Below are 72,089 nucleotides of genomic sequence, written 5' to 3'. Positions count from 1 at the left end.
TCTTCTTAAATTACCAGAAAATAGAGAATGTGCTGACTGCAAAAGAAGGTAGGTATACAGGAATAATTTGGACGGTTGTTTCATGAGTGACACAACACTAGATAGTTATTAGAGAGAGGAGGGGGGAGAGAGAGGTAGGGAGAGAGAACGAGAGAGAGGAAGAAGAAGAAATAAATAATTAATTAAAATGGAATTGCTGCAGAGTTACTTGTGGAACTTGAGTGGCTCAAATTTGTAATAAAACCCTTCTTGTAATGCAGGGTACCACGATGGGCGAGTGTGAATCTTGGAATTTTCATATGCATGCAATGTTCAGGGATCCACAGATCCCTTGGAGTGCATATATCAAAGGTTGTAAATGATTTTCCTTCGATTATTTTGCTACTTGCTTCTATTTCTTCAATACTTAGAAAAAAAAAAAAAAAAAAAAGGACAAGCTTTAACCTTAATACACAGCTCATTGCAGTAATAGGTGAACTTGTCTGTGTAACACTTCTGTACATATTCTGTATGATTTTGATGCAGGTTAGATCTACAACTTTGGACACATGGCTTCCAGGGCAGGTTGCATTTATCCAATGTAATCATCACATATTTTTCCGCTTTGCATAATTTTTAGTTGGTTTCAATTAACTCACAAGTTTAATAAATACAGGGTGCTGAAAGTCATTTTGTTTTTTACTGGTAACAGCTATGGGGAATGAGAAATCAAATAGCTATTGGGAAGCAGAGTTGCCCCCTAATTATAACAGAGTTGGAATTGAAAAGTTCATCCGTGCAAAGTATGACTTGACCACATTGTTGCTCTTAACTGTTATTGTTTTGCGAGGCACAGTCTCATTATTTTGTAATTATCTTTAGTATAATATGGCGTGAGGCTTAAGAATGCCTGATATTTCCTAGGTATCAAGAGAAAATATGGGTTCCTAGGGATGCAAAAGCAAAATCATCGTCAACAAATGGTTCAATTTACAGACCAGGACCTGGAAGTAGTTGTTGGCATGGGTACACAGAAAATACTGAACATTCATCCGAGGAGAGGAAAGATGCTCATCCACCTAGAATATATAACAAGATAATTACAGCGAATGGCAGTGTTCCAGTAGATGTTGATCTATCCTACCAGGTATGTATTGGTTTTTTCCTCTTCTCCATTGGAATGGAGAAAATTAGATTGGATCAAGAGGAAAGTGATCTTATTTTGCTTTACTTTTTAGCTCATACATATTTGTTGTTATTGTTATTACCATCTTCTTGGCGGTGGACCATATGCTATTTTCTGCATTATTCTCTGGGTATTATTGTGTCAATGTGTTATGTGTACTGAAAATTTCATTTTAGCTGGAGTGTAAAGCCCATCAGTGTAGAAAACTAGTGGGATTCAGAAAGCTGATTTGTAAAATGAAACTTGTTTAAGTGAAAAGAAATTTCGCTAAAATTTTAAGGAGAGTTATATCCATAATTCATATCCCCTCGTAGGACCTTAGTTTTGAGGGACCAACTATCGCTAATGGTTTACCCCTTTTGGGCGCAGTGAAAGCAATCATAAAGTAAAATGAGTTTGGAGGGACGTTTTAAACTCCTATACTTGAATTTTTGTTGTTCTTCTCCATGGTATATATGGTTTGGAGTATGGATGAATGCCTCGATGAGCTATTAACTTGAAGATAAAATGCTAATGGAAAACAAATTGTTGTATTTTTGTCTGAAAAGAACTGTTACGTTATATTTTTATTTTCTCCTCCCCAAATTGGTTTCAATCTTGTTGAAATGTTTCATATTTAAGTGTGTCCATATAATGAATTTATGTGACACCCATATAATGTATTTTTTTGTCATTAAACTTTTGCACTGCTAATTTCGATACTTGAGTATCCATGTGAAATGCAATTAAATTTTATTATTTAAAACTATAGTAGATATTGACAGACAGTTTTGGGAAGGATCCATATTGCTTCTGCAGACATGATTTAAATAATTAGAAGTCTTCAGCACGAAACTTGCTTGGCTGAGAATGATAATCGTACTTATTCAAGTCTTATTTTGGAGCATGGGTGTTTTCTTTTCGTGTAGTTCTTGAATTAAGTGGATTCAGGATTAAGTTTCAAGTAAACCTTCCGGTCTGGATTTCATGGATGTTTATATCTTTGGTTGTTTGTGCACCTTAAGAAGGTCTATATCCATCTAATAACTTCAAATCTGGATTTCATGCAGTCAAATATGGTGCCACCATTCTCTATCCATCAACAACAACTGCCAATGCTAGCCCAAAAGTCATTTCTCATGGCTGCTTCAGCAAAGTCTAGTGGCAGATCCCAAATATCACCTGCCATTGTACATCAACCTGGCTCCAAGGTTACTCTCATACCTGATCAGAATTGGGGAAGCATAGGCCATCAAGTTCCTGGAATGAAGATGCCTGGGGCAGGTTTGGTTCATATAAACCTTGCATCAATTTTTTTGACAGATGAGTACAACATCATTTACCTTGTTTTTTTCCTCTCCCTTTTAGGAAACACCCAACGCAAATGTGAAAATCTATTTACAAGCCTCATCTATAACACAAACAACACAACACTGATATAAAAGTCTTCCACATCAGTTATGCTAAAAAATGATTGGTGTTTTAGTTCTTTTAAAGTTGTATGGGTACCGCAACATGTGGTGTGTTAACAAACTGATTTGTATATAGCAAAACTCTTTAGAAAAATTTCAGAGATTCACACGCGCTCGTGTGCATACACACAGCCACATCCATGTTTAGATTTAGATACATTGGTTTTTTTTGGGTTAGAAACACAATGCAGAATACAACGTACGTCTTTGGTCATGACTATGAGTTGCACGTGAAAGCTTTGTCTTACTTAACTTCATTGGAAGGAAACATCAACTTTGATTGTTATACCAGTCTAAGAACACCAGGCATACCTTACATTACCTTCACGATCTCTGTTGCAGAAACTATTTGTTGGCGCCAACAGCTCAATTAAATATACAGTGTAACAAGCATGAGAGCAAGTGGACCTCCCCTCACTATCTTTGGTACCTTCAGTCACTCCCAACTCAACCGGTAAACGATCATGATTTTTCATCATTAATGCAAGGGATGTTTATGAAACAGTGAGCAAAATTGCTAAACAATGTGGCATTTGAAGCAGTCACTTTCCCAACGATTCATTTGTGTCAGCAATTATGCTGCCATAATAACGTTGATTCGTCTTATTTGAGTAATATAAGTTTATCTTTTTATTTCTGCTTTGATGGATTGAAGCTAGTAAATAGTAATATACTCACAGGAGAATAAGTAAAAAGCTTTAATTTCCCAATGGTGCTAGTTAATGACAGAAAAATCCCTTTAAAATGGTGTCTGCTTGATACAATAACGATTCTCTTGTAATTATTTAATAACTCATTTTATATCTTAATGGATTGTGCACTATATCTTGATGTAGCGGTCCGGATCGATATATGCAGTACTGCATCTACCGAATCTGGCCGGTCTGATGATGGTCAAATACAGTCGACATTACTATGAGGGATTAAATAGGTCAAGAATAAAAGTTTCCATCATGTTCACTAAAGATAAGGCATGAAGTTCCATACTAGAGTTCTATGCCATCCAAACATTTAACACCATGTAATGTACATGACTTCCTCCAAGAGTCGGGCTACTCTGCCGCCTAGAGTAGCCCGCTCAATTTGACCGCTAGACCAAATGTGTATTTTTATTTTTTTTCTCATTTTTCTTTACATATTTTTTTAACATATTTAAATATTTTTAAAAAAATAAAAAAAAAAAATACACCAAGACACTAAAAATCGCTTTCTTAATCATTAAACAAAAAAAAATTTTAAAAAGAAATTAAATACACAAGCGGTCAAAGTGAGGGGGTAAACTAGCATTTTCCCTTCCTCCAATCCAATATGAGAAAGAGTACTATGAGAAATGATAGTTGTAGTCGTGAGTGTGTAAGTGTCACGCAATCAATTTGAAAAAAAATTAATAAATATGAGAACCACTTGAAAAAAAAATTTTTTTAATAGTAGACCTCACTTTTTTTCAAAACGACTGTACGGCGCTTACGCACTTCACGATTGTATGTAGCATTTCTCATCCAATATATACCCGCATTGATGCTATGGTTACATTTATTGTGTGCATCGCTATTCAAAGAAATCCAAAACTTGTTTTCAAAAGGATTTTACATAAATATGTTTACAAACTGACATTATTTAATATAATATATTAAGTTTATTTTATAATAAAAAATAATATTTTACACTCTAACGTACTATATCAAACTACTTTAATTTGTTAAGACCCATTTCTAGACAAGACATTTGTCATAAATTAATAAAAAGTTAAGAATTATCTAGAATGTTAATGTTGAGACAAAAAGCTCTAATCCATCTAAATAAATATAATATAAAGTATAATCTTAACGTTTGCATTATAAATCACCCTAAGCAATTCTAAAAATCAAGATCCATTATAATAATAATAATAATAATATATACATGTGTGTGTGTGTGTGTGTGTGTGTGTGGTGGGGGGGGGGGGGGGGGGGGGGGTGTGAATTGAAAGGTATTAAAAGCGAAGATAAACAGAAAGGAAAGTCCAAACAAAAAGAATGGCAAAATAAAAAAGAAATAACTCGGAAATTACCATGCATATATAGCCTCGTCCTACTGTATGTACAGGGAATATTCCGACAAAATAACAAAAACGACTGATAAGATCAACGGCTGAGGCTCGACAATTGGCATTCAGTTGAGAATTGGACGGTGTAGACTTTGACTAAGAAGGTGGAGGAAATAGCTAAACCCTGTTGTGTTCTAGCCCGTTGGCGTTGGGACATGCATTTTATTATGTGTCAACGCTGTGTGAATTCACTAATCCCTGCAGTACTCAAACCGACTCTGCTTGAGCTAAGCAATCACCATTATAAACTATTTATCTCTGTCTATTTTCTTTTTTTAATCAAACTAATTAACCTTCACCCAATCCCAACCGTAACTTAACCCAAACCGACCCTTATCGGATTTGTGCGTTAGGGCGATGAGTGTGGACAAGTTTTCTTCAATGTTCTATCCACGAGAGGAAGTGCTTTTTTAAATTTACTTTGATTAATTAGTTGGTTTCACTTATATTTCTAATACAACTTCTATTCATATGTTGGTGTGAAAATACACCACCCATATAATTAATGTTACATAATTTAATTTGTAAGATTTAAATTTATAAATATTTTTATTACAGATCAAATCTTCTCACATCAGTAGTATAAAATATGTGTCATATGTATTGGTTTGAAATTAGAATATTTCTATTTTCTTTACATAATTAGACCGATCGATATTGATTTTATTTTTCATGCTTTTGTAAATAGTAATCCTAGATAGAGTCATGAGGTATGCACGTCTCTTGCATTTTATTTGAAAAGAGTAAGTTTTATTTTTAAAAAGTTAATTTTTTTTATTTAAATATCATATTTATCTATTTTTTAAAAAAAATATATAAAATTTATCCAACTTAAAACTGTAAATATTATAGTATTTTTTAATAAAACAAAAGTGACGTTATTTTTTAAACAACATAATTAAAAAATCATGTCACTTTGACCAACCTTACGTTCATTGGTCAGTTGTCGTTCACTTTGGCAATTACATAGACAAGTAATATGAGTTTTCGTGTCTCCCAGTTTTAAAGACTTTATGGTCAACTCTATCTTCTACCGACCATTTCTCTCCTCATCTATCGGATTACCACAAACATCTACCGTATATCTATTTAGGATAATGTCGTAATAATATTCTTATATCTTTTTTACTATTATTTTATTATTTAGTTCTTTTTTATTTTCTTTCTTGTTCTTTAAATTTAAATTAAAAATATCAGAACATGATATTCTTATATAATCTAGAAGAAAATAAATTCAATCAATTAACGTAATTATATAATTTGATTAAAAATATATTTAATTAACCTTTTTTTTTCTCTTTGAGTCAAATTTTATAAAATTGCATATATTTTGAATTAATTTAAATGATTACGTTTGTTGATTGAATTTACTTCCTTTTAAATTATACAAAAAGATCATATTATGAGATTTTTAATCCAAATTCAAATAGTAAAAGAAATAAAAAAAAAATTGCTAGATATATAATAAAATATTTGTAAGAGTATCATTACATTTATTTATCTATCTAGACTTCTCTTTATATAATAATTAGTCTTGAATTTAATATAATTATGCAGGCAGATAAACCCATATATACGTACGTACTACTTGTGCCCTTTGATGATGAAGACGTGAGCTTGCATGGACTGGGTCTTTAATTTGTTTTTGTTTGAAATAGCTAGGCTGGAGAGATAAGACAACCTCGACCTGTTTAGAATGTGTACTATAATTGGAGTAGGCGGTCCATGCCCACCCTCTGCACATGTGTTAGCATTTAGTCTAAAGTGCACGACCATAAAAGTTTATAGAAAATTAATAATAATAGCCACTACATATATAAACCATGCAAGTTAGTTGGACAGGTCCGAGATTATAGGCCTTCTTAATCAACAGCCAACAGCCAACAGATACGCATCATATATGATTTTCTTGACAAATTTTTGTCATTTAGATTCGAAGATGAGTTGAAATGAGTTATGAATAGTAGTGAGATTTATAAGTTAAAGTTGATGAATAATAATGAATAGTAGTGAGATGAGTTGAGATGGGTTGCGAATACAAACCGAGAGCTTGACATGATCATATGTATGCAACAGGAAAATTTGTATGGGTTTAGATATTAGTTTAGGTTTTAGATATTATTTAAATGTCAAATATATGTAAGGATTCAGGGAAAATTCAAATCGTGTTGAGACTTATATTTTATAAGAATTAGTCAAGTTTATAATTACATTAATATCAGTAGAAAATTTCGGTAGACTCCACGGTCGACCTAGCCCCACTCGTTAGGCAATATTAATGCTTGACATAACTGCATGCATGCTCAAAAACTGAAATAATTAGTGATAGGTTAAAAGTTTATAATTTGTTTTTGTAGATATATATTATGGGTAGACGCATGCATAACAACTCGAAACAAAACTATTTTTACTTTCTATTTTTAAAAGATCCTGACAGCTAGTTTACTATTGGGTTAATTAATTACACGTTATCTACTCGAACTTTCACTCAATTCATAATGTACTTCCAAAACTACTAATTGCATTAAAATGGACCTTCGAACTTTCAAAATTTTTCAATCTCCCCTTCTGTCTACCAGCAGCGTTAAATCTAACGGAAATTCACTGTACGTGTTGCTTATGTGTATAACATTCATTATAAAGATATAATTTTTATCTAATTTATTATTATTGACCATATAAAATAATATATGTTATCAATTAATAATAAATCATAAACCATTAAATAATTTTTTTTATTAACTTATATATAGTTAATGAATATCAAATAATTTCATTATGTACATAGATTATTTATACTTACTTGCAACTTAAATATAAAATAATTTTATATATGGTTAAATAATTAATGATTTATTATTAATTGATAGCATATATTATTTTATATTTTATATGGTCAATGATATTATTAAATTAAATGAAAATTATATTTTTACAGTGAATTTCCGTTAAATTTAACGCTACTGGTAGACGAAATGGGAGATTGTGAAGTTTTAAAAATTTGAGGGTCCACTTTGATGTAATTAGTAATTTTAAAGATATATTATAAATTGAGTGAAAATTAGAGAGAATAAAATGTAATTAAACTTTTACTATTCTTGACGACTGCTTTGAAAGTTCCAACTTCAAACACTCATTCTAACGACATTATGGTGCCAGCTTCAAATATCCTGTTTAATTACGTACATAAGAAGCAGCCTTCTTTTACAGGTCTATATTATATATATATATATATATATATATATATATATAGACCCTGATCCCATGCAAGTTTTCACATATGGCGGTCGCCTGAGAAATGGGCGGTGCTACAAAACGTCTTTGGATTTCGTTATTTACTTTTTATTTCTTCCTGAGGGGCCACCGCAGACCTGACCCTCCCTCCACAAACCGCATCTTATTAATTTGGAGGACTTCGATCTTCATTATTAATAAATAAATACTCTTTTAAAATTATAACTATTACTAACCGTTTTTTCGTCTTTTCCTTTGTACCTCCTCCACTCGGTTCTCGACTAAATTAGAACATGTCATCGATCGTTAAATTCACAGAGAAATCTACGGCTTAAATTTAAGATATAGACGGAGATTCACTTTTCGGTAATTAGTTTCTTAACAAGGAAGGGTATTGAAAGTTGACGACGGAGTTACGTACGTGTAAATCACTTCCAAGGCCGAAGACCTTTTGCTTTTATCTGTAAATTGCAACGAAAGATCATCCGCTTACTTTTTGTTGAAGAACAGGATCTAGACCAATCGAAAATGGACCGGTAGAGTGGCAGTTAAGACATAGATCAGTAACTGCCTATCCTTGGATATTATTGTGGTGGGTCTGGCTTAGCTAATTAAACATTATCCACTTAATATTATATTTTGCCACCCGCCAACTGACGACCATTCAATGTTTGGGACGTTCGGTTTCGTCAACTACCTTAATTTTCTTGTTGTGATGGATATATTACCGCGTACTTGGATGAGGTTTTATTCTTTTTTTTTTGGTGGGTTTTTAATGCCAAACACCTACTTGCTTAAATGCATGAACGAAGAACAAAGTACAAATCAAACGGTTTCGATCAGCCTTTATGAGCGAGCTCGATCGCATATGGAGCCAAACTTTTTTTCTTTTTTTATTTTCTTTTCCGGGTGGATAGTAAATTAATAGGTCCGATCAATTCGATTAGGCACTCGCCATCGGTCGACAGAGGAATTAGTCTTTATAATATGGAAAATAGTAATGAATTAGATCATCTACTTTAATTAGCTTACTACATATATAAGAAGTTTCCTTATGAACTATTCAGTTAATTAAGGTGCATGCACAAAAGCCAATAAACTGCATCAAATTAATGAAAGTCTAACTTATTAGTAAATATTGTAATCATCCATTAATTAATCTTTACAAGAGATTAAGTTATAATTAATTAATTAGATCAAATATATATATATATGAATGTCAAGTGATATTTTTTTTTTTTATCGTTATTCTACTTTTATTTATGTTCATTATATAGTTGCTATGCTATTCTTTCAAGTCTTAGAAATTATATTGTTAATATATATACTTTACTATATAACAAATATTCAAACACTTTCCACCAACCACTACTATAAGAAAAGTACTTATTTGTAGTTAATTATTTCCTGCGAAAATGAGTCTGTTTTCGTCGTAAATAATCATTCTCGTCGTGAATAATCCATCATAAATACTTTTTTTTCTTATAGCAATTGATGAGTAGCCAGAAGCCTAAAAATCGTGCATAAAAACTATTTTTTTAAAAAAAATAGAAGAAGATAGAAAAAAAAATTAAAAAATAATATATCCATGAAGAAAAAATAAAAATAATCAGAGTACTCAATATATATATATATTTATCATGTTTTCGTAGTAGTTCTGATCCATTCAATCATGATATTTCAAAATACGGACCATTTGTCCATATATATTAAGTCCATATACACAAATTAAAGATCATCAGGGCGAGCGCGGAAGCTTTTTTAGAAATGTCTCTATATTTAGAAATGTCTTAATCCATTTGGAGATAGCTAGCTAGCGGTGGGATATGCATATATGTATATATGCAGGCCCGGTGCATGTGTCGCAATCATACGGTGCTGATGATCATCCCACAGTAAAAGTTTGACACAGACCAAAGCTCAGAGTTTGGATAGTGTTGTACATGTCATGTGTCACGATCAGTATGCATGTTACCATATGGTCGGATGTTTAACTTCGTGTCATGTAACATATATATATATATATAGGACATTAATATTAATATTATTTTCTTGGCTGGATGTGGGGAGTACTACGTACTAGAGTTTGGATAGGGTTGTACATGTCATGTGTCACGATCAGTATGCATGTTACCATATGGTCGGATCTTTAACTTCATGTCATGTAACATATATATATATATAGGACATTAATATTATTATTTTTTTCTTGGAGTACTACGCACGACGATGGTACGTATACATACGAGTGACATAAATACAAGACCATATACGTACGTTTGGGTAGATGCAATATCGATCCCCTACCTATTTAAAAACAAGATAGATCAATATCATGTACGTACGTGTATATGTATAGTACTGCTGATGATCAGTTGACTTTAGTAGTCCATTAATTAATAAAAAATGGTCGCACGCCAATCCCGGAGAAAATCATCTTCTGCAAGCTCGATGTAAGATCAATAATTAATATATTTATTGCGTTTTAATTCGTTGAATATGATAAACATAAATCATTTTACGTACATGAACCGATGAGTCGATCGTCTCTTGTAGGCCGTAGGATCGATCGGATCCATGCTCTCTCTGTCTCTCTCTCATACACACACACACATATATATATATATATATATGCTGCCATGCATGCATAATCAATGGTGTTGGGAATTATTATTAGATTCTTATGAATTAGTTTTGAAATATGATTGTAAATAAATAATTAGGGAGTGTCAAGTGTGTTTGTAATTTTGGTGGGGGTGGGGGTGGGGTTGGGGCATATTGTATGTACAGGCTGCTAGACATGACCAACTTTTATTACCAGAAAGAAGAATTAAATATGGACTTTTAAATCAACAAGCAAAGTGAAAGGCATGCAATATGATGATGATAAGTACATATGTCTGCATGCAGGTCGGTGATCAGGCAAAGTGCACCCCCGAAGATGTCGGGCACAGCACACATGCATTGCTACCCAGAGCCAGCGCTCGGTAGGGCCGCAGTCGACCATTGGACAGGCGGGCGGGTGCATGGGCACTTCATACGACCGTTGAGATTTCAAATTATATATATATATATATATATATTAATTCATATAATATCGAATTATTCAAATTAATTAATGTTGCTGGCACCTAAAGCCACGTACCTTTTGATGCTGTTGAGATTAATTTGCCTGTAAAAGCACCTTCCCTTTTCATTCACAGCAAAGACTTCATACCCATTTGATATAAAGAAATTAATAAAAGCTCTCGAATCTCGATCTCTTTTCACCTCTCGTTGGCCTACCAGAATAAAGATCGCATATTGTGGCAATATTCAGCGAGCGAGGTGGTTTTGTTTTTTGGGAAATCATGATAGATCATGATTTATAATGTTATTTTGAAATTAACTAGCCAATAATACTTATAATAATTTGGTTTTCTATGTGATAAAAAACAGAATCTGATATAATTAGTTCTCGGCCGTGAATAATTAAACTTAATTTTAGTACAAAAGTAAATCTATTTAACACACCCAACACATCGTTGATGTGGAAGTTTTCCACATTAGTCATGTTAAAAGGTGATTGGCATTTTTGTTTTTTCAAAGTTAAAATTAGTTACACTATAAGTAGTATGTTAACGCACCGACTTATATACAGAAAAACTTTTAATATAAACTCAACTCGAATTTGATTTATTTCTCAAATAAATCGAGTTTAGAACAAAAAGTTGTGATTATTTTATTGTACTATATTTAGGGTGATACTGGTCAATCCCATAAATTTGCCTTCTCAAACTTACTACTAGTGAAATTGCATTTTCTTTTTCTTTCTAATATTTAAAAAATACACCACTTCAAAAATAGTTACTTCCTTAACTCTTAAGAAAAATAATTAAAATACCTGAACGGTAACTTTGGGCATGCAAGATCATGAGGATAAGTATAATCATTTTCCTTATGTTTGACTCTATTATATTAAAAACATTTGAAGTTAAAAAACAAGAAAGATATAGCTTAAATGCATATATATATATATATAAATATAATTCTTATTATATATTTGATGGGTTCTTCTACTTATAAATCGGTGTGTAAAATATATTATTTATGTCATTGACATGGCAATACTTGATTTGTAAAAAATTAAATTTCTCTTATAAATCGAGTCTTGTATGTCAACGACATGGAGGATATTATTCACAGCTTACACACCAGAATACAAATAGAATTTTTTTCATATTTGATTATCTAGATATGAATGTAGAACTTAAACAAATCTTGATTAATAATTGAGTTAAGAGGATATTAAACTTCTTCAAAATTCAATACCTGCTCACTCCATTTCAATCAACATCCCTGGTTACGTGCAAAGGGTACTCAACATTATGCACTCATCATGAGTACAATTAGCGATGGCCCACTTGACTTCTTGTTGTTTTTGTCTTCTTTTTTTTTTTTTTTCCTCCAACAACATTAAACAAAAGCTCCCACCATTATTTTAAAAAATACTAATTATTATTGTTTTATCTCTTTATCACAATCACGCTAATAGGTTTTATTACGTGGGCCACCACGTATATTCCTAAAAGCAGCATGGATGAAGCTCCGACACGAGGAGCCCCAACCCTCACACGTGCCACGCCCTTACACACATTCCAACCGTTGATTTCTTCTTCCCTTTTGATCCAACGATTCAAGGTCTAGCACAAACCGCGTCCCTGCTCCCCTGCCATCTCTATATATCTCTCATTCACCTCGTTCATCCACACCACTCAGTGGTATCACACACACACAGTCACTGTGCCTTTCTGATAAATGGCGTGGATTCTGGCTCCGAAAGCTCTGCTCGTTTCGACGGGCGTGGCGTTAGTAGGTTTGGCTTTGAGGCTCTCTGTGCCATTGGCCTTGGAGTTCTCTGCCTCTCACTTGCCTCTCATCTGGGCCTCGCTTCTCTCCTGGCTCAAGCCCCCCTACCTCTTCTTCATCATCAACGGCATCATCATAGGCATCGCTGTCACTTCACGGTTCCACCACAACCACCACCACGACGGCTCCGAGCGACAAGTCCCGGACGATGATCCACCACCACGGCGTACGCCTACGGAGGAGATCTCGTCGGAGTTAAACGTTTATCACTACTCGACCGATGCGACGCACCAGCAGAAGAGAGAAGAGGCTATGGACGAGGTTTCCAAGGTGACGAAGGCTGTGGTGGTGATAAATGGCTATGCGGAGGGGAGGAGGATGATGATGAGAATGACGAGGCTCTGGGCTGGAAGTCCACGGGGAACCGGACGAAGAGATTATACCCGTCAGAGACACAGTTGACGGAGTATTTTTCACCGGCGGAGAAACCTCTTGTTTCTGCGAGGTTCGGTCACCGGAAACTGGTTAAAGCCAGTCCCGAAGGTAATTAGTATTATTATTTAGTTTTTTTCTTTATTCAATTGGAATTTATTTAGCCCATGTAGTACTATAGCAACGGTTAGATTTGAAAGGGCAGAGTGGTCATTTAAGTAGGAAATATCTTTCAGATGGAAGTGCTAGAACGTTATGGGTGGCGAGGCCTAAACGGCACGAGACGATGGATAACACGTGGAAGGCGATAATGGAAGGGCGTACGATGCCGCTGAGCAGGCACATGAGGAAGTGCGACACGTGGGAGAACCACGGCCGTCGTCAGATCGACTTCCTGGAGGACCCGTCCCCGGTGAAGAAATCGGAGACGTTCAAGGACCGGACAAACCTGCAGCAGACGCCATCGCCGGGGAGCTCCAACTCTAAGCTGCGGAAAGAGCCGTCGCTGAGTCCGGACGAGCTGAACCGGCGAGTGGAGGCGTTTATCAATAAATTCAACGAGGAAATGAGGTTGCAGAGACAGGAGTCTTTGAATCAATACATGGAGATGATCAACCGCGGTGCCCATTAACCAAAAGCCCCCATTAAGTAGGAGGCCATTAGTACAAATATTTGTTTATTAATTCTAAGGAATTTGGAAGGGATAGGATCTAAGACACTAAATTCAGTTGATTTTGTGATTAAAAAAAAAAAAAAAAAGAGTTTGATTTTGTGAAAAAACAAAATACAGGTTTGATCTATCATATATGGGATTAAAAGCTTGGTATGGAGTTGCTTAGGGGAAAGAAGAAGATTGGATTTAATTGGGTAATTAAATACTTGAAATTATGGGTTTTGTAGTTTTATATGAATATGGATGTGTAAAAGAAAGAAACTTTTGTTTATATTCGTTGTTCCTGTATTGAATATTTGATTGGTACAGTTACCTTACACTTAAATCCAATTTAGACCGTAAACGTATTTTATCTCATCTTATCTCATATTATTATTATAATTTTTTTAAATTCACACATAAAATATTATAATAAATAATTTAATTTTTTTCAAATTTCAAAATAATAATAATATTTTATTTAATTTTTAACTTTCAGTTCAACTCAACTCACTATCCAAACGTCACCTTAATATTAGATAGTGAAAGTATTTCATTTCATCATTACAACTTTTTTTAATTCTCACACAAAATATAATAAATAATTTAATTTTTTTAAATTTTAAAATAATAATAAAATAATATTCTAATAATTTTTTATTCAATTTTTTTACTTTCATCTCAACTTAGTTCACTGTCCAAATCGCAATTTAATATTATTGTCTGCTTACGATTTTTCTTCGCTTTTTGGAGACAAGTTTTTTTCAGTTTTTGTTTGAATCCGAGGGTTTTTAAGTAATTAGATTCTATAATATTATTGTTCTCTAAAATATTTATACAAATACTAATAAATGTTGTAGAGCCATATATTATTGCAACTCGTTAGATAATGGGGTATAAAATCTTATTCATTTAATTTATATTTAAAACAAATGGAATGTGAGCTTTATTGTTTTATTTTTTAAAGCAACTTAACAATTAATTAAAATGCATCATAATGTGATGTTTGGGCATTTTTTTATAGGTTTTGAATTAGTTGCTTTAATGTGTCATGGTATGATCAGCTTGTCAACATAAATATAAAGTGAGTAACCTAGAAAGCTTATCAAATGCATCACTAATAGAAAAGTCTAGAAAATTAATTAGTATATAAAATATTTAAGTTTTATTTTTTAAGTTTACGTTATTTTGATTTTTTATAGAAAAATTAATAGCTTTTAAATTCGTAAAATCTTTGCCATCATTAAAATTTCATTAATCATAACAATGGTAAGTATCTCTCCATATCAGAAAATAAGTTGTCTAATTAAAAAACACTTGATATTGTAACCGACAAAATTACATGGCATTTATCAACTTTAACATGCGACAACGCAGATCTTTTTCTTCTTCTTTTTTATTTTTTTATTTTTGTTGAGACATGCAATATATACCACGCAAGCTGATCATTAAAAAAGAAATTAGAGGAAAAAGAAAAAATGCTAACATAATTATGTTCTTAACACAATTATGCACGGAGATAGAAAGCATATTGTTAACATTATGTTTCGTACGCTTTTGAGCTGGGCTCCAGCAACTTGGGTCTTCAGTTTTTTACCTGCATACTTAAAAGAAACACGGAGAGTGAGGGGCCTTGGTGGAGGCCAAGGAGTCTCCGATGCTAAAGTCAGTATATCTTCTTAATGGTTTGTGCATGAGCTTAAAGGAATCAGAGAACGTTCTTCGTACTTGAGGTTGGCTTTTATAGTAGGTTTTCGGGTAGGGATGGCTCACACCTAGCTTTAGGGGATACATGTCACTTCAACTATTCGCTTAGTCAGAATCCTTTAATGCGGCATGACTTCTAGGGCAGCGTTATTAATGCAGCATAGAATCTGGGGAGTGGCGCCATTAATGTGGCATGACTTCCTGACTCAATTTATCTTGCAGATGTTCCTTGTTAAGTCTCTCCATGCCTGCTGTCAGAAGATGAAGGGTTCCCCCATATTTCCTGCCCACCTGCCTGCACAGGTTCTCGATGGTAGAGTGTCATTGGGAATGTGTCAGGGCGGTGAGTACTCTGCTGAGGCCCACTAACCCCTTTTAGAGGAGGGTCGTTAGGCTTGGATGGGCTTAGCCAAGGCTCTTTGACTTACTTCCCTAATGGTCCCTCGTGGGCTTGCCATACGGGCCAATAGGAAGGAAAACCCCTACAGTGACTCCGCCAATTCTTATCGGACTCATCCGATGGGAATTCTTTTTGCCTTCGTCTTCATGCTATAAATTTTCCTGCAGTTGCTACCGTTGAGATCCTCTTCCCTAAAAATTGGCAGCTATTACTCTCTCGGCTCTTCTACTTGTAAGGTTCTAGGCTCTAGATTATGCTCGCGTGGTTTTTTCGTCATTTTAACGATGTCAGGAGACGGTTCTCCTTCCAACTTTATTGATACATTTTCTAACGGTTGGATTTTGCACTTGACTGCGTCCTTCCAGTTCCTTCAGCATTGATGGTGTCAGGCGGCTCCTTCTTTCCATGTCACATCGCACAGTACATGCCTCGAGATTTGTGCTCATCTTGCTAGCTTCGTAGGGCGCATACATTCCCATGACTTTGGGATGCCAACAGTTTCTGGGGTTTATTTAAATTCTCCCCCTTGGTCATTGGAGCCCACTTTGTCTTCTCTTCCTTTCTCTTCAAACTTCTCTCCGCGTATATTTTGTCTTCCCTTCTTCCGTCTTTACATTCACATAGCTCCAAAGAACTCTTCACGTTGTGCCCCTAAAAACCTTAAGCCTGCCAAGCCTTCTAGTCCTTTGCATGCTCTCGGGGGACAAGATCCTCCTGAGGTCCGCACTAAGTCACAAATATTTGACGGGTTCTTGTGGTGATCAGTGGTGACTCCAACTGGTGACACTTGGTGAGTTGGAGTCACTAAGGACAACCTACAAAGTGCTTGGCATCGTAGAGTTTGAGGTGTTGTCCCCCAATGGAGGCACCATGGACTCCGAAAGGTACACGTCGAAGGTGGTTGGGTACCCTAGCATGGTCTCCAGCGGCCTTAGGCTGCCTCTCTGCTGTCCAGTTCGTGATATACTAGAACACCTGCACTTGACACCTACCCAACTCCACCCAAATGCGTGGAGGACCCCGGTATTGTGTTGCGTCATCTGGCAATGAGCGCTGGAGGAGGCAGGTTCCGAGTACGTTGATCTTACCGCATGTGAGTTCCTCCTTACCCACAATCTTCTGAAGCAGAGTGACAACATGTGTAGTTTCAAGTCCACTCAAGCGTTGGCTCATTTGGAGCAGTAGTATAACAGAGTGAAGGGGTGGAGTCGGCACTTTTTCTTCTTCTCTAGTAGGGGGTGGGAGTTTCCATTCGGGCAGGCCAACCAGCGTGACTACCCCGTTAGCACCACTGGGGAGTTGTGGGCGATAACAAGAGCTCCAAACCCTTGGCGACTCTTGAGGAAATGAGCCGAATTGAGGTCATTCGTGCTTGGGTGAAAACCCATCCAAACGCTATTTTTTCTGAGGCCCTGTTAGATAAGGGCATCCTTCGACAATATTTGCCTCCTCTAGCCAATATGTGTTTTGCTGACCAGACCATACCAATGCAGGCGACTATGCCCCAAGTCCGTAGACGTTCCCCCCTAGCTCGACGATAGAGGGGAAGGGGAAGAAAACCAAAAGCTGACTCTGAAAAAATTGCTCATTCCCCTTCTGAGGCAATCCTCGGTTGCAGTGCTGGTCCAGCAACCAAAGCTGAGATCGTCAAATAGAGTGACCGTGACCGTACCGCCTCCTCACGCCACGCCTTCTTCTTCTTCCCCATGAAGGGCGGGTGGCTCTAATTCTCCTCAGCATGTTCGTGCTGATCCCTCGATGGCCAATCTCACAGAGCCCGAGGGGTTCTCCCAAATATTTTGGAGGCTTCTTCTTCGACCTCGTCGGGCAATGTGGGGGTGTGGAACTTTCGCTTGCAGAGGAGTTGCTCTCCATGCGATTTTATGTGGTCCTTTTGGACTGTCCTATTCTAGAGTCCCATATAGTGCCCCCGTACCCCAACATTAATCTCGAGAGGGTTCCTTCGCCCTTATCCGAAGAGTGCCTTGTCGAGGGTAAAGATCTCATTGACTAGGTTTCCATCCCGGATTCTCCCATTGCTTATTCCTTGGAAGTGGAGAATGTCTCGACCGAGCCCAACTTGGAGGGCGAGGGAGGTGACGACGTAGTGTCCAGGAGAGAGATAACGAGGGCCATGTCATGGGCCAAGGGAGTATTGGCAAATGCACCCGAGATTGAGGTCACGATGGTGTCAATGGAGGTTAATGAAGCTTGGGTAGTTGCGGCCGAAGCCTGAGCTCCATTGCCCTCCATTTACACCACCTCGGCCTTGGCTTTGGCTGAAACTAGAAATGGGGTTGGAGTTGGCAAGGGTGGTGAGGCCCTAGCCACATTGGCGGACTCTGGTGTTTTTTTGGCCTTCACTAACACCATCTCGGCCTTGGTATCGATGGAGGCTTGTGCCGAGGTAGAGGCGATAGCTGTAGGAGAGACTGAGGAAGCCCTCCTTGGGCTTGGTACAAATGTGTCGATGGCTAGCGAGACTCTAGTAGTTTATAAAGGCTCAAGGGTCAAAGAGATTCTCGAACATGCCCTGGAAGGCAAAGGTGAAGGCAAAGGCCAGGAAGGTCTATCCCCAGTAGAATTCATGGTGGGTGCTAAGGCATTAGGGTGATGGCATTGTGCTCGAGAACCCTTCTAAGGAGAGGGGGAATGCTGCCCCAAGGCCAGTGGGAAGTAGGGGCCATCTTGACCGTGTCCAGGAAATGGCTAGGAGGCTTAGGAATTTCTTCTCCAGGTCAGCTATCGACTCGTCATATTTCTCTTTAAGCTTTCCTGGTGCATTTCCCTTCAGCACTAACTTGAAATTTTCGTGGCAGAGCATAGAGCAATTGGCAACGTTCATTGTGGATGACCGAGAGGTACTGGAAGGCGAGAACCGGGCGCTTCGATCTTTGGCACGATTGACCTTGCACTAAGCCAAAGAAGAGAGGGAGACAAAAGTGGATTGGAGGAAACCCTCGTCAAGGTGCAATTCAGTCAGTGGTGGAGGCAAAAGAGGATTCTCCAGCTTTTTCAATGCAAGGCCCAACTTAAGTCTGACTTGGAGAGGTCCCCGAAGGAGGTTAGCTTGCACCATCTTGAAGCGGAAGTTACCGAGATGGTGAGGCACACCCTTCAGAAGTCGCTTGATTGCCAGTAAGAGGAGTTGGAGCGGCTACAAGCTGACAACTCAAAGTTGCTCAAACAGCACGACTCCGACTCCCGATCATACAAGTGGTTGGAAGAGAGGTTCGAAAAGGCCGCCAAGTCTTTACAGGAAAATAGGGACTCTCTCAAGGCCAAAAATAAGACAGTGAAGGGCTTGGAGTTTGAGTAAACTGAGGTCGATCGTGTGATAGTCGCCAATAAGGCCACCATCTTGAACTTGCACTCTCGCCTCGACAGCGAATAAACCGTCCTTCCCCAACTGCGTGAGGAATTGTCGCGCATCTGCTTGGTCTGTCACGATGCTTGGAATTACTGCTATCTGGAGGGTTCGGAGAGAATGAGAGATTACTTGCTCCTGAATCTCCGAAGTAATTTGAGGGAACTGAAAGTGTAAGAACTCCTCCTGACCCAGAGGCATTGAAGCGTGTTGCCTTAATAGGGAAAGAGTTGATCCTGAATGCACTCTTAGACAACCTCGCCAATGACAACCCCGCCAACTGAATATTTCCCCTCTTGTATCGATGTATTTCTTTTTCGTCTATTTGTAATGTACTTCGCAATAATACTAATGGAGTTCTTTGTACATACTTTTCTTTCTTTTTGTTTTCTTCTTTTTCTTCTTTGTTCTTAACTTTTCATTTGCATGCTTCAGGGAGTGCATCGGGCGAGGAGTATAGGGGTGATGCCACTTGTGTGATGAACAACCACAAGTAAAATTTGTCTGTTATTATAATCATAAGGTTGTCTTGATTTTTTTCCATCAGTTTGGGGGGCAGGATCCTCAGGAGCCTACACTGTGTAGTGGAAAGAATGGGCCCGCATTTAGTAGGGAGGGAAGCTGGGATGCCTTTGGCTAAGCCCTCTGCTTTGGTATCCCCGTGAGGCGTGAGTTACCACGTAGTTAAGGAGTTGTCTGGCTCTTTACCGTAACGCAGGTAGGAGATGTTTAATAGCACTAAAAAAGCTAAGCAAGTTCATATAACTCATCTGCAACTACGAGTGTGAAGATTGCAAACCTGGTTTCTCATTTGGTGGAGGGGGAAGTTTAGTGAGGATTCTGAGGCACTACTTGTTTGGTGTTCCGTTGTTGGAGATGGCGTAAGATCAGGTAATGAAAGGACTAAACCGGCTCTCCACAGGGGGAGGGGGAGGGGGAGGGATGCCTTAGACTAAGCCCACCCCTTTGGTCCTCCTGAGAAGGTAATTTTCCAAACGGTTGAGAAGCCAGTCCGCTCTTCTCCATGAGGCGAGTAGGAGACGTCTAATATACCGTTGGAAAAAATAAACAAGTTAATATAATTCATCCTTGATCTATGAGTGCGAAATTTGCAAACCTAGGCTGTTTTGCTGGAGATGTGAAGCAAGTCAAGTTGTTCTTCTAATCATTCATTGTTGGAGTTATGCTCGAAGTGTTGCACCCTGTAGGTAGGGATCCCGATCTCGACTAGTGGCATCGCCTCATGACCGTAAGTGAGGGTGAAGGGGTTTCTTTCGTTGGGGTCCTCATTGTGATCTGGTACACCCATAGAACTCCGGTAAGTTTCTCCGCCAAAGCATCCTTTTTGTCGCTAAGTTTCTTTTTGAGTATTCCCATTAGTGTCTTCTTGGTTGCCTTGACCTGCCTGTTGGATTGAGGATGTCCTGGAGATGAGTAGTGGAATTTAATCCCTATTTCCTGGCACCAGTCTCACTAGTGATTAGAGTCAAACTACCTCCCTTTATCTAATATGATGACACGGGGAATTCCAAATCTGTAGATGACTGTCTTCCACAAAAAGCGTGTGATGTTGCTTGTCGTGATTGTTGCCAACACCTCGGACTCTACCCACTTGATGAGGTAGTCCACTGCCACTACTACAAATCTTACTCCTCCCTTACCCGGGGGGAGGGTGCCTACTAGGTCGATTCCCCATTGGGCGAAGGGTCACGGAGAGGTGATTGACGTCAATTCTTCCGGCGGGCAATGAAGCACTTTGGAGTATTCTTGGAAATTGCACTTTCGCGCATACTCCTTAACAACCTGTAGGTGCATGAGGCCAATAGTACCCCGCTCTCATCACTTTGTTTGCCAGCATCTTTCCTATGAAATGGTCGTTGCAAATTCCCTCATGTACTTCCTCCAACACGTATATAGCTTCTTTGAATGAGATGCACCTTAGGATAGGTGTGGAGTATCCCCTTTGATATAGGAGCCCCTCAACTTGGGTGTAATGCGATGCTCTGTTCCTGATCTTTCTGGCTTTGCGCCTGTAGTCGGGTACCTCGTTAGCATCTATATACTTGATAATATCCAATGCCCATTTTGGAGCTCCTAGCTTCACCTCTACCACTTCAATTCCCACGACTGGTGTTTCAACGATCCTAATCACCATTCGTTCTAGTAGGAGAGAATCTTTTTGCCTGGACACCGCTTATGCCAATTTATCCACTTTTTTATTCTCGGCTTTCGGCACTTGTTGGATCTGAAACTATCTGAAGTGGGCACGCTCAGCCTCTATCAGCGTTAGATGCTTTTTCAATTCTTTGCTCTTCGCAGAGAACTCCCCTATACTTGATTGACTACAACTTGAAAGTTGGCTCACATCTCTACTTCTTTGACGCCTGGAGACCTGGCGACCACCAAACCTGAGAACAGTGCCTTAAACTCTGCCTCATTGTTCATGGTTTTGAATGCTAGCTTGATAGCATAATTATGATTTTCACCCTCGTTTGTAATAATATGCACCTCCACTCCCACTCCAGCCTAGCAGGATGAGCCGTCAACAAAGACCTGTCAGGGATTCATGGGAGGTGCATGTTCACGCCTTCTGGGAAGCCAATAAATTCTACCACAAAATCTACCAACACTTGCTCCTTAATAGTATTTCGTGGTGTGTATTCGATGTCGAACTCAATCAACTCTACAGCCCAGTTCGTAAGGCGGCTTGAGGCATCCAGTCTTTGTAGGATCTTCTTTAGGGGGTCTCAGTGAGGACCCTTACTAGATGAGCTTGGTAGTACGGACGAAGTCTTCAAGTGGTCACCACTAAGGTTAAGGCAAGTTGCTCTATGCGTGGATATCTAGCCTATGTTCCTCACTACGCCCGACTGGTGTAGTACACGGGTTTTTGGACCCCACCTTCATCTCGTACTAAGGCTGAGGAAGCCACTTGTGGGGAGACTGATAGGTACAAGAGCAAAGTTTCTCCACATTTTGGCTGAAGAGTAGAGGGCTGGTGAGGTATTTCTTGAGAGCCTAGAACGCGTGGTCGCACTCTTCATCCCATGTTCACGCCTTCTGCAAAATCTTAAAAAATGGTAGGTACTTGTCAGTGGACCTTGATACAAATCTGTTAAGGGTCGCTACCTGTCCGGCTAATTACTGTACTTCTATGCTTCGAGGAGGGGTCATGCGGAGTATGGCTTCCACTTTCTCTAGATTAGCTTCCATTCCCTGTTTTGACACCATGAAACCCAAGAATTTTTTAGAGCCTACATCGGAGGCACACTTCGCCGAGTTCAACTACATATGGTATTGCCTTAATATTCTAAAGGCTTCGTGAAGGTCATCCAAGTGTTGCTCGAGGGTTCTACTCTTGACCAACAAATTGTTCACGTATACCTCTATGTTTCTTCCGATCTATTTTTAAACATACAGTTCACCAGTTGTTGGTAGGTGGCCCATGCATTTTTTAGCCCAAATGGCATGGCTGAGTAGTAGTATAATCCCCGATCGGTGATGAACGAAATCTTCTCCTTATCATCTGGGTTCAAGCGGATCTGGTTTTACCTGGAGTAGGCGTCCATAAAACTGAGCATGCGATGAACCACTGTGGAGTCGACGATCAGGTTGATCCAAGGTAGTGGGAAACTGTCTTTCGGGCAAGCCTTATTTAAGTCAGTGAAGTCAACACACATTCTCCACTTGTCGTTTTGCTTCTTCACCAACACAGATGGCGACATTCTTCTTTGAGCTTAAGTTTCGACGCTTCTGCCTTACTCCTTTAGCTTTTGGGTCCACGCTCAGGTGGTGCTGTATGATCTCTGGGTCGATTCTGGGCATGTCCTCGTGACTCCAGGTGAAGACATTCGGGTCTTCCATGAGGAGCTGTTGCATGGCGCTCCTCTTTTCGAGTGTCATCCAGCAGCCAATCCTAGCGATTGCTCTTGGGGGGCTCAGCTCCAAAGGGATCAACTCCAACGGTTCATTTGGATCCACCTTCTTAAGTGCTTGCTCATCTCGGATCTCCCCATCAGCTAGGGTGTGCTCAGGCGGGGGTGGGAGAACGTGGTCATCGCCCGGGGTGTGGACCACATGCACCCTGCCGCCCCTAGTCTTCAATTCTTGCACGTAACACTCTCGTGCCAGGATCTGCTCTTCTCAGATTTCTCCCACTCCCTGAGGGGTCAAAAACTTCATCTTCAAGTGGTAGGTCAATGTCACTGCCCTTAGGTTATTGAGGGTAGTCCTGCCGATTATGGCGTTGTAAGACAAATGGGCCTTATCGACCAATAAGCAGACCATGATAGAAGTCGTACAGGGGGTGCGACTTGCCAAGACGGACAGTGTGATAGTCCTGACCGGCTGAACCATTTTCCCAGAGAAACCTTTGAGCGGCATGGGAGTTAGTTGGAGTTGGGCGGCGTCTATGGAGCTGCCATTGTTGACAAGGGTCCTCTTAATGGTGAAGTTGGAGACTAGCATAGTCACCACTAAGGCGTTGTGTGGATAGAGGACCCCCTCCTCGTCATCTTCTCCAAAGGAAATGAAGGGGCCTAATTCGTTTTTCATGTACTTGGTGGAACGATACTTTGCGGAATACACTTCTCGGTATCTCACTTGCTTGGTGTGCACCTTCTGACTGGATGAGGTTGCGCCCTCGCCAGTGAATCTTCCCACGATGGTTCTAATTTCCCCCAGCGGTGGCCCTTCCTGATTTGATGCTTAGAGGCGATCATGATGGGGTCTCCATGCACCATCCCTTTGTCTCAGGCTCCTTTCTCTCTTTGGCCTCTTGGCCCTCTCAGCACTTCTTTCTCGTGATCTCCTTCTCCACTCCCGCTCTAGCCTCCAGGTGAGAGGATACCGTGACCTCAATCTCTCAGTCTGCTCTCTTTTCTTTTTCAAGGTAATGTAATCATCTGTGTTATGAGTGGTGGACTGATGGTAGGTGCAATAACGGCGACTAGTGCTCCTGTTACTGTCTTCTTAGGCAGCTTCTCAGTCATCTTTCTGGATGGTGAGCGTTTTCCAGTCAAATTGAAACACCAGGCCTCTCGCAAGGGCTTCCTCCCTCTTGTTGTCATGTGGCATCTTCTCCGGTTCTCGCAAGCTTTGCTCTTGGTTGGTGCGTTCCCTTTCCTGTCTGTCTGTTCCAGTTCATTCTCTCTTGGTTCGGTCAAGGCTTGGAGTGTATCTTCAGAATTAATGAAGTTGTATGCTTGATCCATGAACTATCGCTGCGTGGCGAGATTTCTCCTTGCCAATTCTGCCATTAACTGGGATCAAGGCCACACTCCTCATAAACGCACTGCCAAAATTATCTTCTCGTCTTGGTCATCTATAGTCATGCTTTATTTGTTGAACTTGGATAGGTATGTCATCAGACTTTCATCTTCCCCCTGCTTGATGGTGAGGAGGTACGTAGCGGGGTGTCTTCTTCTCATGCTCGCTGTAAACTATGTGAGGAACAGGTGGGCCAGCTCACCAAAGCTGTCTATGGACCCAGGTGCCAAGGACCCAAACCATACTCTCACCGGCCTCTTTAAGGTTAGCAGAAAAGCTTTGCAGGCCACTTCTCCTGGGAAGCAGTGCAAGTTCATGTAAGCTCTGAAGGTTTCCAGGTGTTCGAGTGGGTCTTTAGCCCCAATGTACATGTCCATGAGGGGAACTTAGAATTTCGGTAGTAGGAGCACAACCATCAGCTCCTCGCTATAGGGTAGACTCGTGCTGGTGAGCAGTTGGTCCACTGATGATGATGTGCCCATCTTTCTCACAATTTCTTCGTATTTCCCTTTGCAGTTATGCAGCTCATCCAGCATGTTTTGTTTTTTCATTCTTCCTTCGCGTCACCTGCCCCTCTTGCATTTCTAGACTCTACGTGCTCTCTAATGCTTGGTCCTGCCTCATTCTTTGGTCCATTGGTGGCTACTCTGAGTGTCTCATTCTCTTTTCAGATGGTCTCCACTTCAATGATTAGCTTCCCTACCAGTTGCTTCATCACAGCGAGCCTTGCTTACATGTTTGTTGACATTACTTCTTCTTGTCCCTAAGTTATCTGAGAATAGGTTGTTGCAGGCATACGAAGGACACGTGAAGTCTATAGAGATCCCAACAACAACGCCACTGTTAACATTGTGTTTCGTACACCTTTGGGTCGGGTTCCAGCAACTCGGGTCTTGAGTCTTTCACCTACACACTGAAGAAAATACGGAGAATGCGGGCCTTAGTGGAGGCTAGTGAGTCTCCAATGCTAAAGTCAGTATATCTCCTTAGTAGTTCCTGCGTGAACTTAGAGGAATTAGAGAGCGTTCTTCGTACCTGGGGGGTCGGCTTTTATACTAAGTCTTCGGGTCGAGACAGCTCACACCTGGCTTCGGGGTGTCCATGTCACTTCAAATATTCGCTTAGTCAGAATCATTTAATGCTGTGTGGCTTCTGGGGCTGCACCATTAATGCGGCGTGGCTCCCTGACTCACTTTCGGACATTCCCTATTAAGCCCTTCCATGCCTGCTGTTAGGAGATCAAGGGTGCCCTATGTTTTCCGCTCACCTGCCTGCATAAGTTACCCAGGGTAGGGTGTCATTGGGGAGGTGTCAGGGCGGCGAGTATGGAAGGATATACGAAGATGGAAAGAATAACCTTATGTAAGACTAAATAAAAGACTAGGGTGATCCACATTTAGTTAATCAAATATTTTCTTAGTATATTATTATGAGTGATATATAAAAACAATTACTTATTCAGAGTTGCATAACTTGATATTACACTAAGTGTTGCTACCCTTGATGAAGGGATGCAAGCGTGCAAATACCTATAATAAATAGATTGACATTAGGGTTCTTCTTCAACTATAAACAACATGATTCTAGCCTAAATTAGGGCTAAGTAAAAATCCAATAATTCGACTCCGAATCTTGCTCCGCTCTGACTCGTACTTGTCGAAGTCGGAGTCGGAGTTTTTTTCCTCTTGGAAGTCGGAGTCGGAGTCGGAGTCATTGATGAACTGACTCCGGCTCCGCTTCGATCCGACTCCGACTGCTCCTCCTCCTCCACCTCCGCCTCCACCTCTAACTTGGCCCTCCGGCTCCGGCTCCGGCTCCGCCTTCACCTCCAATTTTATACATATTTTATAAAAAGATGTATTTTTCTATATATTAATCATTTAAATTTTATACAACCATATCTTATATAGTTAGTTAAACTCAATAATATACTAGTTAAATAATATATTTATACTATAATATATAGACTAAGTTGACTAATAATAGTTTAGTATAGGACTATATGTAAATATCATACTTTTACAAATTTACAATATTACTACCATGTAACACTAAATTACTAATGTATAAATATAATAGCATGTAATACTAATGTATATATAATATACTATAAACACTAAGATGCATGATAACATCAACATGTAATATTATAATACTAATGGATAAACACTAATCTTCAAATTTATAATAACATATAATACTAATGTATAATAACTAAAGTATTATTCATATAAATTTTATATAACAATATCTTGTATTAATTATATTTTTTGACCTAATAAATTCTCAACATATTCCTTTTGATAAATATATTAGTAATACTAATATACATTAGTATAATAATTAGATTTATGGCCTAATACTAATACTATTAGTAAACCACTTTAAGTCTATATATAAATTACTATATAAATCACTATAGTATTAATTACTAATACTATATTACTTATGATACTATTAACTATAGTGATATACTAGTATTAGAATACTAATACTATCAGTGATATAGTTAGTATAATATTTATACTAATACTATTATATAGTTATACTAAATTAAAATCACTATAGCAAATACTAATATATAGTTATGCTAATCACTATAACTAATACTAATACTAATATAGACTATAGTTATAACTTAGTATTATACCTATACTAAATCACTATAACTTATACTAATATATTATATAGTTATACTAAATCACTATAACTAATACTAATATAGTTATACTAATTACTATAACTATATATAGTATTAATATCACTATTAATATAATATATAGTATTAATAATAACTAATACTAATATAACTATCTAATATCACTACTAGTATAACTAATATTAATACTAATACTAATATACTAATACTATTATTGTATTACTAATATTTCGTATACGGTGCCCTTTTTTTTAATATTAATATATATCATATATTTTTTTATGAATCTTCATATATATATATATATATAATATAAAATAGATTCATAGTAATTAGTATACTACTATACGGCGCCGTTTCTATTTGTTAATAACTTAATCGTTTAGGAATTCCGAATTAGGCTTGACTCCTGAGGGTTCCCGAGTTCCCCCCCCCCCCCCCCTCTTTCCATTTCATCTTCAATCTTCAAATTCTTCACAGCCGTCTCACTCCCTCTCGCAACCCTCCTGTCTCTCGTGCAGCCCTCTCTCGCACCTCCTCTCACACAGCTCTCTCTCGCAGCCCTCTCTCGCACAACCCCTCTCTCGCACAGCCCCTCTTGCACGTAGCCTCTCTCAAGTTTCCCTTGAAACCCTAGGTCCCTTCGTCGCCGTCGATGGCCTCTTGAAGTGTATTGTAGCTGTGTGAACATGGAACACCATCCCTCGATCATAGATAAATCACTTCCCATTGAAGATTCGAAGTCGGTAGGTTACCCAAACCCATGTCTCTGTTCTTTAATCAAATCTTTGAAGTTGGTAATGTTGATTTTTTCTATGGTTATTTCCAAATTTGGCTTTTGATAGTGCTTCTTCCAGATCTTGGTTCAGCATAGTAAGCTCCTAGACTGCCCCTGTTGTGTACTGATTTATACGGTTAATTGATTGGGTTTTAATTTGCTGATTGGTAATTTGGGTTTATTTTGCTGATTGTGTTTGGGGAATCTGTTACCCAAAAATATGTAATTCTTTTATGTTGTTTTAGTAGTGTTTTCATTCATGTTGTTGGGTCTGATTTTTTTTCTATTTTTCTGTTTAAGATGAGTATATATTTTCTCAAATATATTTATGTTTTAGTGATTGTAAAACATCCACAAGTTGAGTTAATGAGTTTGTATTGTGCTTTTGGGACTGTGTGTTGGCTATTTTAGTGATTCTCCTAACCGTACTATTTTGTTTATTTGTTGTGTTTTAGTTCTTAAATCATAAATATAGAAGGCACAAACACTCATACATCCACAGCTGCATCTTGTTCTGGCATCCTAGAACAGCCTATTGATGCTCCATGTCTCATAGTTGAAGAGTCCAGCGGACCAATAGAATCTTCGGTAGGCACTCCTAGTACCTTCTATTCTAACCCTCACCCTCCACCTGGTAGTAGAGTTCCTAAGAATATGTCTTTGGTATGGGTCACTTCACAAGAGTGCCCGATTGTGATCCCGAAGAGCCTATAGCTACTTGTAACCATTGTGGGTGGCAATGGAAATGCCATCCCAAAAGGTGAGGCACTTCAGCCATGAAAACACACATCCAACTTTGCCCAAAAACAGTAAGAGTAAGTTGGACAAGACTCAAACATTCTTGGTCCCGGAAGCAAGAATTGAAGGCCAAGGGGAGAAGAGCTTAGGGATGACCAAGTACAATAAGAAAAAAATCCGAGTAGCCCTTACTAGGATGGTGATAGTGGATGAGTTACCCTTTAGGGTTGTTGAGGGCCAAGGGTTTTTGGAATACACTAAATCCCTTGATCCTAGGTTTCTAATTCCTTCTCGATTTACCATAATGCGTGAATGTATGAGGCTATTCTTGAAAGAGAATGATAGGTTGAAGAAAATGTTTTTGACCACCAAACAAAGAGTGTGCCTAACCACCGACACTTGGACTTCTATCCAAAATATTAATTACATGTGTGTGACCGCTCACTTTATTGATAGTGATTGGAAGTTGCAGAAGTGGATCATTTCATTTGTTCGGATTAGCGACCACAAGGGGGCAACGATTGGGTGGGAGTTGGAGGAGTGTATGCTTGATTGAGGTATTGAAAAAATCCTCACAATTACAGTGGACAATGCTACCTCTAACGATTCTACTATTGATTGGTTGAAAACAAGGGAAATAGGAAGTGAGGATTGTGTTGCAACTCACGAGTTTATTCACATGAGGTGTACGACACACATCTTAAACCTTATTGTGAGTGAAGGTTTGAAAGATGTTGATAACTCGATCATAAGAGTTAAAAATTTGATTATGTGAAGTCTTCTCCCCAAAGACTTGTCACTTTCAAGTCTTGTGTTGATAAGTCAAAAGTGTCATGTCCTAGTTTCTTGTATCTTGACGTGCCTACTAGATGGAACTCGACTTTTCTTATGCTGGACATGGCTGAGAAGTATCAAAAAGCCTTCCAGCTTTTGCTTGATGAGGATCCTACTCACGAGTTTATTTGTCTGAGGATGGGTATGGGAAAAAGGGTCTAGGAGTTCCTAGGGCTGATGATTGGGAGACCATGAGAAATTTGTCGAAGTTTCTTCATGTATTTTATAATGTTTCCCTGCGTATTTCTGGTACACTATATGTCACATCAAATTTGTATGTCCAAGAGCTCATTAATATTCATAAAAACTTGAATGCTTTTTGTAACAATAGTAATAGACGCTTGAGTTCAATGGCTTTGAGAATGAAGACAAAGTATAATAAATATTGGGGTGATCTTGAAAAAATAAATCGATTGTTGTTTGTTGCTGTCATTCTTGATCCACAGTACAAATTGATTGCTCAAGTATATTGATTCAACAAAACATTAGGCGATGAGGGGGGTAGGAATTTGTTGTACTCCTCAAGAGGGATATGGAATATTTGTATGAACAATATGTAGGGTTTTGTGGTGGCCACGTAACTGGTAAGTCAACTCAGAGTTGGAGTGGTGAAGGTAGTGCATCAATATGGAGTAGTAGTAGTACCTATAATGATGATGATCCCAAGGACTTTTTGTTGAGATTTCATAAAGATCGAAAATCAGCATCCTTGATGGATTGTAAGTCTGAACTAGAGCGGTATTTGTTAGAGGATGTTGAGGTTCCTGTGGGAAATTTTAAAATTTTAGTATGGTGGAAAGTCAACTCAAGCAAATATTCGGTTCTTACTCTAATGACAAGAGATATCTTGGCTATTCCGATCACCACCGTTGCATCTGAGTCGACATTTAGCACAAGAGGTCGTGTCTTGGATCCATTTAGGAGTTCTTTGGCTCCGAGAACCGTCGAAGCTCTTGTGTACACACAAAACTGGTTGAAGTCAACTCCTATATACTTGAGTCAAAATTATACGGATGTCATTGATGATACGGAGAGTTATAAGTTAGACTTAGGAAATGTGTTTAGAGATTTTTTTAAGTTGTTATATATGTTGATTTTGACATGTTGTGATACTAATCTCCTATACTTTAACATCTTAATGTAGAATTAATCACTGGTATGGCCAACTTACTTGGTGAAGATGATTGACAATTTGACATATTGAGCCTTTGAGGTTTGAGTTACTATCCAAAATACTAAATGCTTCAAGCTGAATTCTGTTTACTTTTCAAAGACAACTCTGCTAGCTACTTCTACTTTGTTTATACCGTAGGTCCATATTTATTTAAATTTCCGAGACCTCAGTTCAAACGAGCTAAATGGATCCATTCCTCCTAATAAGCTTTTTGAGAATATTAAAACTATGTAAGATTCTGTATTTTCCTAATAAGATGTAATATACATGCTTTTTATGTTTGTTTAAATTTATTTTTCATATGTAATTAAAGTTGGGTTGTTTTCCTTACTAATATTTTTATTTTTTTTCAAGCACAACTTGAAAGTTGGAACATTTGGAAGTTTGTAACATTTAATATATTTTGGTTCATTTGTTGGGCATTTAGAATATTGTAATTTGGAAGTTTGTAATTTATTTTATTTTGGTGCATTTGGAAGTTTGTAATTAAATATTTAAATCTTGTTGGGAACATTTATTTTGATTGGCTCTTAGAACATTTTGGATTTCTTTTGTTGTTAGAATAATGTGGATATCAGGATATGGATGATAGGAGTACATGTAAAAATAAGACTTTCTTTTTAATTTTTGAATGCATGTTATTGTAGTAGTGGTAAGTAAATATTATTATAATAGGTGTGGATGATGGATGGTAAGTGTGGTCTATGATGTTTATTGTAGTGATTAGTATTTAGTTGGATGTGGATATCAGGATATGGATGATGGGAGTATATGTAAAAATAGGACTTTCTTTTTAATTTTTGAATGCATGTTAGTATATTACTTGTTTTATTTAGTTGTATTTTTTCTTATAATCAAAAGTTTAATTAGTTTAGATTGTAATGTTGAGAAATTTGAAATTTGAAAGCCCACAATTTTTTTTTTTAAAAAAAGTGGGTCAAATAAGAAGTTAAAAAATACCACAAAAAAAAAACATCTAAAAGCCCGACTCCGCTCCGACAAGTCGGAGCGGATTCTGTACATCTCGAAGCCGGAGCCAAAGGTCTGATTCGACCTCCGACAAAGTCAGAGTTGGAGTCGGAGGTTGGGCCCTCCGACTCCGAAGTGGTCGGAAGGTCTGATTCGACCTCTGACAAAGTCAGAGTTAGAGTCGGAGGTTGGGCCCTCCGACTCCGAAGTGGTCGGTGCTCAGCTCTAGCCTAAATGCTTTATCCAGGAAAGTTTATAGAGATGAATAGGCTAAAATATTCCTTTCAAGATTTGAGTAAATTTCACACACTACAAGAAAAAAAAGTTTTTGCCGTGGCACTAAATCACGAGAAAAAGGCTAAATATCACTGCCATTAACTTTTCACCGCGATTTTCTATTACCTCCAACTCGTGGCGAAAGATCAGTCTTAATTGAGAATCTTTCGCAAGAAAAAAAAAAAAGAGCCACAAATAATGTAATTCTACTGCAATTTATTTCACTGAAAGAAGTCCCAAAATTTCGTCCAAAAGAATGTTAACCATGATTAATCGTCGCCGGAATAACTATTTGCAGTGATTTATAACCGTGGAAAATACCTATATGTGGCGAAAGTTTATCGCTGGCAAAAGACACCGTCACAAAAAAATATTTCCGGTGAGAAAATATCGCCAAAAAGGTCTCTAACAAGATAAAAAAAAAAAAAAAAATGCACTAAGTAGAATGCATAAATCTAGAATGGATTCACTAATAAGCCAAAAAAGAAACATAGAGCACATCTTGTAACATAAATTAAATTTGGTGAATTACGCACAATTTTAAATCCTTCACTTTAATTCTTTTTTATAAGTAATCAGAAATTATATTCATAAGAAATTTTTGATAAGTAATAAGGCATACCAATGATACAAAATAATTACAAACTGCAAAAAATTAAAAGTGACATGTATTTTCATTAGAGGGTTTTACCAACACAATTATCATAGTCAAATGCGTAAACATCACTTTTCTCCAATTAATCAATAAACACTTACAAGTATTTCAGAAGAAATATATGTATGGGATCTATTCAGACGTCACACCATATTATCAAAGATCAGTATTAGTTATAAACAACTATAGCATAAAACCCTCACTTACAAACAAATGCAATAATATCATATAAACATGATATAGAAAAAGGGCAAGAAATAATAAATCGCCGAAAAAGGTATTTTTTCACAGTGATTTTTTTTTGTTGACAGAACGTTTCCACCCAAATAGTTGAAGTGTGCTTTTTGAGACCTTTTTTTAGTCTCCAAAAATAAAAGTAGCCGCGAAACTACTTTTTCATGTAGTGACAACTCAATAATTCACAGTTATACTTGGACAAATAAAGCTAAAGATGCTCTAATACTTTTCACTTTTACATTGCTCATTTATGTTCATGATATTTTACTTTAATGTGTGGTATCAAAGTCACCTCATGCCAATCTATTAAGTATTATTTATCTTAATTGACGGTACTATTGGTTTATACAAGTTTTACATGCAATCTATGGATTTAATAAGTTTATGCGTGTTTTCCCATTTCTTATTCTGTGGTTCACCATTTTGGTTGCATATACGTGTTTGTCAATATCTTAGAATTGCATGTTGTAGCAGTCCATAGGGTCACAAAAAAGAATAATCCACCCCCTGCCCCCCCCCCCCCCCCCAACCCATAATGTTCTATACCAAAACGTATAAGGTGTAAGTGCCATTCATCTAAGAAAAACTATCTAAATTCATGTACAAAGATTGAGGCACCCTCGAAGTGGCAAAATTTTGTGAATATTAATCCAAACTAAAATTTTTGATATGTTACAACTTGGTATCAAAGCAGTGTCTCATGGTGGTCCTGTGACGCCCCCAAACTTCGCTTGGGACTTGATGGAGGTTGAAGCATCAAGATACGCAACACAATGTCACATACCTCCGCTCATGACAGTTAAGAATGCAATGCACCTACCATGCTTCTAACAATATGCAGTATTCTCAGCAAGTAAGACTCTCAAACTATTAATAGTATAAATAGGCATATATGATAGTAATATGACATATATGCCTCGTGACATGGACTTGCACATGCGTGACACGACTTGAAATAACATGACTTGACATGGAAATAACATAACTTGACATAAACATAACATGACTTGACATGAACATAACATGTTTGTTTGAACATGAGACCTTGTCACATATACATGTTTGTTTACATGAAAAATGGATACTTCACAACTCCCCAAGGGCCATGTGTTTCTACTGAATACCACATCACATCACAAGTTCATATACCAACTGTGAGTACATAATGATAACTTGTACTTGTAAACGAGTAATTCTGGCACCACCGGCATTAGGTGCCTGATTTCATTTTAGAAACCAGTTATTTAGGTCTCATTCGAAGCTTGTTAAGTATACTGTGTCAATCAAGGGATTCCACATCTAATTTAAAACTATAGAGTGGATAGAGGAGTTCCACTAGGATAACTCATTATCCTAGCATTTAGGATCGTACTGAAATCAAAGACTCATGTATGACTTAGAAATATTTAATGACATGTAAAAGATAGTCATGTAACAAATATGATGACATGGGATTCATAGCATGTAACAGATAATCATGTAACAGATAATCGTGTAACAATAATAGATTACATGACATGACATGTTATAAAAAATTAAAATAGACGTAAATGAACATGAATATAATCATGAAATCTTACTATCGTACATACATAAAAAAAATACTGAAAATAAGTTAGAAGCTAACTCACAGATTTTCGCGTAAAACATAAGCGTAGCATAAAGAAATGTAGACGAAAATGAGAGACATTCTAGGGATTAGAATATCTCACTTAATCCTCATAAAAATAAAACTTACTAACTTTAGGTCAAATTTGCAAAGTTACCCCTTAACTTTCAGAAAATTACAAGTTTGCCCCTAAACTTAAGGAAATTGCAAGCAAACTCCAAAACTTACATTTCTCATGAAAATTTCATTCTAAATCCAAATAGGAACTTAGAAATTTTAAAAACTAAACCCAACTATGAAAACTCTCCTTGGCCAATTCATTTAAAGGCTAAAATCCATGATTTTGTTTCTACTGGGCCATTTAACACACTAAAATATTTAAACCGAAATTAATAACTCACAAAAATTACATCCTTAGTTCTATAATCATGCCAAGACACTAAATCATGTATTTCATAAAATCTTAAACTCACCATTTCAAAAAATAACCCAAAACATCAAGATTAGGTCAAACTCCAATAACTCCAATATTTTCATATCAACTCCAATAACTCCAAGGTCCACAAATCTAGCTCCTAACATATTCATAATCAAATATACATGATATTATGCTTGACTAACTTCAAAAATCACCTAAACATATGATAATCTATTTGTGTGAAAAACATTGAAACTGAACATGCATGCTTTTTTATTTGAAACATAGTGACTAGATCCTATATTTTCATGCAACAAATCTTGAAAAAATACAACTATATACCTTATATTTAACTTCTAACTTGATCTAAGCATCAAAGCTAGCATGTCATAGTAAATAACCCATCAAAACAAACATCAAACTCGAGAGCCTCTAATTCATGCTTAAAAACCATACTCTTGCATGTTCATCAACAATCCAACAAAGACCTAAGTCATAAATCTTAAAAAATCTATTCATAATCCATATATAAAACTTTAAGAACAAGATTTAAAAAAATTAAAACAAAAGAATCAAGATCCTAGGGCTAAAATCACAAACTAAACGAACCAAAAACTCTTTTTGACCAATTGGTTTCTATCACTCAATAGATCATGCAAAAATCATTTTATAAAAACCTAACATGCTTTGAATCAAACTATAACTTGCATAAAAATCATGTGAACACTTCATAGAACCGAGATCTACACAACTTCTCATTAAAAACAAAAACAAAAAAAAAAAACAAAAACGAAACAAAACAAAATGCTTCCAAGGTTCATCAACAAACATCCAAACTAAACCTTCCATTATCAACACCTGCATTCATCCAACAAATCTCCAAGAAAAGTTAGCCAACCCTCTCCCAACAAATCAATACTCAATACTTAATAAAATAGAAGATGTCTAAGCCAAATAAAATAACTTACAAAACGGTTAAAACAAGGAATACAAAGTTGTCCAATTTTTCTTTCTAGCTCTCTCTCTCTCGGTTTGCTCTCTAGAAATAGATGAAAAAATGTTAAGTGTGTGGGAGAAAGGAAGGCTTGGGGCTTAAGGGGAGAGGGTGTTGGAAGACTTGGAGTGCATGAGATGATGGGAAGTTGCCTTGTGCAAGTGGGGAAAATTTTTGCTGAAGTAAGGGCTGGGAATGGGCTGGCCTAATGGTGACTTTTGAGGGGCTTGTGGTTGCTTGTTTGACTTTCCATAAGTGGGAATATTTGAGGCTGCCAAAGGGTACAATTTCTAGTCAAGTGTTTGTCCAAACCATGGGAGGAGAAGCTTGTGGAAGAAGCCAAGAGAAAGGGAAGCAATTGGCTGGAAGGTTAGAGGTGTTTGTTGGCCAAGTATGAGCTTGAGTGTGGGAGTTTGTGTGCTTGGCCTTCCATAAAATAAATACACAATTTGGGGGGTGAATCAAGAGTACAATGACAGCCCATTGAGTGTTCATTTCATTGGGAAAAGCTTGTGTAAAAAGCTTGAGTATGAGAGGAGGTTTCAAAACAAGGCAACATCACCAAATAGGGTTTCATTTAAGGTATAGTTAGGGTTTGGTTAGGGTAACAAGTTCACATCCAATTTTCTTGGTCAAAGGCTCCAAGGTGTAAGGGAGTGAATGATGGTGTAAGAAAGTGTACTTGAGTGGTTGGTTGCTTGTGGAAGTGGCTTCACCAAGTGGGAATTACACAAGCAAAACCGAATACCATAATTTTGGGGTTTGGGATCTTTAGGGTTTTGGCTTCCTCAGGGTTTGGGATTTTAGTTTCCCTTCAAAGATTTGAAATTTTATTAGGATTGAAATCCTCTTTTGGTTGATGAAATAATGTTTGAGTGGATGAAATAGTGGATGGTGTAAGAGAGCATGATGACATGACTTGGTTTACATTCCATCACTTGTACTCCTCTTGACAAGTGTCCATTGGATTTCCAAATGGATGGCTAAGATTGTGCCATATTTCTAAAAAAGATTTCTAGTGACTCTAGGTTGATTTGGACATCCTACATGGCGATTTGAAAGTTATTTGAACCAGATGCCACGTGACGCTCTCTCGAGGGGTTACTATTCACCCTAAAAACTCGAAACTTTTTATTACACCTTAAAATCTTAAATATTCATACGAGTCTAATGATGCAATTCATTTCAAAAAATTATATTCCTAAGTGCCTCAAATAAATCAATACATCAATCTATCTCTGTAATGGATTGAGATCGAAACTTGCTAACGCACTAAAACCTAATCGATTACTCGATTCATAAAATCCTTTAGAAATTTTATGACGTTTCTAAGCTTTAAAAAAATTCATCTATCGAATTTCTTTCAGTTCATTACAAAAAGGTACAATGTTGAACCAGTTAATTAAGGCAGTTGCATTGAATCAAGTTAAATAGGACAACTATCAAGAAACTCAAGACTTCCATGATAAATTGTTAGCAGATATTGTATATCAAGTCAGTAAGTTAGCCTTCAACTTGGAGTAAGTCACCCAGTAAAATAAATGAGTACATGGATATCAACTTAAGTATTGGATCTCCAAAAGGTTGATAATCTACTATTTGAGAGAAATATAAAGGTTGGAGTCAGTCACTCAGTAAAATAAATGGGTACATGGATATCAACTTAAGTATTGGATCTCCAAAAGGTTGATAATCTGCTATTTGAGGGAAATATAAAGGCTAGATCAATTAGGATTGACTTCAGCGAAGTTGAAAGAGATGATCATATGGGTTGACTGTTGAAAGCTCAATAGGTTTTTTTTTTTTTTTTTTTTTTTTTTTTTATCAAGTGAATATTTTATATCAAGTCAGTAAGTTAGCCTTCCATTCGAACGTAGTATTTTATACGTTCACATGTACTCATTTGAAAACAACATCGTCTGAGTTACGTTTGAATGAAACACTATTATAGTTTGAATGTATAACCATTTCTCGTCCAGCTTTAGTGATGGTTTTCTTCAACCATCACTGAAAAGCATTTTTAGTGACGATTTCAGGATTGTCACAAATTCAAAACCACCACTCAATTGTGTTGTAGTATCAAAAGAAGTTGTCACTTTCGTATTTTTATATGGATGGCCAGACTTTATTGTGGTGTCAATGGATGAAAGAATCAAGTCTGTTCATCACTTGTGCAGGGTTTTCAAAAGCAATATAGCTAGTTTGATTTGGCCCTTCACGAATTGATGATCTAGTCATTATGTTTACTAAATTTAGGCAAACTGGTTCTATGGAGGATTACCAAATTAACTTAGTGGAATATGCTCACCCTCCGATACATGATCCCAGAAGAAGTCACTCCAAAAATTACGACCCTCGCTTGCCCGGGAAGGAAAATGACGTGGCGGTCAGAGCAAAAGCTTTGGGGCATATTCGAAAATGGAGATGAAGTCGTGTGTAGGAAGTGGGTGGATTTAATTGCAGGTAGCCGAATTGGGGAAGAATGTGGAAGTACTGGGGAAGAACGGAGATGATTTTAGAAATGGGTAAGGCTCGGGAAGGGAGGGAAAGGAGGAAATAAATTAGTTTTGGCACCCAGACCTTTCCCGTCGATTTCATGTCGCTGCAACATGTGATTTTATATCCCGTCGATTGTTTTCGCCGTTAAAAGCCATTTAATCCCTGCAAATAATTAATTTGGACCGGCCCGGTGTTTTTATGAGGATTAGATTTTAAAACGTGCGGCGAATATTCAATCGCTGGCAATAATATATTATTGCAGCGATTTCTTTTGCAGCAGACATAAAATTGCTGGGATAGGGCCTATTTCTTGTAGTGTCAGTACATTTTAAATTAGATTATGTGAAGATGTTAGAATGACTATAACCATGTTCCAACCAACCACATTCACTCAGAGGAGGAAAAGGAAGCACTGACTCGCAAGCACACTCAAATTAGGTTACTTAGACAATAATAAACCAACCTACTAATCTTCCTATAAAAGGAGCATTACCACCAACATTTACCCCCCCACTCAGCAACAAAAACAACTCACCCTCCCCATCCATGGAATTACTCAATATTTAATGAATGATCATAAGGAGTATTGGGGGTTCGATTATCATTGTGAAGATAAAGTACTGGTCTCTAAAGAATAAGTGCAAACCATGAGATTGCTTGGAAAATTGAATCACAAGTTAGTGGAGATTCTTATGTACACAAGGAGCGCCCTTAGTTCCATGGATGAAGCTGGTGCAGTATTGCAAGCTAACCTAGTAGTGATGGAGATAACATTGGCGGACACTGTTGGTAACGAAGCAGCTCCATTGCTTTTATAAGATAACATTTGTTATGCTACCTTATATTCCCTTACTTTATGAGGATGTGATGCAGTTTAGTATAGATTGGTTCCTAATCACATGCCTCATTTGTTGGATTTCAATAAGTCGTATGTCTATGTAATTTTGTGATAGGAAAAGATCATATATATCTAATTGACGAGTTTGAGTCGAACATGAACAGTCTCAGTAGAGTAAGGAAATAACTTTTGTAAAGAAACTAAGGTTGAAAAGAAATGAGTCTTTTTATAGGTTTTGGGAGCCAATCTAAACCCACCCAAACTTCAACCTCAACCCCTACTATAAAACCTCATCCACAATTTTACCTGCATGATATTTGTTGAACCTACTCGCTTGTCTCTTACCAGATCCTATGATCACAAAATACTGTTAATACTAGACACCAAACTAGTAAGTAGTTGACCATATAGATACCCTTTTATAAAAAAAAAAAAGAGATTGAAAAGTTTGTTTAAGGAATGTTAAAATGGGAATAATTCACCTTAGGCAAATCTCCTATATATTCTTCACCACTGCTCCTAATAAGAGAAGTCGTTGAAAGTGACGGATGTATGTAAACTACAGAGCCTTAAACTAATCAAACATTAAAGATAAATACCTGATTCCAATAATCAATGAGCTATTAGATGAACTACGTGAAATATTTTTTATCATAATAACCTGACTTAAGACCATATGCAAAATAAAAAAGACCCCGTGAAATCCAAACTAATAACCGACGCCATCCTTGAAACATAAGCCTTCCCCCAAAATGCAACATATTAAGTTAGAAACTTCCCAAATGTCTCAACACACCGTTTATCTCTTTGGAATTAGTGCCCTTTCTAATGACTTTTACTCTTCGAGCTCATCAATAGTTCAGGCGCTTCAAATCAATTTCACCCTTTCTTCTTTAAGCTTCCATTATCTTCTCTGATTAAAATTACCCTACTCTCTAATCATTTCAAGGAAGGTAAAGGTAAAACTCTTTGATCCAACATCTTCTTTGAGCATGAAACTTGAAATATTGGATGAATCTTAGAGTTGGTAAGTTAAGCTTGGAATGGGCGATAAAACCATGGGGACAACTTTAAATTATGTCTTGTTACTATGAATACACCCAATGACTTTCAACAAAGCCTCATTGTGTGCAATGTTCGTCTACATTTATTTTTAGTCTCTCTTGTGGTGCTTGTAAATGTTCCTTTAAAATGCTTAGTATAATTCTCTAGCATTTAAATACTGCACAATTGCATCATTTATTGTAATGCCCATGACATTATAATAAAGTGGGAGAAGGGTAACCATACAGAACTTCAAAAGGGATCAATAAAATAGAACTAAGGTAAGTTGCATTGTACCACCATCTCACTAAGGATAATCAATGATGACTCCATTCTTGAGTCTTGGACTCTTATGTAACACCTTAGAACTACTCCAGCTACGGGGAGGTTTGGATTCAAAACTCATCCCAACTCATCTCATCTCATCTCATCTAATCATTATAATTTTCATAAACTTTCATGCAAAATATAATAAACAATTCAACTTTTTCAAGTCTCAAAATAAAAATGATATTTAAAAATAATATTCTAATAATATTTTATTTAACTTTCAATTTTAATCTCATCTCATCTCAACTAACTATCCAAACCTCCTTATTCGGTGCTTTTGACTATCTAGTACCTAAGCATATTAAGATGAAATTCATAAAAAAGTAACTCCTACTAAATGTAGCAACTCGTTACAAAAGAGCTAGTAAATATGGATTCTAGCTAGCATGAAACAATGGTATAAAAAAAAGTCCATGCAACTAAAAAACTTGATCAAAGAGCACTTGCGGATCAACATGAATGAGAATTGTAGGGATGTGCCTAGGGAATGAAGTGTCCAATATACTTGATGAGTCTATATATCAATAACCATCTGAATGACACTGAATACATGAGAGTGATAACCATTAATCAATGACGTCTAGATACATTCGACCAGATTTGGGTGGGAATATATTCTTGTCAACACAACCACTGCTTATTCCCACCCAAATCTGGTCATGAAGAATGTATCTAGACGTACGTCGTTGAATGGTTATCACTCTCAAGTATTCAGTGTCATTCAGGTGGTTATTGAGAGTGATAACCATTCAACGACGTCAAGAATATATCTCAATATGGGTGGGAAGCAATAGATACTCCATTACGTACAATTTTATATCTCATGAGTTTTGAGATCTATTTTTGTTGTTTAGCAAATTGCAATAGCCACCTTCTGCTCTATCATAAATCTAAAAGTTGGTTGGTTAGTCTTGACTTTGAAATACTAAGGAAATATGGTCTCTATTTTTGTACTGCAATAATCAAGGCCGCTAGGTTAGAGTTTCGTTATAACCATAGAGAGCAAGAGGACTTTTCCCTTACGAGTCTTACTCATAAAGGCAATAGATTGTATTTCCCATATTAAGACAACACCTATGCCTATGCTACTTGCATCACATCGATTAGTGGAAATGCTTTCGGATCGAATTCAAGGAATCTCAACACAAGTGGAGTGGATGTGTGACTACTTGATAAAGATCTTTAGAAGATCAGTGTGGTAGTATGGCTCCATTTAAAAGCATTTTTTTTTTTCTAGTAAAGCCGTTAATTAGGGGTGCTACAATTATTCCATACCCCTTGATAAATCTTCTACAGTAGCCTATGAGCAGCTAAGCCTAAAAGAACGTCGAAAGAGATTTAACATAAGTAGGCAATGGCCAATCTACCATAAAAGCAACATGTTTAGGGTCTTCCCTTACTCCATTGAAGGAAATCAAGTGCCCTAGATGGTCGATCTATGAGAGCAAATTTACACTATTATCTCTTAGTATACAACTCATTAGATCTCAATACATCCAACACAATTTTTAGACAACCAATGTGGTCCTCTAAGGCTTACTATTTATCAAGATGTCATAAAACAGCCAATACAAATATTCTCTAATAAGGTTTAAGCACATCATTCATGAAGTCTTAAAATGTAGAGGCATCATTTGTGAGTCTAAAAGTATTATTGAGAACACATAATGTCTTTCATGTATTCAAAATGTTGTTTTGAGCACATCCTCAAGTTTAATTTTTATATCATGGTAGTCATATCTAAATTCCAACTTTGAGAAACATATGCTCCAAACAATTATCCAAGAGTACATCAATCACCTATATAGGAAATATATTCTTGATGTTCCCTTGATTGGGTCCCTAAAGTCAACACACATTCTCTAGCTCTCATTAGCCTTCCTAACCACTAAAATTGGAGAAGAAAAATGGCTTTGACTGGGCATGGTAACCTATGTTTCTAGTAACTCTCGGACAATCTTTTTTTTTTTTTAATATTTTGGTCTGAGGATAATTGTATCTACATGGTTTAACAAAAGTAAGAGCAATACCTTCTTTGAGGGTAATATGATGGTCATGAGATCAATGGGATAAAGCCCCTAGATTGCGTTTGGATGTTGAGTTGAATTGAGTTGAGTTTTTTATAAACAGTAGTGAGTTGATATGGTTGAATGAGTTTTGTGGAGTCCACTTGAGATGGGTTTATGTATGTTTTGATGTTAAGATGAGTTTAGATATATTTATAGAAGTGTAAAATAAATGAGCTTCATAATTAAATTCAACTATTCATCTGACATTCCAAAAATGAACTATCGGCGTCAAATCCTTAAAGGGAAAAATGTTTTTTCGAAGCTGCACTTGTAGCCATCCACCTAAAGTTAAGTAAGGGAAAAATGGACAAAACGTGACTTTTCTTTTTCTACCCTTCGGTTTGCAGGCATAATGATGCCACAAAAAAAAGCTACCATTGGTCAGGACCGGTTACATCTATGTACAGTATAGACCACTGAACTTATTTACAATGCAATCCAAGTTGGCGTTTGAATGATAGAAGATGCTTAAAAGTGAAATGCACTCAGTGCAATCAAGGAACCAAACGGGCCCTTAGGCTGGTCAAACACAATCATAAATTCATTCAACAGTCTCACAATCTATCTTTACTCTCATCACCTATTGACTTAGCTAAATGCAACAACTATCAAAACACAGCCTCGAGTATCTCCATCTTCCAATGGCAAATATCATTCCCCGCCGTACTCCAAATACAGCATCACAACCACTCAAAGTTAAAGCATACAAATGAGTAGAGAAACATTAATTAGCTATTACCTTTACTGCCGCATCACTGTATTTGCCTTCACATGTAAGTCTTTCCACATTTGCCAGTTTAACACTAAGCTAAGAAATTTCTTCCAACCTTATCCTTGCTCTATGAACAATGGAGGGATTTGAAAAGTTGTGTACTTCCTGAATCAATAAGGATCATCACCATCTGGTTATTTTTCATTCCTTGCAATCTCAGTATTAAGACTTAATGACCCCTTAATTGTATGCATAGAAATCTTAGGATTTTATTCTTAAATAGAATTATACCCTTTTACGCCACCTTTACTTTGAGATCATATAACTCTTCTTCATGCTTTTCCTCCACAATTGACTTAACTCCTTGCATCAAGTAAACTTAAGGGGTTTTGCACACATGGGCAGGGTTTCACTTCTCGTCATAGTGGTAGCATGACCCCTTCTCTTTTCATCCAAGTGGAGGTTATTTTCTTGAAATTCAGATTAATTCTAAGTCCACCTTTATCACAAAATAAGCCAATTGGCCTCAAACTTCTATTTATATTGGCAATGCATTTCTCGTAGATCTTGGCTAAGTAAACGTGTATGGGAAGCATTATCTCATCTTTTAATTCACTAAGGAGGCAACAAAGCTTGTGTTTTTTTTTTTTACAAACCTTGAAGTCAATTAAATAAGGCCTTGGATTAATCATTTTAAGTAGGCCGGTTGGGCGGGCCCCCATATCCAACTCACTTGCCCATCCGCCTGCACTTGCTTGGTACTAGGCGGGTAGGCGAGCGTACAGGTGTCGTTTGGATTCGAAAATGAGTTGAGATGAGTTGTGAATAGTAGTAAGATTTGTGAGTTAAAGTTGATGAATAGTAACGAATAGTAGTAAGATGAGTTGAGATGAATTGAGATGAGTTGAGATGGGTTGCGAATACAAACAGGGCCGGAAAAAAAAGTTGGGTACCCGCTCGCCCAGTACCAATATATATATTAACTCTAGTTTCCTCTTTGTATTCTCACAATTTTTCAATCGCCTCTCTCTCTCTCTCTCTCTCTCTCTCTAATCCAATGAAATCCTCTTCTTCATCATCATCACCCCCCTTCCTCCTCCTTTTTCATCTCTTCTTCCTCTTTTTTTTTTTTTTTTTTTTTTTTTTTTTTTTAAATTCTTCATGACCCATGGCCACGGCGTGGCAAATGCTATTTTTTTGTCTTCTTTGTATATTTCATTGGATATATGTTTATTTTTGTTGGATTTATGTATTATGGTGGTCGATCCGTTGATTTGGAGGCTGATTTGTAGATTTATGTAGTTTGGAAGTTTAACGGATGATGAGCTTGAAAATTTGTAAGCCTCATAGCTAGACGGGACCTGGGGACGAAGGGGGAGGTGGCAAACGGGATGGGTGGCAGGATACCTAGTATGCGAGTGAGCAGCATGCCTACTTTTAAGTAGGGCTAAACAAATAAGCCGCTTACCCGACCCGGTTTTCCAAATTGAGCCGACACGAAAACCCGACCCGTTCACAGGTAAAATCGAAAACGGGGATTTGGCCGCACCATTTCTCATTTTAATGGGTATTACCCGTTACCCGATCATTTTCATTTCTACATGTCCTGCTTTCTCACTGTCTCGACTCTGACCACACCGGAAGCAGCAGTTTCAGCTCATGTATCTCTCCCATGCAAAAACCGGCGCCAACTCCTCAGCTCCGAGAGAGCCACGGTGGGTCTCAGTGGAGGTCCGTGATCGAGGCCTTGAAGAGGAAATCCGCGAGGAGGTTCCCCATCATTCCCTTGCTGACTGCGAGCCACGAGTTTTCCGCAACGAATCTGAGGATTGACAGCGATGGGATTTCCAGACCCAAGCCATCTTGGAGGAGCTTTGATTATGCCAAGCTAGCAGCCGCTACGGATAATTTCAGTTCCAGTAATCATCAGCATTTCCTTTCCCTCTGTTTTTTTAAATAATCTTTTCATTAGTAATATAAACATCTGAACCCTCCTAATTATCTTTGATTATCCCCATCAAAATAATATTTACCTACAACCACTCTACCAAATTCAGTTTATTTTATTGCAAAAAATATTGCTAGTGAAATTATACAGTGAGCTCAGGTGCACTTCTTTTTTTTTCCCATCGAGCTCAGGCGTACTTGTTTGTTGGACTGATCCACCTCCGAAATCATTCTAATTCAGTTTATTTTATTGCAAAAAACAAAAAAACCTGTACAGTGAAATCATTCTAATTGGATGCAATTTTCCTGGTTTATTTTTTTTATAGATGAAAAAATTAAAAGAAGAAGAAGAAGAAGGGAAAAAAATAATAAGTAAAAAAACAAAAATCAGGTCGGAATACCAGTTCCTTCTGAAATTTTTTCGGGTCGGCCAATCGGAATATCTCTTTATCAGGTCAGAAGAGTTGTTATCTGGTCGAGTCGGGTCGGATGAACAGCCCTACTTTTAAGTAGCAATTGGGGTGGTCTATCACAATATTCTTGAAGCCTCCATAGAATCATCGGAATGAGTCGTCTTTACGTTCTATCGACAATAAAAAAACAAAAAACAAACAAAAAATAAAAAACAAAAACAAAAACAAAAAATGACAAACTCTTTTATTCTTTTTTGGTTAAATCAAAACAAAAATGGGCATTTCTATAAATTGAATAAAAATTCGATTCATTTTTTGATATTGAGAAAACTGCTATGCTTAGTGTGTGACTCGTTGGTTTTTTCGGGTTAGACTAGACAATAAAGTCTCACCCTCCGTGTAAAACAAAGAGAACAAGATTATTTGTGCTTTGGAATATGATGTTAATCAAAAGATTCAAAATATTAGTTTGCCTTAAAAGATCCATTGTGCTACATTGTAACCATCAAAATGAGGAAAGTCCAATCGCACACCTTGATTTTGGAAACTTCTTCCACTGTTATCATCGACAACTGCATCTTGCATCATGTTCTTGTTTGCCCCTTTATTCTGGTTTGCTACAATGGTTCTCAATATATCTTTGATTTCTATACAACTGCCCTCTTATCTCTCTCGCGTGGACTCGTTCAGCATCCTGCTTTTTATGATGGATTTCTTGCTGCTTCAGAAAACTCTCGTGATGTGCTCTCAACAGATTTGCAGCTTCTTCCAACGATGAAACCTGTGTTCTTTCGGCCATTAGAGGACTCTAACCTCTCGATTCCAAAATGTTATGGACTCTTAAATCTTGTGATTGAAAATTTGCATAGAAAAAGGAAGGAAAATAGAAAGATTGGAAATTGTATTGACTGGGATTATTCGAGATAGCCCAAACCTCCGTACATCCGACTATCAATTATGGGTTTTTCATACGTGTATTTAGTAGAAACACCTATTTACCCATGAATAAAAACATATAATTCAGTAACTAACTCGTAACTACTAACTAATCTGGCTTAAGCCCATGTGAAATAAAAGAAAAATCCATGTAATAATTGGGCTTATAACCAAACCTCACAAAGATGCCTGCAACCCGTTAAACCATATGCCTCCCAACAAAACACAATGTATTGAAGTTAGCAGCTTCCAGAATATCCCCAACACACAATTCTCTCTTTGGAACTAACGCAACCTTCTGATGACTTTTACTACCCGTGCCCATCAACACCTCAGACGCTTCACATCAACCATACCCTCTTCTTCAAGCCAATTCCATCATTTTCTGCTTAACACTACACTGTTCAACAATCATCTCAAAACCTTCTAATAATGAACTCCCTTTCAACAAATAGGAACTAAATTGAATGACAAAAGACCATTAAATGACACTATCCTAGTTAAACAAGATGGACGACACATCAAACTCAGCTTGTGTTTGAAAACAACATAAGCGAACAAAACTTGAGAATTCAAGACCTAGTTTGACTCTGACTCGCTTACAGCCCTAATTTTGTCTCTAAAGCAAGAGGCAGAAGAAGAGAGATGAATAACTCTATTCTTTCAATCTTCTTGCGGTAATCTCACCAGATAAAAATTGGGCGGGAATACGGAATGCATAATTTACTAACATACAATTTCGAGTAAAATTTCTCAGGAAAAGAAAAATTACATTTTTTAGGAACGTGTTTCCTCGATGATACAAAGGTCGGCTCTTGTGTGAAATTAGTAGTGGCTACAACACTGGAAGCCCGCACTGCAGATTCCCATCTGGCGGTGATTCACCCAACCCACTGCAGATTCCCTTCTGGTTGTAATTCACTCACGCTCGCTTTTGCCTCTTTATTCTCTCAAGAGCACCCAGGCGGCTGTCACCATCCTTATCTTTGTTCTGATCTTCCCCATCTTTCTCAGCCTCATCTCTCTTATGAACCAAACCTCCAAAAACTGCTGATGGAACATCTTTCTGCGCAATTTCAACCTTTTCATCCTCATCTGAATCACTTCCTTCTGGCAGTTCTATATCTTCATGATTTGCAGGAGCTTTTATGCCACCATCAGACTGTGATTCGACACCAGCACTCACAAAGCCCACTTTTCTGCTGCTGTCTTTAGCATTGCTGGCTGCAGGAGCCAACTGCCTTTCGAGAGCAGCCATTTCATCTTCAGCGACCCCTGCTTGTTTCAACTTGTCTCTTGCATCATCAAGGTTCAACCTCTGATCCTTTTGCATCATATACTCAGGCAATATAAAATGCGTCTGCAGAAACAATAAAATGGAAATGATAAATCAGCGGGGGTTAATTAAACATGTCTCATATCCCCATCCTCTCACTTTATCCCCTATTTTTATCCAATTTGATGATGAGATATGTTCTATTAATGAGCTAAAGGCACTATCCAAGTATCAGGTACACCTTAGAGGTTCACCCAATTTATATCCTTGTCATACGAGTCTAGAGAAAAATTCGAACTAAAATTGTTTCAACCATCTAGTGTGAATGGAACTGCATGTATTATCAAAGATCATGTATCTGAGGCCGCTAATACCGCAGGTAAAATGGCAAAATAAATCAAACCTCCTACCTGACTATAGCTCGCAGAAACACTCCTTTTAATGCGAAGCATTTCCCTGAAGGTATCTTCATTTCCATGCTGCACCTCAAACTCATGCCATTTATTCCAGAAATCCCCATCAGAACGTGGATCTGCAAATTGGGAAGCAAATACAAATATTCCACGAGAACGATCAATTTCACCCAAGCTCTTTTCAAGGTCTGCATACTTCAAGCACATAGCCTTCACATCTTTGTCTGGGAGACCAGACTCTATTGCTTGCTCATATATTTCCCTTGTTTTTGGAACACCAAAGATCTCTGCTGCTCGAGCAATGTAAATTTCATACATGCTCAATTTCTCATTGTTTGGAACAGCTTTAGTTGCTTGATCATAGACTTTCATTGCTCGCTTTGCCAGACCATAATCCTCCTCCAGCTTTGCATATTGAAGATACAAAGGTTTTACTGCATCAGCAGGGGCCTGATATGCATAAGTAAGAAATGGTGAAGTTCAGTATCAGACCACATTAGCCATTATATAACATATTTTTCCATCACTCAAATTAAAACGTGAAGTCAGTACCCAGTATATATAAATAAGAGGCATAATATTAGTGAACCAGGATGAAAATTCCAAAAGGGACAGAATACAGAATACTTGACCTAAATTTAGAGAAGTCCATACTACAATCCAAGGTACGAATTTGTTTCCTCCGCTTAATTTTTCTGATGTTAAATGTATGTGCAGATCCTCAATCCTCCATGAGCCAGTTTAATTCTTTCACTCTAGCTCAATATTAAAATTTTATTTAAACAGTGAAATCTTCTTATAACCGTATATGATGAGGTTTACATTCCTCGAAAAGCCCCTTTTGAGAATTTAAAGTAACTTTGTATCGATACTATTTTTACATCAAAACTACCCCAATTCTGCTCTGCCCACAAATTTTATTGATATGGCTTGTTCCACCAACCCATTGTTGGTATTTAGCACAATGAGTAATCCAACCACAATGATCTACTCATTAAATTATGCAATGCCCCGACCTTGGATTCAAGCTTAAAATGGTCCTACAACAACTTCACTAATAACATTCGAGATGTATTATTCATCTGATGATTATATGCATAATCTGCAAATTGCAGATAATAGTTGAATAAAGAAACAATGTTGCACTTCAAGTTCCATGTTTGGTGAATGAGACTGGCAGCCACAGTGAGACATGAAAACCTCAGTAGCAGGTTTCAAGTTCAGTTTGAAATTATTGATAATCAACTTGACAATTGCGAGTTGAATATGGACACAATCATAGGCCAAAGCATTTTAAATGAAACATATGCCAGAAACAATCATAACGCAGTTCAACACTTAAAACCTAGTCTTTGTTAGAGAATGGAGATTCCAGAAAAGGCATCTAATTCTGAAACAACTCTATCACTGAACACCCTAGCAACTAAATTTTACCAGTTTAATCTGAGACATAATAAGTGCTTACTGTTTCAACAGCATGCTCGAACAGCTCTCTTGCCCGCTCCAGTTTTGTCTTTCCATATCTCTTCACAAATTTTGATAGATATGTAACCCATATGTCTTTAACATGTGGATACTTGAAAATCTTCACACCTCTTTCATATACCTTGAATGCATCTTCAAAGTATTTATGCTCCTACACAAGTCAAACCAGTACAAGTTTGTCAAGCAATCGAAACCAATAGAAGTACAAACTTAAGAAACATAATAGCAGAAGTACTAAAGGAATGCCCATACTTCCAGCAGAAATGCATAGTTGAGAATAATTTGTGGCGTGGCTATTCTTAGATCCAGTATCCGCTCGTACACTGATCGGGTAGATTCCAAGGTACCCAAGCTCTCTTCCAAATCAACGTAGAAGGTCCAAAGTCTCAAGGACTTGTAGAGCTTTATCTGAACTGGTTCAGAACCATCAGCAGCCACTGTAAGTGAAAAAAAAATAGGGATCAAATGTTAGTTATGGTCCCACAATACCGAAGGACTAAGAATATAACCTTTTATCCTCAGTCTAACACTAAGCCCTAAAAGTGCTGGACAAAGTCGCCAACAAATAATGCAAAAGGTGGAAACATAATAGTGCTGTTGAAAACCCAGAGCATTGCCTCACTTTTCCATCTCCCCCTCAGTTTCTTGAAAAGGATTTTATTGACAGATGGAAAACGTCTGGTCATGAGTTAACATGCAACCAGAAGGACACTTAACCCCGCAACATTTAATTAGTTTAAACAGTAGGGCTAAATTCAAAAGGCCAATGCCCAACCATTCTGTTTTGCAGTATTTCAACTAACATTTCTACCCTTTGGAAAGGGACAATACAATACAATAGGAGATTAAAGGAACCCAAATGGATTCAAATGTACCTGGAAATTCAACCAGTTCCACCTTCAAAATTGAAAATAATTTAACTAACTAGGATTTTGAAAGTACTGGTCTCTTGTACTATTGTAAAGTTGACAAAGATGACAAGCTGATTTTCAAATATGTGTAATAGTGATGTTCCTATTCCAGCATTATTGATCTGAACTGCACGTGAATCAGACAACGCTTTCTGCATAGACATCCTTCCTGCTGTTAACTATGACTCAAACATCTAATATGCAAATCTTCTTAAAATAAATAAATGATAATACTAAAAATATGGATTCACAAGTAATGCGGACGACACGGGTTTCTTCAAGGACCACGAGCAATTTTTTTTTTTTTTTTTTTTTGATAAGTAAAAATATTATATATATCAAAAGGAGAAACCAAGTACACTGAATGTATACAAGAAAACATCTTGCCCAAAATGACCCAACAAGCCCCTAATTTCCCAAAAAGCCCATAAAAAAAACCAACCCAAAGTACATCAAACCCGACCCCAATCCTTGTTTCCCGTAACTAAAACTCTACCCGAACACCAACCCCAACACCTTGATTCCCGTATTCACAATACCCTCCCTTTAGACTTCCCTCTAGTTGAACTACCACCCTTAGCGTCGTAGTTGATTGTCGAAAAGAGACGCTGTAACTCCCTGCTTTTCTTGAAGCTTGATTTGGTTTCAAGTGTGCGGCTTGCCTCAATCGCAGTAATTAGTTCGTTAAATTGGTCTTCACATCCTCCATGTGAAATTCCCACGAACTGCTGAATCTCGTTAACTTTAGGCAGAATCCAATCTGCTATTGGAGGAAGAGAGACTAGGGGTGCCACAATATCCCCATCAACCTGCACTCCCGACTCTAGACATTCCTCTACACAAGGCACCAACACTAAACCCATTGGTTCTCCAGTAACTCCATTGGTTCTCTCCAATGGTATTGGAGTACCCATTGGAGATTCTGGGGTGACAACAAGTCCCTTTACCTCTGGGGTGATAGCGGATCCTACATCTCCTTCAGACCTCGGCAGTACACCTTTTTCCTTCAACTCTGACGAGGGAGCCATAGTTTCTTCAGGGACCAAGGGTGTAATACCGACTATCGATCTATCCTGTGTTACACGAGGCGAATGACATTCCATTACTGATGTCTCTATGCCAATACCCGATGTAGACCCCATTTCAAATAACTCATATTTCCTTTTGACCTGCCATACTCTCCTGGATCTGGTTATAGGGACAGGGCCGAATCCAATCTTCCGTTTTCCTTTTTCTAAGTTTAAAAGATTCGGGCCTATCATGTTTCTTACCACCCTGTTGCCTCCAACTGAAAGCCGATCTATTTTCGTAGACAAGAAAGTTATCGCTGTCTTCAACTCAACAAATTGGGTTTCCATCTCCTTCAGAGAATTGTGCATCTCGACAAGCTGGTCTTGAGGCGTGATTGACAGACCCCCCACACTCTGAACCCTCGAAGCATGTCCCGTCTTTAGAGTTGCCGCATAGAATTGCCTCGCCACAGAGGATGTACTTGGGTCTTTCTCCATGTTCTCCCTCCCTGCCACACCACCTTGTCCTTCCAAGCCGTCACTCCCTCTCTTGCCGAAGGAAAAATGACGCAGCATCTCCCCCATCCTTCTCCAACCACTGCCCCCCTCTTCAGGAATGAAAATAAAATTCCTCCTCCCCCCACCACCATACTCCTCCACCGCCATATACCGTCCACGAGCATTCGAGCAGCGATGCGCTGTGAAACTGCGTCGACCTTCCCGGACAGTGGAGAAAAAATCTTGTTTCTTATCCTTAGTACACGCTTCTATGGCCTTGGCCAACCACTGCACTGTTGTCGAACCCAAAACCAACTTAGATATCACCCTTCGACTCCTTTCAGTAATGGCCAACATGCTCCCCTCCTTTACCAATATAAAGGATTTAGATTCTATGGCCAACTCCATAGAAGAACCCATATTGACCCACTCCCCTTCTTCAACAACCATTCATCATCTCAGATAAGCACTGCGAAGTTGTGGACTCCAGGTCGTGCTCACTGCAAGCACTGCAAAGTTGTTTCCAGCTGCAAATCGTGCTCACAGAAGACGCCGGAGCACTTGCCGGAGCCTTCAGGGTCGACGGCACAACCAAATGGTGCCTTTAGGAGGATCGCCGGAGTACTCTGAGAGGCAAATCTAAGACGCCGGAGGTTGAACCAACGATGGACGGTCCTCAGCGAAGTCGCCGAGGTCCGTCGGCTTTATCTGTGCCGAAGGTGCAGTGTGTCTCGTCGGCGAAGGGTGGGTGGCGGCAGATCTAGTTCCTTAGGGTTTTCGCGCTTCGTATTGTTTTCTCTCTCCTCTGGACCGACGCCAGACGGCCCTCAGGGAAGTCGTCGGGGCACGTCGGCTTTGTCTGTGACGACGGTGAGAGGTCACTCGCCAGCAAGGGTGGTGGCGTCTTCCTTAGGGTTTTATGTATAACCCCCAGCTTTAACTTGCTGCTCACATAACCACCACCCAAGAAGGTCACACGAGCAATTAAATTAGAGTAGTATTTTAAATTAGAGTCTTGCAAAATCCTAGTTTCTATTTCTTTTTTTTTTTTTTTTAGGTCATTTTTTTTTTTTTTTTTTTTATGTCGTAGAACCTCTCCAAGACAGGGCCCTTCAGACCCACTCCTTCAGAGTAAACCCCGGTCCCATGCACATCCTCGGAAGTTTCCCTACACGGAACTAGTTAAATCGCTGGCTTTTCACCGGGGGTGTGGCCCCTAGAGATTGTTTGCACCCAATAACTCTTAACGCATGCTCTGGCCAAAGCGCCCAACATATTCAGAACCTGAGTACTACCAAGAATCCAATGAAACTACAACTCCAAGCAGTCCAGCATTGCAAAGTCTCAGCCACCACCCCTAGGACTTCTAATCATACAAGGAAACCAAGAAACACAATCTGGCCGAGACCCTCATCATACCAAAGAATTGCAGCTGAAAAGTCAGCTGCATGCCAGCCCCACTTCAATCAAACCTTATCCCTACCGCCACATTCAAATTTCCTGGGACTTCTGAAACTTAGAAAAACCTAAGTCATATATCTATAAATGCACCAGCTGTGTCAAACCTTTTACTCCATTCAACCCTAAGAATTTTCAAGAGGCACATTCTTTAATCCCTGCCTTGCTGTGCCACCTGCCATAGTCTTGCCTTTCTTGTGAATTCTTACTACAATCTTGGAGGAAACTTTCATAGAAAAAGCTGCCACCTGAGATTCCTAAACCTCAGCAAACCCTAAAGCACAAACTCCATAAATAGACAGCTGCCACCCCCCTTTCTTCCTCACAAACCCCAGCATATTTTCAAGAAAATATCCTCTAAACCCTGTAGCTGTGCCACTTAATACACTGATATTTTATTAAGCTCTTGCTAAAAGTTGCCTTCAAGGGTCTCAGCAACACTGAGGTAAGAGCTAATGCCAACAAGTTTCTCACCCCTTATGTTTTGAGTCCTGGATTAGCACCAAAAAATATGCCAAAATGATTGATCATTCAGGTGCTAAGGAAAACCATTAGAAGAACCCTCAAGTGTCTGCCGCAGCCGTAACTCCAAGTAGGTAACGTCAAAATCTCACGCCATTCCTTAAACTCTAGAACAGCCATCCTTAACCCATTTCAACATGCATGAATATGACATTAAGGAACCAAAACCCAAGAGCTACTCTATGTTAATTTATCGAGAACCCCAGCTCAGATTTTTCTTAAAAGATTAACCAGAACCCTATCCATTAAAACCCAGTTTGAACCAAGTATTGGAAAAAGGGGTTGCTCGCTACCCCCCAAATAGCCATGGAACTACAAATTTCTGTAATTTAGGCATGCCAAGACATAAGGACATTCACATAAAAATTTCCAATACACACATACAGCACATAGTATGGTTTGATGATCAAATTCATAATTCAAAGGTCAGATTTTCCATGTCACAATGGCTGCATTAATTGGACAGCAAGCATGCATACCAAGATAGAAGATTTATGGTATAAAACCCTAGTGCACCTTGCTGGAAATTTCAGCAAGCCCCCATTTAATGAAAGTTCGTTCTTTAAGTTAAATAGTGACAGTTTGATTAGATATCGACGTTGTAACATGTGTATGTTTAATACGTAATTTTTTCAGTCACTTATTGATACGTGAAGCTAACAAGTATATACAATCGCGCCCTTGGCACACTTCTTTTCGATTGTTTAACATGTATATGGAATGTCTGTATTTCTTCAATGTTATGTAATCATGAACGTGTCACTCTTTTCTTTAGAATAAATGCAATATTCCTTTTTAAAATGTTAAGTTTAATCACTACAATGTAAAGCCAATTCATTGATAACCTTTTTATGCATCCCTATAATATGAAATCATGCGCATGTAAATGGGAATTTAATGTACGCTCATGCTATGCGATGAAAAGTACAAGAAAAGGAAAAAGGAAAGAAAGTGATTGGATGTCAAATGTTTGTGTGATGATGGATAATTGATGGCAAATAATGGATAAAAGGGCGGATGGCAATGCCAAAATGGCTCAATATATGTGCCTAAAGATTTCCATCTCCTGTTTATGGAATTTCACCTAAGGCCTCGAGTGGAATCATGATCGTCAAGATCACCAACTCATGCGTACAAAAGGTAATTGCAGATGGTTCATATGTAATGAAACCTTTAATATATATTTAGCTTCTTCATGATGGTTAAAAGAAGATACTTAATTGAGTCATGGGTTTGTAATCTATTGCTTACCAATTATTCCATTCACTATTTGTTTCTCTGTGTTAACCTCATTTTTTGCAGCTTACAAAGATCCCGAAAAGCTACAACTCTAGCATTGGCTAGTCCTTAGGAGTATAAGCTTAATATGGCTAGGGCTTTTCTTGGATTTGTTACAAATGGCATTAGAGCTAATCCTTAACCAAAAGTTTGGGATTTGAGCTATGCCACTTTCAACAAAATAGCCTAGCATGGAAGTTAGAGATTTTTTTTTTTTTTTTTTTATATGTTAGAGATTTAAGGGAGGAGATTCTTTTGTCTTTAATTGGCACTGGGTGTCCGAGAACAAAATCTCGACTAAGCCTAGGGTTGCACAGGCCCTCAGTAAGGAGTTTCCCGCAAGTACACATCGGGTAATTCAAATGAAAGTTCTCCTAGTCTGATGGCCCCTACAAATTGTTTGCACCCAAGAGGATTCAAACCTTGACATGTAGGGAGCATACCACCAAGACCAAAGCCCTTATCACTCGAGCCAACCAGGGGTGGCAATATGTGACACAACTCGTGAACTCAACACGAGCACGACACAAAATTAGCAGGTTTGGGTTTAATGTTAACGGGTTGACCCGTAAGACACGATTAATAAACGGGTCAACCCACTTAACCGAAATCAACCCGTTTTGACCCATTTAGATTTTTACTCAAAATTACAAATATACCCGCTTTAACCCTAAAAATAAAAAACCCTAACCTATCTCTCACTCTCACGGTCTCACCTCACGCCACCCCCACTCCCGCCTCTCCAATCATCTCTCTCAAATCTCATCTCAATCTCTCACGCTGCAGCTGCGTCACCACCCCCACTCCCCACCTCTCTCGGTCTCCTTCTCTCTCAAATCTCATTCTTAGTCTAAAATCTCACTCTCATTTCATCACTGCACACGTCTTCACTACTTTAAATTGCTGTATGAAAAGGTCGCCATTGCCCCTCAGATTGGAGTGAAAAACAGTATAAAAGCTAGTGGGATTGCAAACAAAAACAGAAAAAGAAAGGATAAGATCTCTCCAAACAACATCACCATCATCATCATCAATGGCTACAGCGTAAGTATTCCGGAATCCAAAACTCCCTATATGGATTTTTTTTTTTTATTGGTACCGGATGGGCGAGAACAGCGTCCCGACTTTGTATTGTTGATTGGTGTTCCATGTGCAAAAAAGATGGTGAATCAGTTAATCACTTGTTTCTCCATTGTGAGGTGGCTAAAAGTTTGTGGAATGAGATTTTTGGATGGTTATTTATTGGGTGATGCCAAAGCATGTGGTGAATTTACTAGCTTGTTGGAGGTGTGCTGGGCGAAGTCAACCTTTGTTGCCATTTGGAAAATGATTCCTTTATGCTTGATATGGTGTCTATAGCTTGAAAGGAATGGGAGATGTTTTGAAGACAAAGAACGATCGATGAAAGAAATTTGGGAATTTTTCTTTAAAACTCTCTGTCTATGGGCTAAGGCTAATGTAATGAATGGTGATGATGTGTTGGAGTTATTCTAGTTTTTTCTATCTTTTTAGCTTCTGTATGCATATATTTCCTCTTGTATACTTCTTGTGTACTTGGACTATACCTATTCATGGTAATAAAACTCTTATTATTAATAATAATAAAAAAATCCCTACTAATCCCAGGGGTGCACAGGTCCTTGGTAAAGAGTTTCCCGCAAGTGCACATCGGGTAATTCAAGAGGAAAATCCCCCAATCCGATCACCTAAAGATTATTTGCACCCAAGGGGATTTGAACCTTAGACCCGAGGAGAGCATACCCTCAAGCCCAAGGCCTTTACCACTTGAGCAACTCCCTATATGGATTTCCATCATCTCAATGGGGTTTTCTATGGGACTTCCCTAATTTGGGCGTTCCTGTCAAAATTTATGCGATTGTTAACTTTTTTATTTGTCTAGGTTGTACAGGAGCTTGAAAGAGAATCTCCCCCCATCCTTGGACGCCACTTCCAAACCACCTCCTCTATTTGATGGAACTACGAGGTTCACTCTACTCTTATAAATGTTTTTTTCACTGTCATATGCATGCTCCTTTTGTCTAATTCACTGTCCTAACTACAATATGTTTGTTTAGGATTTTATAATTTATACCGCGTGCTAAAATGAACTTGGATTTTTTAAAAATTTCAAATGAGTGAGGTAGCAAGTAGTGACCCATCCGTTGAAGCCTGAAGGCAAAAATGATGATTTGATTGACTTGGATTTGCTGGAAAATATCTCACCAGATTTCAAACTGAGAAAACAAAAGCGAAACGAAGGAAGTTGTCAAATGTGTGGAGATTTTTTGAGTTGGATATCAACAAGAGCAAAAAGAACACTTCAATTACTTCTTCAAGTTATAAATGTTTAGATTTGTGTTTATTATTATTGGGACTATAACATTAAAATTATTACAATATGTTTATGTTTTTATCCTTTGGATTATAATTTTAGACCTATACATGTATTTGATATTGTCGAGATTTTAATTTTGGACCTATGCTCATATTTGTTATTGTTGGGTTTGTAATATTGGTTTCGTTATATGTTATTTGAAAAATATTGATATTTTTCATTAGTAGTTAGTCTTATTTTTTTGGGAGATATTGTGATTTTAACTTTTATGTGAAATTATGTTAATAAGATCAAATAGATTATGCGGGTCAGTTCAGCCCATTTAGATCAAACGGGTTGAAATAGGTCGTGTCGCATTGACCCATTTCTAATAATTAATAACAGGTCAAAATAGGTCATGTTGTGTCAAGTTGTCAACCTGTTATTTAAATGGATCATGTTAGGATTTGAAGGTTTGCTCTGTTTAGCTTAACAGGTCATGTTTAGGTTGACTCATACTATCGAATGTTCATGACTTGACACGACCTGCGAACACGATTTGCCACCCTTAAAGCCAACCCCTAGGGGTTGAGGTGGGGAGATAACACCCTGCATTTAGTACAAGAGGGTGATAAGAGGAGTCCAACATTGCCTACAAGGAAGAAGTTCTTGGAAGTTATAAAGATTCCAAAAGCCTCCATCTAGAACATTGACTAGTTCTTTTGGAGTACAAGCTCATATATGGATTATAAGCTTCCCTTAGACTCATTATATCTATTGATCACTTAGTGAAATATTAATTGTGTATGGTCTACATTATCTGAGACTTTTAAAACTATAATGATTAATGCATGAGAAAAAAGGTTAGGATTACCTCTTCGTTTAACCTCTACTGAGGGCTCTGCTGTAGCCCGCCTCATCAAGTCAAGTGCTCCTTTGAAATTCTTATGCCTCAGTTCCATTTCAGCCCATTCACAATACAAAGTAGCCAAATGATCCACGGTCTTGTAGTTCACTTGCACAGCCTTGTCAAATATAACTCTAGCATTGTCAATATCTTTGTGGTTCTCATAAAGCCGGGCAAAATTAACCCACAACGTATGAGGCTTTCCCACGGCTTTATTAGGGTCAACCGTCCTCACTGCCTCAGTGTAAGTCAATATTTGCTTCGTGGGATTACCCTCAAACAGCTTCACCCTTCGGTGCCACTGTTCCACATTATGAGGATTTTGGCGTAACAGAACACTATTAGCCAATTCTGGTCGTCTATTAATGAGATCCTCTAATCGGGCAATCCTTAAATCTATATCCTTGGCATCATGTAACCAGAACCCATTAAGTATCTTCTTCTCAAGTTTGGCCACTGATAAGTTCAAATCCAACCGAACATCTTCATCATCATCAACATCATTTTCTTCTTCACCCTCCTCCTCCTCATCACTTGAACTCACACTTTCCATCTTATGAGCAAGCATACTCTCTTCAAACTGCGAGTACGAATCGAAAATCACACTAAAATCCCTCACAGTAACCACGGTCATGATACCCTCCTCAAATATATCCCTAGCCTTTTCGTGCAAATTCCTCCTAATATAATACTCAGCAAGCGAGGTCCACAACCGCCCAACCTCATCGGTGAACTTCCTAATCCCACCCCTAATTATGGCATCCACATTCAACCCAGAGACTTCAGTGGCATGCCTAGTAAGCAAATCACACAACTCCAACCACAGCCTATGTTTGGTCTTTCCCTTAATAGAATAAAACTCATCGTCGTTCAAAACTGAAGCTAACCGCTCCGCTGCCTCTTGCCAAAGACTCGAATTAACCAAAAATTCAATGAAATCTTCAATATGAGTAGGGTCGTATTTCAAGTACCTGCGATAAACCCTAAGAGAGGTCTCTATAGGGACACCCTTTTGGCTCACAAACACGAGGTAGGGTTCCCAAATGCGATCGTGCTGGGTAACCGGGAGGGCGCAGAGTGCTCTGTCGAAGGTGTGGCGAGTTCGGGCGAGCAATTTCTGGTCGGTGAGGGTTTGGAGGTACATAATCCAAATGCGCGGCAATTTGTGCATGGTGACAAGGGCGCGTTCGAAAGTGTTGTTTAGGGCTTGGAAGAGAGAGTGAGTGACTGGGATGTTGCGAACGAGGTCGAGACGTTCGCGAAGATAGGCGTACCAGAGCTTGTAGCTACCAGGAAGAGCCTTGAGGGCTCGTTCGTAGATGACGAATCGCTTCTTGAAGGGGGCATCGGAACGCGCGATGAGGTAGCGCCACCAGAGCTTAAGGCTGAATGGGTTGCGGAGAACCTCCTCTTCGTAGAGCAAGTCCTCCTGCGAGGGATACATCTCCTTACCGACAATCATGGCGTTGTGGCGAGCGACTTCTGAGGGCTTACAACTCTTTAAATGGGGCTTTTCTCTTGGGAGACGACGACGACGACGAATCAACGATTTATCAAATTATCTATAACAGGCTTTGTGCTCTCAAAACGACCCTCGCCTGCACTGAAAGGGAAAATGGGAATTTTCAGAATGGTTTATGAAACGTATTTTCGAAAGGGTTAATCCCCATTGCAAATTCAATTTTTTTTTTTTTAATTTAATTAATGAGTATGTAAGTTTTAAAATTAAACTCTTTCGTCTAATACTAATTAAATTTTATAATTAAACTCTTTCATCTAATGTTAATTTTTCAAAATACTAATTCCAACAGGGGTAAAAAATTCCTCCCAATTACCTGGCAAATTCCCACCAAACACGTGCGATGGGAATTTAAAATTTTCCTGTTGTGCTTTACATACGTTATCCAAGCGATATCGTGGGCCATATCTGCGGCACATATCAGTAGTCCTCCTTGCGTGTGGGGCATCAAATAACTACTAGACCCAAGTTGCTTGTGACGGATTGGTTCACATCCGTCACGCGTGCGAGTTCCCCTCTCTTGTGTCTGGAGTTTCGTGTGACGGTTTATCCTCCCATCCTGTGTGTAGCGAGGATCTTGGAATTCATTTTCGACATTTCCTTTCTGATGGTTCCTATCTACTCCAAGCATTGGGCAGTTCATTTGTCATGAGCCCCTATTTAAACCCCAGTTACCTTATCATTTTTACTTTCCTTCTACTTCCTTTTCGAGTTTTCTCACTCATTTGGGCCCTTCCAACCTCTCTATCATTCCCTCCTTTTGTCGTCTAACGTTCCAATCACCTTCTTCATTCATCTTTAACACGTTGATGCCTCCTAAGAACGCCACACGCTCTGGGCTCAAGTAGTCTCGCTCTATCCACCCTGAAGGCCCTTTTGGAAAAGCCGAGGGCTCTACTCATCCTGAGGTTCATGGGAGCTCATTATACTACACGGGGTATCACTGGTTCTCTACATCCTCTCTTGTGAACCTTCGTTCATTAAAGGGGTCCTATGACATCCTAGATTCTGTGGTTTTGGAGGTTCCTGAGCCTCTCTCTAAGGTCGTAGACTCGGAAGGCTTTGCAGAGAGGGTGGCCTTATTTCCCTTCATGTTTGTAAATGGGTTGCGATTGCCCTTTTGTTGGTTCGTGCACGATGTTATGGATTATCTTCGACTGGCCCTGCTTAGCTCCACCTGAACGCTTGGCAGATCCTAGTCTCATGTTGCGTGGTCTATCGCATGGTGTTGGAGGTTAGGGAAGAGGAGTATCCCGACCTGATAGATAGGGAGTTTCTTTACACGCACGGAGTGTTATGGCTCGAGGGCAACTTATGTAGTTTTCGGGTGTGAGGCTAGAATTTGGTCGCCCGTTTGAAGACATGCTTTTCTCACATCAAAGATTGGTCTAAACATTTCTTCTTTGTGTCCGGCCAGGGTTGGGAATTTCCCAAGGGTGAAGCCATCCACCAGGAATTTTCAATCCTTGTCGTCTGGGGAGTCGTCCCAAACAACAAAGATATCTTCATCACCTTATCCGAGCAAGAGGAGGCTTAGTTGGCAACCGTTAATGCCTAGATCAAAAGGCATCTTGATGACATTTGGATGGACGTCCTGCTGATGGACGCTAATATTACTCGGTACACTACTACACTACATCGCTCTTATGTCTTAGGTTGGCGCTTTTTTAGGGAATCTTCCGCCCCTCAGGGCTAGAATAGGTTGCCCAACCCTTCAGCGGCCGATGGTAATGGAAGGAAACCCTGCGTCAAGCGCAGGGCCCTTAGTGGGGCTTCGGGAGCTGGCACCAGCAAGACCCGGGTCGAGGAGTGCCTTCTCGTCGTAAAGGCTCTGGCCAGATGGGCATGGGGATCTCGTTGACTAGTAGCACACCCACATCACCACCGACTGCAATCTCAAGTATTACCCCACTAACTGACTAAGATCTTGGTGGGGAACTTGGCCTATTTCGCAACCTTCCTTGAACCCACCCCGAGGGATTTGAGGATGCCCTGAACGTGACACTATCACCCATTGCCAAGCCTCAGGCTGTGGGTGTAAATTCAGTGTCTGCGACTTTTGTCGTGGCAACTGAGGATCTAGGTCATGGCAGTGACGGCCTGAGCAACCCATTGGTAGTAGATCTCAGTGATGACTTGGTTTTCATACCTTCATCACCTTTCAGCCCAACTTTCAAGCCTGAGATTCCTTCGTTTTCGACCTTGGAGGAGCCCACCTTCACCGTGCCTTTTGTGGATAATGTTGAGGTCTCAGGAGAGGGGCAGGCCACTGTGGCTGAGCTGGTGGTAAGCTCGGGCACCACAGTGGCAGCCGTGCCAGAGCCACATGTCTGCCAACACACCCCGCCAGAGCACGAGGCCATGCAAGAGTCATGAAACTCCCGCCACTGGTGCACACCTAGGAGCACCTAAGGTTCGGCCGGTATTGGAGCCTTTCATGGGTGGGGGCAGGCCGAGGCAGAGGCTTCCGAGAATGTCAGTTCCACTCGAGCACCCACCCCGCCTTCCACCGATCATCTCTGGCAACTAAGGGGGTCGGACCTTCCTCGCGCACCGGTGAGACCCTTCTTTGAGTGACCGACCCAGGCTTTGACAAGGCAAGGGCCAAGGCCATTAGACGTGAGACCAACAAACTAAAAGGCTTCTTCTCAACGGTAATTCTTTGTCTCCTCCTTTCTCATTCGTTGCTTGTTTTCTTGTCTACTTCTCAAACTTGCTTGTACCTCAGGGAGCTGACCAATTGACCGCCCTGATCGTGGAGGAGAAGGGGGAGCCCGAGGAGGAAGTCTGGGCACTTCGGTCCCTTGTCATCCTAGTTTGCTTTGAAATCTGTAAGGTGAACTAGGAGGCAGAAGAGGTGGTCCGGGAAAAGGAAGTTGTGGTGGAGAACATCGTTGGACTGCAAGTCCATCAGCACCAGAGGTGAGAGTTAGCGAAGTTTCGACAAGAGGTGGACTTCCTCAAGGAGGATCTGGCCAAGGCTCATGACAAGGTTGGCCATAGCCAGTTGGAAGCCAAGCTCCTGGAAGAAGAGCGGGCCTGGTTTAAGGACTTTATGGAGAAACGAGAGGAGGAGCTGACTAAGTTAAGAGTAGCAGTGGTGGTATGTGACATATCTCATGAATCCAACATGAACACAATACTAAATTAGCGGGCTTGGGTTTGATCTTAACGGGTTCGAGTCAAAACAGGTTGACCTGTTACAACACAATTTATAAACGGGTCAACCTGCTTAACATAAAATCAACCCATTTTAACCCGTTTAGAATTTATTTAAAATTAAAATTTTATTATTGTTAAGTTGTAATATTGGTATTTCTAAATATACTTATATTTTTATTGTTGGAATTGTTGGAATTGTAATTTTTGACCTATGCTTATATTTGTTATTGTATGGTTTGTAATATTAGTTTTATTCTATGTTAAAATTTGAAAAATATTGATATATATTTTTTAAGATATTGTGGTTATTAATAAATATAGATTTTAACTTTTATGTGAAATTATGTTAATCAGGTCAAATAACTTATGCGTTTTAATTCAACCTATTTACATGAAACAAACGGGTTTAAATGAGTCATGTCGTGTTAACATATTTCTAATTAATTATTAAACTCGTCAAAACGGGTGACATGACACTACCCGTTATTTAAATGGGTTGGGTTATGGTTTGGAAGTTTGACTATTTAGCCTAAAGGGTTGGGTTCGGGTGGACCTATATAGTCGAATGTTCATGACTTGACGCGACACAAATATGACTCAAAAGCACGATTTGCCACCCTTAGTTAAAGGGCTCGTTTGACGCGCTCAAGGGCAAGAAAGCAAGGCTGGTCAAGCAGCACAACTAGGACATGAGGTCGTACAACTAGACGCAAAGTAGGTATCTAGAGCTAACCAAGTCAATGGCGTGCAAGAAGGAGGTCATGAAAAATTGAGACGCATGCAATACAACTGTTGAGTCCGAGTTGACTTATGCTCATGTCGTAATACGATCTCGCGACCTGCAGATTCAAGCCTAAGAATCTAATTGGGAGGATGCCTGGAAGTCTTTAAAGGGCCTGTTGGCCCATATTACAAAGGTTAAAGACAAATGCAACTAGGCTTAGGGCTATCGTTACAAAGAGGGTCTTGATAAGTTAAGGGACCATTTGTTGTAGAATCTGGAAGCCAACTTGAGAACTCTCAACCTAGCTTCCCTCAAGGCTGACTGACGAGCCTTCTGTTTCGCTAATTCTCTAGGCAAATACTTAATGCCCGATGCTTTTCCCTACACGGTCTTGAGCTTTTGAATACTTTCGTTTTTACATGTTTTCATAGTTTGCTTGTACTCTTCTTTTTCTCTGTTTGTAAGTATTATTTTATGCAAAATGCTATTGACTTTGTTCATCCTTCGCCGTCTCTCTCCCTTTATGTTCCTCCCACTTTACTCTTGATTTGGATTTAGCTATTATCACGGTCCTTAGTTTGCGGCGAGTCAAGAGACTCAGCTTTGCTTGTATGATGGGCTGGGAAGTCAAGGGACTTGGAGTCGGCCATTACTTTGCATCGAGTCCAGAGACTTGGCTTTGTTTCACAAGAGCCAAGAAGTCGAGGGACTTGGACCTAGCCATTGCTTCGTGGCCAATCCAAAGACTCGGCTTTGTTGCCTAAGGGTCAGGAAGTCAAAGGACTTGGACCTGGCCTTTACTTAACGGCGAGTCCAGAGACTTAGCTTTGTTGCGTGAAGGCCGATAAGTCAATGGACTTGGATCCGGCCATTGCTTTGCAGCGAGTGCAGAGACTCAACTTCGTTGCTTAAGGGCCAAGAAGTCAAGGGACTTGGACCCAGCCATTTCTTCGCGACGAGTCCAGAGACTCGGCTTTGTTGCACGAGGGCCGGGAAATCAAGGGACTTGGACCCAGCCTTTGCCTCGGGCGAGTCCAGAGACTCGACTTTTTTTGCGTCCTATTTTGCGCACCAGTTGCGGTAATGGTAGGAATTGAACTATTGTCCGTTATCAAAGATAATGCTCCACGGGACGCCAAACCAGTAGACAATGGCTTTCCATAAGAATCTTGTGATGGCACTGGCAGTTATGGTTGCCAGGGCTTCCGCTTCCACCCACTTGGTGAAATAGTCCACGGCGATGACCATAAACCTTACACCCCTTGCTTGCAGGTAGGGGTCCAACCAAGTCCACTTCTCATTGTACAAACGACCACAGAGCCATGATTAACGTCAGCTTTTCTAGCAGGCAATGTGGTACTAGTGCATGCATCTGACACTTTTAGCACTTCTTGACAAACTTCTCCGCATTTTTTAGGGTGAGTGGCCAATAGTATCTGACCCTCTTACCTTTCCTTCCAATGCTTTGCCTCCGGGGTGATTCTCGCAAATTTCCTTGTGTATCTTGACCAATATATACTAGGCTTTTTCTAGTGAGACACGAGAAGCCTCACCTGTATAGGACCCTGTCTATCAAGGTGAAGTGTGCCATCCTATTCCTAACCTTCCAAGCTTCTCATTTTTCATTTGGTACCTTGTTGGCGTCAAGGTACTTTATCACATCAAACGCCATTCTAGCAACCCCGGTAGTACCATCAAGACCTCGGCCCTTATAGCGGGGACCTCTATTGTTCACGCAACCGTGTGTTCTGGCAGGGGTGAGTCTTCTTGTGCTAACGCAGTTCGTGCTAACTTTTCAGCCCTCTAGTTTTCTTCCCTCGATACTTGTTGAACGCGAAAGTAACGAAAGGAGTCACGTTTCTCCCACACCAATTGTAGATACTCTTTTAAGTTCTCGTCCTTTCTAGCGAATCCTCCCAATACTTGGTTGACGATCACCTAGGAGTCGACCTTGACCTCAATCTCCGCTGCACCCAACATCTCGGCTACTAACACTCTGGCCAATAGTGCTTCGTACTCGACTTTGTTGTTGGTGGTTTTGAAGGCAAGCTTGATTGCGTAGCTGTGCTCTTCTTTAGAATCTGTGGTGATGTGCACCCCTACTCCCCTTTCAACCTGGCAGGACGAGTCATCTACGAAGACCTGTCATAGTTTTCTCGTGGGTGCGATAGGAATTTCTTCCCATGAATTCAACTACGAAATCAGCCAATACATGCCCCTTTACCGCGGTATGAGGAAGATAATCTATGTCAAACTCGCTCTGCACAACGGCCCAATTCATCAGGTAGCCTAAGGCATCCGACCGTTGCAAGACCTTCTTGAGAGACAAAGTGAGTTTGACAGGATGTCAAACTTCCAAACCCTGGAAGTAAGGCCTCAATTGTTGCACCGCGATCACCAATGCGAAGGCCATCATGTCCATCCATGGGTATCTGGCCTCGACTCCTCGAAATGCCCAGCTAGTGTAGTGCATAGGCTCCTGATATCCTTCTGTCTCTCGGACCAAAACTGATGAGATAGCCAGTGGGGACACCAACAAAGACACGGCCAAGTCTTCTCCTGGCTGAGGAGCGAAGGATGAGCCAAGTATTCCTACCAAATGGTTGATCACTCGGCGTTCTAGGTTTGTGCCTTCCTCAGGACTTTGAAGAATGGTAAGCAATTGTATCTCGACCAAGAGATAAATCAGTTGAGGGTGGCTAGCAGTCCCGCCAACTTCTGTACATTATTAATGTTCTGCGGTGGAAGCATATTCATTATGGTTTCAATCTTCTTCGAGTTGGCCTCAATCCCTTGCTATGAGACCATAAAACCCAAGAACTTTCCCAATTCCACTCCAAAAGCACACTTCAACGAATTTAGCTTCATCTACTAGTGTAGAACTGTGAAGGCTTACCGTAAGTCGCCCAAGTGGCATCCAGGCTCGTTACTCTTGACCACAACAGGTCATCCACATAAACCTCCATGTTACGGCCTATCTGATTTTTGAACATCCAATTGACTAGTCATTGATACGTTGATCCTGCTTTCTTCAGTCCGAAAGGCATGGCTCTATAACAATAGAGTCCCCGGTTCATGATGAATGCTATCTTTTCCTTATCATCAGGATTCATTCGGATTTGGTTGTATCCTGAATAAGCATTCATGAAGCTCAGTAAATGATGACCCACCGTGGAGTCAACGATCAGGTCGATGTGTGGCAGCAGGAAGCTATCTTTTGGGCATGCCTTGTTTAGGTCGGTAAAGTCGACACACATTCTCTATTTGCCGCTCGGCTTTTTTTACTAGTACCATATTGGATAGCCACTCAAGGTAATACGCTTCTCAGATGAACCCTGCAGCAAGAAGGCGGTCAATTTTCTCGGCTATGGTGGCGTATTTCTCCTCGTTAAAACTTCTGCATTTTTGTTGGACTTTATTGGCTTTGGGGTTCACACAGAGGTGATGTTCAATGACAGTGTTATCATTCTCAAACATCTCATCGGGACTCCATGCGAACATATCTTGATTCTCAGCTAGGAGTTTCTTCATGGATCGCCTCATCCCAACGTCCATTCTGATCCTGATTCTTACTGTGTGCTAGGGTCTCCCCGGGTTGATAGGGACGAGCTCTAAGGGCTCTTTTGGATCTACTTATAGGAGAGTTTGCTTGTCCCGAATCTCCTCATCACGGTTGACTAAGTTAGGCGGCAGTGGGGATCCCACGTTGTGAGTCTAGTCCTCGAGTGCTCGTACATCTTTGCCCTTGGCCTTCCTTGCCGACTCCCACTTATATGGAAAACTTCATCTTCAGATGATAACTTGACATTATCACCTTTAGATTTTTTAGGGTGGGATGCCCTAGTATCGCGTTATACGATGACGGGCCTTTACGACCAAGAAATGAGCCTTTCCAGCCAAGACCAACAAGGTGATGGCTCCCACTAGCCGAACTACATCTCCTGTGAAACCTTTTAGTGGGATGGGGGTAGTGCGTAGGCAACTGGGATCGATCCCCATCTTAGTGAACACATTCCAAAATAGGATGTTGGCCGAGCTACCGTTGTCTATCTAAATCCTCCAAGTTGTGAAGCTGGAGACCAACATGGTCACCTTTAGCAAGTCGTCGTGAGGGTGGAGCACCCCTTTATCGTCTTCCTTGTCAAATGTGATAATGGCACTCTCTAAATGCTTCTGATGTTTAGCTAGGGGCCTTTTTGTTGTGAACACTTCCTCGTACTAGGCTCTGCGGGCATGGGCCTTCCGTCCAGATTAGGTGGGACTGCAGCATACCCACCCGCTATGGTGTGTATATCTCCCAAGGGACTACTACCGCTGCCGAGGCACGGCGGGAAGGGCTTTGAGGTGCCTCATATTCGGTTTTATGCTTCTTGGGGCTTTCACTTCGACCCGACATCGTGCGCCCACCTCCTTGGTCAGAGGGTCGACAATCATTCATGGGACGTTGGGCGACAAGTGTACCAACTCCTCCATTCTTTTCTTCAGAGTGTAGCAATCTTCGGTTTGATGTCGGTCTGATTGGTGGTACGTGCAGAAGCGATGGTCCCTTTGGTCTCGCTGGTCGACTTCTCACGAGATCGACTTGCTCTCCTCTTGTACGCTTAGGTTGGTGTGGGCACACCTAGTGCCTTATGCCCTAGCCGATGTGTTCTTTCCTTGCTTAGCGTCTTGCTGCACCTTCTTCGACTTCTCAAGAGTCTTTTTCTGGCTGGACCCACTGTCTCTTTTGTCAGCTTGCTCTAATTCGGTTTTCCTTGGGTCGTCAAGGCCCTTAGGGTATCTTTTGCGTTAATGAAGCCAAATGCCCAATCCTTTCAATGTTAAGAGAAAGGCTGGGCAGGCTATCTCCCCTAGGAACTAGTGGAGGGTCATGTGGGCCGTAAAAGTTTCCAGGTTTTTTAGGGGATCCTTGGACCAGTCATACATCTCTATTTGAGGGATTTTGAATTTGGGCAGGAAAGGTGCCGCCATCACCTCCATGTTGTACGATAAGTTGGTGCTAGTGAGTAGCTAGTCGATAGAGGATGATGCGCCATCTTCTTGGCCATCTCTTCATACTTATCCATAGGCCACGCAACTCATGGTACATCTGCCTCCTCTCTTCCTTAGTCGCTTCCATTTCCATTGCGATCCGTGACTTGACATGCTCATTCTAACTTGGCTCAATTGGCTTTGCGTTGCCCCTCCTCAAGGCTTCGTTCTCTTCCCAAAGCCTGTCCAATCCCATAGGTGGCGCCACTGTTAATGACGAGATTTGTGCCACGGGCAACTTTCCTCACTTCCTCTACCAAACCTACAAGACGTACAAGGGTGAAGGCTCGGGGTGGTGTGTGACACCTCTGATGCCGAAGTCAGTAAGAGATAGGGGATACAATATTCCAAAGAATGGAAAAGAAACGAGAGTTCAAAGAGAAAAAGATCCCTGCCTTAAACCTAGATGTGGGCTTTTATACCCTCGCTAAGGTGGGTCCCACTCCCTATCAGCAGGGCTGTTCATGCGCCGTACTGGTCGTCGTGTCTGTGGCAAGGCAGTTACTTGCTGCTCAGGACACCATACTGCTGCATTGAATATGGACATGCTTCCCTACGGTAGGTGGGGAAAGTGCACCCACTATCTGGGTTTCTAGAAAAGGTGAGTCTTTGTCGAGATTATTGCTTGATGTCATTTATGTGCATTTAATGAGGCGTGATCCCCTACTATCCATGTGGGTTGTCGCGAGTCAATGATGTGAAGACCTCTCTCTTCCTGACGTGTACCCCGCAAGCTGGGCATCTTATTCCTTTTGGTACGTAGAGGCGGGTCGTCCGTAAGTTAGATGGGCCTTTTTGAGAGAGAGAGAGGGGAGGGGAGGGGAGGGGAGGGGACACATCCATCCCATAACTCTTACTAAAAATAATAAAATAAGTCTAACAAATAATAATAAAATCTAAGAATTATTGAAAAATAGATAATAAAAAAACTTAAAAAGTGTAAATATTATTTTTAAAGAGTTATAAATATTTAAATAAACCTTTAAATATAATTAATAATAAATATTCAAAAGATAAAAACCAAGGATGATGCCAGGATACCTTCCAAATATGTCTTTTAAAAGAGTCCATTTTAATTTTTGTTTTTTTCTATTTTTAATGTTAAAAAATATATTCACACAAATTCACTAGTAGTAGCTTTTTTAAACATTTAAAAAAAAAATAAAATACATTAGGAGCACTTTTAAAAACGCATTTAAAGGACACCCAAGCATAACTAAACTAATTTTGAAATATGAAATTGTAAAAACAAGTAAAAAAAACAAAACAAATCCTATCTTTTAACAAAACTCAAAACAAAAAATAACTAATTTCTTTTAGAGAAATCCTTAGGGCTGGTTGGGCTAGTTTTCACACAAAAACAGCCTGTCACTTATACAGTTACACGTATGCCTTCCACCATATCTATCCTAAACCAGCAAACATCAGAAAACTGATTTCAAACAGAGAAATCCTCGTACCCCCTTCGTCCCTCGTCCCTCGCATAGGCCTTTGTCCCTCGCACCATACCAAATCGCACCCGCACCTCTGAATCACACCCCTTGGGTCGAAGCTCATCCCAAAGGAAATCAATCCCACCCCCTTCGTCGAAGCTCAACCCGAAGTCGAAGCTCAACCTGAGATTGCAGGTTTGCGATGGTTTCACTGTGATTTTGAGCTTATTCTCTATACTTGATGATCTGAGATTGCGGGTTTGAGATGGTTTTCACTGTGATTTTGAATGGATTATGGTTTGATTGTGGGTTGATTTTGGTTTGATTGTGAATTTTGATTTGATTGTGGGTTGATTTTGGTTTGATTGGGTTTTGATTGAGAGGAGATGGAGATGATCGATGGAGATGGGGGAGATCGGCAATAGAGATGCATCAGACTGAGATGGTTAAGTCAGCGTTGGCGTCGACGTCAACATCGCCATCGCACTAAGGGCAGAGAGAGCAACGAGGAAGAGAAGGCAGAGGACGGTGCAATTGTGGAAGAGAATGTTAGCACATACGAATTGATTGTCTGTGTTGGGGTATATTTCTCTTAGAGTGTTTTTTCCAACGTGGCTTGAGATGAATGGAGGGTTGTTTTTATGGAAAAACCAGTCTGACCGGTGTGAAGCGGTTCTTTTTCTTTTATTATAAAAATATATATATATATATATATATATATATATAAAAAAACCCTACATTGGAGGCCAAATCCCCCTTCCAAGGGCGCTATGGGGTGGGCGCAACCACCCATGTTGGAATGATGGGTTGCTAGTGGCCACCCCACTGTGGTGGAGGGGTAGCCTACCTGATAGGCTTTTTTTAATTAGTTATATTTTGTTTTTTAAGTTTTCTTCAACTCTATTTTTAAATAATTATAATTTTTTATTTATAATTTTATTTTTTATTTTTTAATAAGGGTACTAGTATAACATTTAAATGCCACATGTTGAATTCTAATTAATTGGCACGTTGCAATCTTGCCGTTAAATGAATTGATAGGAGATGGATGAAAGGAATTAATTACCAAAGTTTGCATACAAATAAATCGAAAATATTTAAAATTAATGGGGTAATTTGCAATCAGACTAAAATGCAATGGCTAATTTGTAATTAAACATTTTCAAAAATAGAACATGGAAGGAAAAGTTTATTATTTACTATTTTTATAACGTTTAATCATATAGATGAATGTGATGGATTTCAATTAAATCTATTTAAAATATGAAATTTGTTAGAAAACACAGCGGAAAAAATACCTCAAGCTCAGCTTATAAAATTGCTCCACAAGCTTTTCCAGATTGACAAATCACAAATTTTTCCTCTTAGTGGCAAAGTGTACTATGTAGTATAAAACTAGAGTAACACTT

At 39.1% G+C, this 72,089-nt stretch overlaps 2 protein-coding genes, 2 long non-coding RNA genes and 1 pseudogene across 4 annotated transcripts in view; 3 read left to right on the top strand and 2 right to left on the bottom strand.

Annotated features, from left to right (window-relative positions):
* Nucleotides 1-3,227, top strand: part of LOC121265593 (ADP-ribosylation factor GTPase-activating protein AGD5-like) — a 5,467-nt gene extending 2,240 nt beyond the window's left edge. Inside the window, exons 2-8 of the mRNA XM_041169275.1 lie at nucleotides 1-48; nucleotides 261-351; nucleotides 526-580; nucleotides 692-782; nucleotides 904-1,126; nucleotides 2,215-2,428; nucleotides 2,959-3,227. The exon at nucleotides 1-48 is cut by the window's left edge and continues 11 nt beyond it. Of these exons, the coding sequence (XP_041025209.1) occupies nucleotides 1-48; nucleotides 261-351; nucleotides 526-580; nucleotides 692-782; nucleotides 904-1,126; nucleotides 2,215-2,428; nucleotides 2,959-2,990 (754 nt within the window). The 3' untranslated portion in view covers nucleotides 2,991-3,227. The remainder of the gene's footprint in view (nucleotides 49-260; nucleotides 352-525; nucleotides 581-691; nucleotides 783-903; nucleotides 1,127-2,214; nucleotides 2,429-2,958) is intronic.
* A 9,448-nt stretch (nucleotides 3,228-12,675) lies between these two features.
* On the top strand, nucleotides 12,676-14,204 carry LOC121266538 (annotated as a pseudogene).
* A 31,282-nt stretch (nucleotides 14,205-45,486) lies between these two features.
* Nucleotides 45,487-45,801, top strand: LOC121266105. The gene is made up of 2 exons (XR_005940738.1): nucleotides 45,487-45,550; nucleotides 45,583-45,801. It is a non-coding gene; the product is annotated as an uncharacterized LOC121266105 (long non-coding RNA).
* Nucleotides 45,802-47,255: 1,454 nt separating this feature from the next.
* LOC121264683 (pre-mRNA-splicing factor SYF1) lies at nucleotides 47,256-60,484 on the bottom strand. The gene is made up of 7 exons (XM_041167973.1): nucleotides 60,362-60,484; nucleotides 58,779-60,323; nucleotides 50,166-50,350; nucleotides 49,894-50,064; nucleotides 48,426-48,878; nucleotides 47,650-48,099; nucleotides 47,256-47,596 (listed from the first exon to the last, which is right to left on the bottom strand). Exons 2-6 carry the CDS (start codon nucleotides 60,271-60,273, stop codon nucleotides 47,662-47,664), a joined length of 2,742 nt encoding a protein of 913 aa, XP_041023907.1. The 5' UTR covers nucleotides 60,274-60,323; nucleotides 60,362-60,484; the 3' UTR covers nucleotides 47,256-47,596; nucleotides 47,650-47,661.
* LOC121264684 lies at nucleotides 55,851-58,049 on the bottom strand. The gene is made up of 2 exons (XR_005940545.1): nucleotides 57,330-58,049; nucleotides 55,851-56,012 (listed from the first exon to the last, which is right to left on the bottom strand). It is a non-coding gene; the product is annotated as an uncharacterized LOC121264684 (long non-coding RNA).
* Nucleotides 60,485-72,089: the final 11,605 nt, after the last annotated feature.

The sequence above is a fragment of the Juglans microcarpa x Juglans regia genome, chromosome 5D (assembly GCF_004785595.1).
Source record: "Juglans microcarpa x Juglans regia isolate MS1-56 chromosome 5D, Jm3101_v1.0, whole genome shotgun sequence".
In the NCBI taxonomy this organism is placed as follows: Eukaryota; Viridiplantae; Streptophyta; class Magnoliopsida; order Fagales; family Juglandaceae; genus Juglans; species Juglans microcarpa x Juglans regia.
This window is presented reverse-complemented; position numbering and strand designations above follow the sequence as displayed.

What these genes read in the sequence shown, in the direction of transcription:
- LOC121264683 (XM_041167973.1), bottom strand. Translation starts at nt 60,273, where the DNA reads ATGATTGTCGGTAAGGAGATGTATCCCTCGCAGGAGGACTTGCTCTAC. An exon ending in TCGAGCATGCTGTTGAAACA is followed by an intron (nt 48,879 to 49,893) that starts GTAAGCACTTAT and finishes TATGCATATCAG; the next exon opens with GCCCCTGCTGATGCAGTAAA. An exon ending in TTTCTGCGAGCTATAGTCAG is followed by an intron (nt 48,100 to 48,425) that starts GTAGGAGGTTTG and finishes TTGTTTCTGCAG; the next exon opens with ACGCATTTTATATTGCCTGA.